Here is a 72,089-nt window from a genome sequence, read left to right as displayed (position 1 = left end):
GACTGTAATTTTCCCTCTAATTACTTTTCCAGTGCATCCCACACAATTTTGATACATTGTATTTTAACTCCTATCTTAGTATGTTATTTTAATTTCCTTTGTTCCTTTGATCCTTAGGTTATTTAGAAATGTATTATTTAATTTTCAAATATTTTGGAATTTTCACATATATTTCTGTTAAACTGATATCTAATTTACTTGCACTACGGTCTAAGAATATATTCTGCTTGATTTTGATCCCTTGATATTTAATGAGGACTGTTATATGACCCAGCTGGTAGAATACATTGGTGAATGTTTCACATGCCCTTGAAAAGCGTTCTGCAATTGTGGGTATAGTGTTACATGGTTGTCAATTAGATAAAGTTGTTTGGTAGCGTTGTTCACATATTTTATATCTCTACTAATTTCTTATCAACTTATTCTATTCAGTATTGATAGGGAGGTAGTAAAATCTTCAACTAAATTTGTGGACTTGTATATTTATCCGTGTACTTTTATCTATTTTTGCTTTATACATCTTGAAGTTATATTAATAGTTACCTATTAATTATGTCTTTATTGTTAAATTACCATTATGCCTTATTGTTAAATTAACATTTCTATCACTATGAAGTAGCCCTCTTTTTCTCTAGTGATCCTTCCTCTAGATATCTAATTTACTAATACTAATATAGCCACACCAGCTTTATTATGCTTAGTGTTTCCCTGGTATCTCCTTGAACTTTTTGCTTTTAGCCTGTCTGTGTTTTTGCATGTAAATGTGATTTTCTTGTAAACAGCTCACACTTGGATTTTTTTTTTTCCATATTGAAAAATCTTTTGTATTTACCTATGTTGTTTAGGCCATTTATGGTTGTATTTAAGTTGTCTATTCTTTATTTTCCTGTTCTTTTATGTCTTCTTTTAGGTGAATAGAGTAATTATTTTAGTCTTCTGTTTTATGTTTGCTATTCATGTTTTAGCTATATATATTCATGTGATTTTTCATGGTTTCTTAGAGATTACAATATGCATAAAATACATAATTCATGAGTGATGCAAACACCTGACAATAGTATAATTCCATTTAACCATCTCCTTTGCTCTTGTTGTCATATACTTAAGTTGTACATTTTCCAAATCCGAAGTTGCATAACTATATTTTGTTTAAAAAATTAAAAGTGTATTAAATAAACCAGATAGACAGATTAGATTAGATAGATAGATAGATAGATAAACAGTGAGATAGATAGATAGATCGGATTAATCTAGAATTTTCCTTTCCTGTGCTGCAATCTTTATCATGTTTGGATATCAATGTCTTATTCTCTGTACAAAAGTGGATTTTTCCTTTCTTCTCCTATGCTCTGAAATATTTTGTTGTACTAGAGTTATCTGATCTTTAGCGGTTTGATAGAATGTCACTGTGTAACCATCTGGAGTTCTTAAAGTATAAGAAATCTGGAAAAACTGAAAATGTTCCACTGTGGCCTTCACATGAACTTTGTCTCCATAGCTGCTCCCTGCTATTTCCTCTTGCACTTGAACTAAGCTCCTGTGTTGTTCCTCCCCACCCCTACCTGTTCAGGCTGCTATAACAGAATCCCATAGATGAGGTAGCTTGTAAACAACAAAAGTTTATTTCTTACATTCTGGAGGATGGGAAGTCCAGGATCAAGATACCAGAAGATTTGGTACCTGGTGAGGCCCCACTTCCTGTTTCATAAGTGGCCATCTTCTCACTGTGTGTTCACATGGTTGAAGGGGCAAGGGAGCTATCTGAGGTGTCTTTTACATGGCACTAATGCCATTCATGAGAACTCCACCCTGGTGATCCAGGCATCTCCAAAAGCCCCCACCTCCTAATACCATCCCATTGGAGGTTAGGTTTAAACACATGAATTTGGAGGGAAAGGAACATTCAGTCTATAGCACTACCCTTCTTGGTAAACCCCAAAGACCAAACAATGATTGCTAATCCATAAGAACAATTTCTCCCTCTTCCAAGATGTTTTGACCAAATCTTTCCAAAACTAGCTGAACTTCAGCTGAATCCAATTCCCACACCTCTAAATTTTGCCCTTCTTACCCAAAATAGAACACCTCTTCAGATTTCTCTCATGGCTAGCATTCTAAATAAAGGTTTATACTTCACAGTGAACTGGTTTGTTTTATTCTACAGATTTTGGTGTCCTGAGTGGATTAGGACCAGATCTGCCCTTGTTTAACATGGGCCACTCTGATAAAGATAGAGTACATGAGAAGTTCCTTGATGTCCCCCTTCCTTGGAACACCAGTGATACGGAAATTGCTTATGCCTTATTCTTGATGAACAAGTGCTCTATTTTCTTTGTGTTGAAATGTCATCTAAGGTTTTATTTTTCTCTCTTAATTGTTCTTGGTGAAAAAAATCTTTCATTTTGGGAAAGGTTTTTGATTACTGTTTCCATCTCCTTACTAGCGATTGGTCTATTCAAATTCTCTTTTTCTTCTTGATTCGGTTTTGGAAGGTTGTATGATTCTAAGAATTTATCCATTTCTCCTAGATTATCCAATGCGTTGGCATATAGCTTTTCATAGTATTCTCTTATAATCTTTTGTATTTCTGAGATGCCCGTTTTAATTTCTCCTCTTTCATTTCTGATTTTACTTATTTGAGCCTTCTCTCTTTTTCTCTTAGTGAGTCTAGCAAAAAATTTGTCAATTGTGTTTACCTTTTCAAAGAACCAGCTCTTGGTTTCATTAATTTTTTCTATTGTTTTTTCAGTCTCTATTTCATTTATTTCTGCTCTGATTTTTATTATTTCCCTCCTTCTACTGATTTTGGGCTTTGTTTGTTCTTCTTTTTCCAGTTCCTTTAGGTGTACTGTTAGATTGTTTATTTGAGATTTTTCTTGTTTGTTGAGGTACACGTGTATTGCTACAAACTTCCCTCTTAGAATCGCTTTTGTTGTATCCTCTGGATTTCTCTGTGTCCCACTCTTTTACTTCCTTCTCAGCTCAAAGGTCTCTTCCTCTCTGGAGACCTTCTCTGACACCCATTCATAAGATTGTGCTGCTTCCTCTATAACTTTATTCCCTGGCCTTTAAACGTTTTATACGATATATCACCAGCTTTCATTCATGCTATGTATTTACAAATATAATGTATATCTCCCATACTATAATTTAAGCCTCATGAAAGCAGAGACACTACTTTGCTGACTATTGTCAATGCTTAATGTGTAGCAGGGGCTCAGTCAATAAGTGTTATATTAAATGAATGAATGAATGAATATTCTCTCAAACCACTTTCTTTTAACTAAGGTGTTCTCTTTGCATAGAAAATCACCATCCCCCCTTTTCAATTTTCTACACAAAGACCCATTATAAAACATTTCTGCAACTGGACCAAATTCAATATATGGTAAATATACTTTGATTTTCTGGGGCAATTTTTTTGAAAATACACTGTTCTTTTGTCTTCAGACATAAAATAGTACTTGACAAATTACATGTCCTGATTTTTTGTTTTAAAAAATGCAATCACCATATTTCTAAAGCCTCTTCTAGCCTGTGGTCTTCATTATGAATATTGAAAATTTCTCCTACTCACATGGACCCCCCTAAACTCCCCATCCCACTGTGGGACTATAAGAGCCCCTCCAATAGGGTCCCATATTAAGGACCCTGTGATTCTCTCTAGAAGGGAACTTATGATATTGAATTTAAATATATGTTTACTTTTCTGACTTCCTAACTAAACTATGGGTTTAATATGGACAAGGCCAATATTTTATTCATCTTTTTATTTTTAGTGCCTAACCTTATATATGACATATAACAAAAAATCAATAAATTTTTGTTAGTAAATGAATAAATTTCACTTATATAATACTACTCTTTCAGTTTTATCACAGCCTCCCTTTTTTAAAAATGGAAGTAAATTACTAAAGATTTGAGTTAGGTAATATCTGAATGGCATAATCCATGGTAGTGTTCTTCCAACCAGAGATATAGAGTCTGAGCACTTAGGTTTAAAATTGAGTCACATTAACTGAAATAACACATATTTAATGAATTTTTTTTTCTTTTGTGAGGAAGATCAATCCTGAGCTAACATCGATGCTAATCCTCCTCTTTTTGCTGAGGAAGACCAGCTCTGAACTAACATCTATTGCCAATCCTCCTCCTTTTTTTCCCCAAAACCCCAGTAGATAGTTGTATGTCATAGTTGCACATCCTTCTAGTTGCTGTATGTGGCACATGGCCTCAGCATGGCCAGAGAAACGGTGCATTGGTGCATGCCTGGGATCCGAACCCAGGCTGCCAGTAGCAGAGCGCACACACTTAACTGCTAAGGCTCAGGGCCGGCCCCATATTTAATGATTTTTGACATCACTAGCTATCTTCATGACTTTTAACTCTTGCAAAATATTGTTTCTAACTTCAAATTTTTGAGAACTTCCTGTAGTCTCACTTGCAAACCAGTCCTCAAAAACAGTAGGTGGCAGACTTGAATGTGCATAAGGGTCCTGGGGTCTTGTTAAAATGCAGGCTCTGGTTTAGTAGGTTGGAGGTGGGGCCTTACCATCTGCATTTCTGACAAGCTTTCAGTTGATGCTGATGCTATCAAACCTTGGACCACACTTTGAGTAGTAAGGCTGTAAGCCACAATATGCAGGTGTCCACTAAAGGTTCTTCATCACTGTTTGAGTTAGAAGAGAATCAACTTCCTCCATGGCAATGAAGAGTGACATGTTCACCTAGTCCTCCTACCATGTAGAAGGTGGTTTCAAGGCTAAAATACATCATTCCAAGGCCATTTAAAACAAAATATCCTGTAGCCTTAAGGTTGGAATCTGAACTTTTCCCTGGGTAGTTGATATTTTCATGGAAGTAAACACTGGAATCAGATCTTTTCATCATTTTGTAAAAATGTAATTTGCTAAAGTCCAAAATTATGGGATGCTTTGGGAAAAAACATACCATCTGGCTATCAACAGCACATCAAGATCTCTCAGAATATCTTGATCTTTTATGGTATTTCTTCTACATTCTGTAATTTTTAAAAAACAAATCAAATATTGCCACTGAAAGTAACATAAAAAAGGTTTGACCTGGAGTGACGTCAGCATCATGGCGGAGTGAGCTTTCCTGTAAACTCTTCCCTTGATAGGATACAACAAAAGGGCCAGACACAGACCAACAATGGACTCCTACACAGCAAAAAGGAAGATCGGAAAGATCTACACTGCTGGACATCTGAGAGTGGACATGCTGGGGGCCCTGGAGGAAGTGGGGAGAAGTAAGGAGAAATCCTCTCCCTCCCCATCAGATCAGTGATCTGGGTCTGCGTGGCTCCCAGAGAGGGGGGAGGGGTGGCCCTCTGCGGGGAAATGGTAGCTCTTTGGGCTCTCTCAGCCAGTGGGAAACTCCCACACAGAGGACTCAGAACTTCTGCAGGGGTGCCATCAACATCTGATCACCCCAGGAGAGTGGATAACGAGGGGTGAGTGAGAAACCCCCCACTCCAGGGACCCAATAGGCAAAAGAGAGAGACCCCTCCCCCCACTGCATGCCCGACACTGCAGCTCAGCTGACCAGACCAGACTGAACGGCCAACTAATCACAGCGAGCAGCTGGGGCAGAACACAGGGGACTCAGATTACACAGCCCTTAACCCCCACCTGGCAGCGGCAGGTGGAAAAAACAACCAGATATTTCCAGGATGAGGAAAAACAAAGTGAATACAGGAACCACAATGCAAAGGTACATGAATCACCAGACCAGAAGGAAAATGACAAGCACCCAGAAACCAACCCTGAAGACACAGAAATCCATAACCTAAATGACAGAGATTTCAAAATAGCTATCATAAAAAAAACTCAATGAAATACAAGGTAACACAGACAAACAATTCAATGAGTTTCTTCACAAAACAGATTGAAATCATAAAGAAAAACCAATCAGTACTGATGGAGATGAAGAACACAATGGAGGAGATAAAGGAGAATCTGGAATCTTTAAAGAACAGAGCTGACAATACAGAGGAAAGAATTAGCATTATGGAGGATAGGAATCCAGATATGCTCCAGATGGAAGAGGAGAGAGAACTAAGACTAAAAACAAATAAAGAAAGTCTCCGAGAAATATCCGACTCTACTAGGAAATGTAACATAAGAATTATAGCTATTCTGGAGGGACAAGAGAGGGAAAGAGGAACAGAGAGTCTATTCAAGGAAATAATAGCTGAGAACTTCCCAAATCTGGGGAAGGAGCAGGAAGTATCAGTAAGTGAAGCCAATAGGTCACCTAAATACATCAACAGGCAAAGGCCCACTCCATGGCATATAGTGGTAAAGCTAGCTAAAGTCAATGACAAAGAAACAATATTAAGGGCAGCTAGACAAAAACAAAAAATAGTGTACAAAGGAACTCCCAACAGGCTCTCAGAGGATTTCTCAATGGAGAATTAACAGGCTAGGAGAGACTGGAATGATATATTCAAAATACTGACAGACAAAAACTTTCAGCCAAGAATACTCTATCCAGCAAAAATATCCTTCAAATATGATGGAGAAATAGTAAGTTTCCCAGATAAACAAAATCTAGGGGAGTTCATGGCCATGAGACCCCCACTACAAGAAATACTCAAGAAGGCCCTCAGGCCTGAAAAAAAGAAGAGACAGGGAATATGAACCCTAGAGCAAGGAGAAAAACAGGTAGACAAAATCAGAAAAATAGTAGATCTTTACCAGATTGGTTAGCAACAACTTAAATACCAAAATCAAAGATCAAAGGAAGGAAATCACCAAAAATAAATATAATCTCATCACTGTAAACATACACCCACAACACAAGATAGTATAAGTTGTGACAAGAGTGACTTAGAAGGGGAAGAGGAAAGAGATTGAATTGTCTTTGTATAAGGAAATAAGAGGTCATCAGAAAATCGACTATCTCATACACAAGATTTTTTATACAAACCTCAAGCTAACCACTAAGCAAATAATCAAAACAAAATCACAAATGATAAACAAAAAGAAAACTAGAAGAGTCATAAGACAGAACAACCTAACTGAATTGGCAGTCTGAAACACATGGGACAAGAAACAAAGGAAATGCAAAAGAACTGGAAAATAAGGACAAAACAGCAACAATAAGCCCTCATATATCAATAATTACCCTAAATGTAACTGGATTGAACTCTTCAATCAAAATATATAGAGTGGCAGGATGGATTAAAAAGCAAGACCTGACAATATGCTGCCAATAGGAAACACATCTCAGCTCTAAAGACAAGCACAGGCTCAGAGTGAAAGGATGGAAGACAATACTCCAAGCTAATGGCAAACAAAAGAAAGCAGGTGTTGCTATACTCATATCAGACAAAGCAGACTTCAAGATAAAACAGGTTAAGAGAGACAAAGAAGACATTCTCGAGGGCGGAGTCAAGATGGCGGCGTAGGCAGACTCTGAACTCACCTCCTCCCGTGGACACAGCCAATTTACAACTACTCGTGGAAAAATTACCCCTGAGACAGAACTGAAAACTGGATAAGAGGAACTCCTGCAACAACGGACAATCCTAACTGGGCTAGAAGAGGCAGAGACTCCCTTCCGGAGAGGAAAAACGCCACCTTCACAAGCCGCCAGCTTCACGGCCGCCGGGAGCAGCTCACAGGTACGCAGCCTCCCTGGAGGCGCGGGGTCCTGAGCCGGGGAGCGCCCCCGCTGTGGGCATTTTGTGGACCCAGCACAATCGACACCAGTGGCATAATATCTGACTTTGCCTGCTACTAAAGCATTGGGTAGCACCCCCAGAAAACCCGGTTCACAAAGAAACTAAAACTGGCTCTTAAAGGGCCCGCGCACAAACTCACCCATTCCAGAAAGCATCCTAAAATCACCAGAAAGAAAGGTGCACAGTGCTTCGGTGACAAGAGACTCACCTAATAGGCCCTGAGTGCATCTCGGTGAGGGGTGAGACCTCTCCAGGGACTGGGACATTGGCGGCGGCCATTGTTGTGGCCTGGTGTGAGCGTGCTGACACAGACGCCATTGGAGTTCTCCCTGAGGCCTGCTAGCCCAGGGTCTGCTCCACCCGCTAGAGCGCCGATCTAATCCAGCTCAGCCAGGGCAGGCAGCCCACCCTAGAGACTAGCCCCACCCAACAACAAGCCCTCAGGCAACGTGTGGGCCTGCATAGATTGGTGACTGGATTCTCTGCAGCCTGGCAACTGAGCTGACTTGAGCGGGGCAGGGTGTGCACAAGGAGCGGGTGGAGAGTGTGGGGCCGTGGCAGAGTGTGTGGGGCTCCCGCCCTGGAGAGACTGGGTCCACTTGGGGAGGTCGGGGTGCTCACACGGGGCAGGACTGTGTTGACTGTGTGTGTGGACCTGTGGGCGGCAGGGCTTCTCAGCCGCAGAAGACTTGTGCTTCTCAAAGACCCACATAGGAGGTTTGCTCCACCTTCCAAAACCTGAAACAATTGGGTGCTCCTGTGCCTGAGGCCAGCCCCACCCAGCTGCAATCCTCAGAGAGCTGACAAGAGACCTAATAGGCTAGAGGCTTACAGCAATTGTAAGGCCCTGAGCCTAACAACCTGCCACGCTGGGGGCCTACTCACTTAAAAGAAATACTGCAACACAAATGTGGTATTAGAACTTGCAGCCAACTGTGCTGAGGCTCCCCACACCTGATAAAGAGACTGAAGGGCCCACAACAACTACAAGCAGCTGAGCATTACAACAGCTGGCCAGGAACATAACTCAGCCTCCCTGGGCACCTACAGGGAGAGCAAACAGGCCACAGCAGAAGGATACACGTATCCCACATAGGGGTCACCCCTGGAACATTGAGAACTGAGGGAAGCACACTGGAAGCCTCCTAAGCCAACACTTAAATAAGGTCACCTATCCAAGAGCAGGAGACGTAGCTGACCTACCTAATACGTAGACACAAGCACAGGGAAAGAGGCAAAATGAAGAGGCAAAAGAATACATTCCAAGTAAGGGAACAGGACAAAACCCCAGAAAAGGAACTTAGTGAAACAGAAATGAGCAACCTACCCGACAGAGAGTTCAAACTAAGAGTGTTAAAGATGCTCACTGATCTGGGGAGAAGAATAGATGGACTCAGTGAGAATGTCAACAAAGAAATGGAAGATATAAAAAAGAACCAATCAGAAATGAAGAATACAATACTGGAAATGAAAAACTCATTAGAGGGACTCAAAAGCAGAGTAGAGGATACAGAAGAACGGATCTGTGAGCTGGAAGAAAGACTAGAAGAAATTACCCAAGGTGAACAGGTAAAAGAGAAAAGAATTAAAAAGAGTGAGGACAGTCTAAGGGACCTCTGGGACAACATCAAGCGCACTAACATCCGTGTTATAGGTGTCCCTGAAGGAGAAGAGCGAGACAAGGGGGCAGAGAATCTATTTCAAGAAATAATAGATGAAAACTTCCCTAACCTAAGGAAGGAAACAGACATCCAGGTACAGGAGGCACAGAGAGCCCCAAACAAGATAAACCCAAAGAGGCCCACACCAAGACACATCATAATCAAAATGTCCAGAATTAAAGATAAAGAGAGAATCCTAAAAGCCGCAAGAGAATGTCAAGTTACATACAAAGGAAACCCCATAAGGCTATCAGCTGACTTCTCAGCAGAAACCTTACAGGCTAGAAGAGAATGGCATGATATATTTAAAGGGCTAAAAGCGAAAAACTTACAGCCAAGAATACTCTACCCAGCAAGGTTATCGTTCAAAATGGAAGGAGAGATCAAAATTTTCCCAGATAAGCAAAAATTAAAGGAGTTTGTCACCAAGAAACCAGTGTTACAAGAAATGTTAAAGGGACTGATTTAAGGGGAAAAGAGAAGACCACAAATGGGAAAAATTATCTATTTCCACGATTAGAACGTAATGGATACAAATGCACAAAAAAGAGGTTGGATATGATATCAAAAACATAAAAGGAGGGAGGAGGGTAGTTAAAGAGTACAGGTTTCAGACAGAGGTCAAACTAAAGTGACCATCAATTCTGTATAGAAGAAGTAAGGAACAGAGAAGGACTACTAAAACACTGAGGAAAAAAAAAAAAGAAAAGTTAAAAAATGGCAGTAAGTACATACTTATCAATAGCTACTTTAAATGTCAATGGACTAAATGCTCCAATTAAAAGGCATAGGGTGGCTGACTGGATAAAAAAACAAGACCCATATATATGCTGCATACAAGAGACACACTTCAGACCTAAAGACACTCACAAACTGAAAGTGAAGGGATGGAAAAAGATACTCCACGCAAATGGCAATGAAAAGAAAGCTGGGGTAGCAGTACTCATATCAGACAAAATAGACTTTAAAACAAAAACTGTAAAACGAGACAAAGAAGGGCATTACATAATGATCAAGAGAACAATCCAACAAGAGGATATAACACTTGTAAATATCTACGCACCCAATGTAGGTGCACCTAAATATATAAAGCAATTATTAACAGACATAAAAACAGAAATAGACAGTAACACAATAATAGTAGGGGACTTTAACACTCCACTTACACCAACGGATAGATCATCCAAACAGAAGATCAATAAGGAAACATTGGCCTTAAACGACACACTAGAACAGATGGACCTAGTAGATATATACAGAGCATTCCATCCAAAAACTGAAGAATACACGTTCTTTTCAAATGCACATGGAACGTTCTCCAGGATTGATCACATATTAGGCCACAAAACAAGTCTACATAAATTTAAGAAGATTGAAATAATACCAAGCATCTTTTCTGACCACAAAGGTATGAAACTAGAAATCAACTATAGGAAGAAAATCAGAAAAACCACAAATACATGGAGATTAAACAAAATGCTACTGAACAACGACTGGGTTAATGAAGAAATCAAAGAAGAAATCAAAAAATACCTGGAGACAAATGAAAATGAAAATACGACATGCCAGAATTTATGGGATACAGCAAAAGCGGTTCTAAGAGGGAAGTTTATAGCAATACAGGCCTATCTCAACAAACAAGAAAAATCTCAAATAAACAATCTAACAATGCACCTAAAGGAACTGGAAAAAGAAGAACAAACAAAGCCCAAAATCAGTAGAAGAAGGGAAATAATAAAAATCAGAGCAGAAATAAATGAAATAGAGACCAAAAAAACAATAGAAAAAATTAATAAAACCAAGAGCTGGTTCTTTGAAAAGATCAACAAAATAGACAAACCTTTAGCTAGACTCACCAAGAAAAAAGAGAGAAGGCACAAATAAGTAAAATCAGAAATGAAAGAGGAGTGGTTACAACAGACACCTCAGAAATACAAAAGATTATAAGAGAATACTATGAAAAACTATATGCCAACCAATTCGACAATCTGGAAGAAATGGATAAATTCTTAGAATCATACAACCTTCCAAAACTGGATCAAGAAGAAGTAGAGAATTTGAATAGACCAATCACCAGTAAGGAGATCGAAACAGTAATCACAAACCTCCCCAAAAATAAAAGTCCAGGACCAGACGGCTTCCCTGGTGAATTCTACCAAACATTCAAAGAAGACTTAATACCTATCCTTCTCAAACTCTTCCGAAAAATTGAGGAGGGGGGGAAGCTCCCTAACTCATTCTACGAAGCTGACATTACCCTGATACCAAAACCAGACAAGGACAACACAAAAAAGAAAATTACAGGCCAATATCACTGATGAACATCGATGCGAAAATCCTCAACAAAATACTAGCAAATCGCATACAACAATACGTTAAAAAGATTATACACCATGATCAAGTGGGATTTATTCCAGGGATGCAGGGATGGTTTAACATTCGCAAATCAATCAACGTAATACACCACATTAATAAAATGAAGAACAAAAATCACATGATCATCTCAATAGACGCAGAGAAAGCATTTGACAAGATCCAGCATCCATTTATGATAAAAACTCTGAATAAAATGGGTATAGAAGGAAAGTACCTCAACATAATAAAGACCATATATGAGAAACCCACAGCTAATATCATCCTCAATGGTGAAAAACTGAAAGCTATCCCTCTAAGAACAGGAACCAGACAAGGATGCCCACTGTCACCACTCCTATTTAACATAGTATTGGAAGTCCTAGCCAGAGCAATCAGGCAAGAGAAAGAAATAAAAGGGATCCAAATTGGAAAGGAAGAAGTGAAACTCTCACTATTTGCAGATGACATGATTTTATATATAGAAAACCCTAAAGAATCCACCAGAAAACTTTTAGAAGTAATAAACGAATATGGGAAAGTTGCAGGATACAAAATCAACATACAAAAATCAGTTGCATTTCTGTACACTAACAATGAAGTAGCAGAAAGAGAAATTAAGAATACCATCCCATTTACAATTGCAACAAAAAGAATAAAATACCTAGGAATAAACTTAACCAAAGAGGTGAAAGATCTGTACACGAAAACTATAAAACATTTCTGAAAGAAATTGAAGAAGACACAAAGAAATGGAAAGATATTCCGTGCTCTTGGATTGGAAGAATTAACATAGTTAAGATGTCCATACTTCCTAAAGCCATCTATAGATTCAATGCAATCCCTATCAAAGTTCCAACAACATTTTTCACAGAAATAGAACAAAGAATCCTAAAATTTATATGGAACAACAAAAGACCCTGAATAGCTAAAGGAATCCTGAGAAAAAAGAACAAAGCTGGAGGTATCACACTCCCTGATTTCAAAATATACTACAAAGCTATAGTAACCAAAACAGCATGGTACTGGCACAAAAACAGACACACAGATCAATGGAATAGAATCGAAAGCCCAGAAATAAATCCACACATCTATGGACAGCTAATCTTTGACAAAGGAGCCAAGAACATACAATGGGGAAAAGAAAGTCTCTTCAACAAATGGTGTTGGGAAAACTGGATAGCCATATGCAAAAAAATGAAAGTAGACCCTTACCTTACACCATACACAAAAATTAACTCCAAATGGATTAAAGACTTGAATGTAAGACCTGAAACTGTGAAAGTTCTAGAAGAAAACATAGGCAGTACGCTCTTCGACATCAGTCTTAGCAACATCTTTTCAAACACCACATCTGACCGGGCAAGAGAAACAATAGAAAAAATAAACAAATGGGACTACATCAAACTAAAAAGCTTCTGCACAGCAAAGGAAACCATCAACAAAACGAAAAGACAACCTAACAATTGGGAGAAGATATTTGCAAACCATACATCTGATAAGGGCTTAATCTCCAAAATATATAAAGAACTCATGCATCTCAACAACAAAAAACTACCAACCCAATTAAAAAATGGGCAAAAGACCTGAACAGATATTTCTCCAAAGAAGATATACAGATGGCCAACAGACACATGAAAAGATGTTCAAAATCACTAACTATCAGGGAAATGCAAATCAAAACTACAATGAGATATCACCTCACGCCCGTCAGAATGGCTATAATTAACAAGACAGGAAACAACATGTGTTGGAGAGGTTGTGGAGAGAAGGGAACTCTCATACACTGCTGGTGGGAGTGCAAACTGGTGCAGCCACTATGGAAAACAGTATGGAGATTCCTCAAAATATCAACGATAGAACTACCATATGATCCAGCTATTCCACTGTTGGGTATTTATCCAAAGAACTTGAAAACACCAATTTGCAAAGGTACATGCACCCCTGTGTTCATTGCAGCATTATTCACGATAGCCAAGACTTGGAAGCAACCTAAGTGCCCATCAAGGGGCGAATGGATAAAAAAGCTGTGGTATATATACACAATGGAATACTACTCAGCCATAAGAAACGATGAAATCCAGCCATTTTTGACAACATGGATGGACATTGAGGGCATGATGCAAAGTGAAATAAGTCAGAGGGAGAAGGTCAAATACCGTATGATTTCCTTCATTAAGTAGTAGATAATAACAACAATAAACAAACACATAGGGACAGAGATTGGATTGGCGGTTACCAGAGGGGAAGGGGGGAGGGAGGAGGGTGAAAGGGATAATTGGGTACATGTGTGTGGTGATGGGTTGTAATTAGTATTTTGGTGGTGAACATGATGTAATCTATGCAGAAATAGAAGTACAATGATGTACACCTGAAATTTTTACAATGTTATAAACCAGTTACTGCAATAAACAAAAAATTAAAAAAAAAAAAAAAAGAGAGACAAAGAAGGACAATATATAATGATAAAAGGGACACTCCATCAAGAAAACATATCAATTATAAATATATATGCATCCAACATAGAAGCATCAAAGTACATAAAGCAACTATTAACAAATCTAAAAGGAGATATTAACAACAACACAATAATAGTAGGGGATCTTAGTACCCAACTTACACCAATGGATAGATCATCCAGACAAAATGTCAATAAAGAAACAGTGGACTTAAATGAAAAACTAGATGAGATGGACCTAGTAGACATATACAGAGCACTCCATCCAAAAACAGCTGACTACACATTCTTCTCAAGCACGCATGGAACATTCTCAAGGATAGACCATATGTTGGGTAACAAAGCAAGCCTCAATAAATTTAAGAATATTGAAATCATAACAAGCATTTTTTCAGACCATAATACCATGAAACTGGAAATCAACTACAAGAAAAAAACTGGGAAAGTGACAAAGATGTGGAGATTAAATAACATGCTACTTAACAACCAATGGATCATTGATGAAATTAAAGGAGAAATCAAAAAATATCTGGAAACAAATGAAAATGAAAATATGCCATACCAAATCATATGGGATGCAGCAAAAGCAGTCCTGAGAGGGAAACTCATAGCAATACAGGCCCACTGTAACAAACAAGAAAAAGTCCAAATAAGAAACCTTAAATTACACCTAACAGAACTAGAAAAAGAAGAAAAAACATAGCCTAAAGTCAGCTTTGGGCTGACTCTCAGAAGGAGAGAAATTATAAAAATCAGAGCAGAAATAAATGAAATTGAGACCAAAAAAACAGTAGAAAGGATTAATGAACCAAAGAGTTGTTTCTTTGAGAAGATAAACAAAATTGACAAACCCTTAACCAGACTTACTAAGAAAAAAAGAGAAAAGTCTCAAGTAAATAAAATTAGAAATGAAAGAGGAGAAATTACAATGGATACCACGGAAATACAAAGGATTATAAGAGAATTCTATGAGAAATTATATGCCAACAAATTGGACAATCTAAAAGAAATGGGTAAATTCTTAGACTCACACAACCTCCCAAAACTGAACTAAGAAGAAATGGACACTCTGAACAGACCAATCACAAGTAAGGAGATTGAAATAATAATCAAAATCCTCCCAAAAAATTAAAGTTCAGGACCAGATGGCTTCTCCAGTGAATTTTACCAAACATTCAAAGAAGACTTTTTTTTTCCCTTGGTGAGGAAGATCAGCCCTGAGCTAACATCCATGCTAATCCTCCTCTTTTTGCTGAGGAAGACTGGCTCTGAGCTAATATCTATTGCCAATCCTCCTCCTTTTTTTTCCCCAAAGCCCCAGTAGATAGTTGTATGTCATAGTTGCACATTCTTCTAGTTGCTGTATGTGGGACGCGACCTCAGCATGGCTGGACAAGCGGTGCGTCGGTGTGCGCCCGGGATCCAAACCTGGGCCACAAGTAGCGGAGCGCGCACACTTAACTGCTAAGCCACGGGGCTGGCCCTCAAAGAATATTTAATACCCATCTTTCTCAAACTATTCCAAAAAATATAGGAAGATGGAACACTTCCTAACTCATTCTATGAGGCCAACATCACCCTGATACCAAAGCCAAACAAAGACAATGCAAAGAAGGAAAATTACAGGCCAATATTGCTGATGAACATAGATGCAAAAATCCTCCACAAAATATTGGCAAACCAAATACAGCAATACATTAAAAAGATTATACACCATGATCAAGTGGGATTTATATCAGGGACGCAGGGATGGTTCAACATCCGCAAATCAATCAACGTGATATACCACACCAACAAAACAAAGAATAAAAACCACATGCTAATCTCAATAGATGCATAGAAGGCATTTGACAAGATACAACATCCATTTATGATAAAAACTCTTAACAAAATGGGAATAGAAGGAAAGTACCTCAACATAATAAAGGCCATCTATGACAAACACACAACCAACATCATACTCAATGAGGAAAGGCTGAAAGCCATACTTCTGAGACCAGGAACAAGACAAGGCTGCCCACTCACATCACTCTTATTCAACTTAGTACTGGAGGTTTTGCCCAGAGCAATTAGGCAAGAAAAAGGGATAAAAGGAATCCAAATAGGCAACGAAGAAGTGAAACTCTCACTATTTGCAGAAGACATGATTTTATACATAGAAAACCCTGAAGAATCCATTGGAAAACTATTAGAAATAATCAACAACTACAGCAAAGTCACAGGGTACAAAAATTAATCTACAAAATCAGTTGAATTTGTGTATGCTAATAACAAACTAACAGAAAGAGAGCTCAAAAAGATAATACCATTTACAATTGCATCAAAAAGAGTTAAATATCTAGGAACAAATCTTACCAAGGAGGTGAAAGACCTATACAATGAAAAGTACTAGACATTATCGAAAGAAATCGATGATGACATAAAGAAATGGAAAGACATCCCATGCACATGGATTGGAAGAATAAACATAGTTAAAATGTCTATATTACCTAAAGCAATCTATAGATTCAATGCAATCCCAATCAAAATCAATGACATTCTTCACGGAAATAGAAAGAAGAATACTAAAATTCATATGGGGTAACAAAAGACCCTGAATAGCTAAAGCAATCTTAAGAAAAAAGAACAAAGCTGGAGGCATCACAATCCCTGACTTCAAAACATACTACAAAGTTATAGCAACCAAAACAGCATGGTATTGGTACAAAAACAGACACACAGATCAATGGAACAGAATTGAAAGCTCAGAAATAAAACCATAAATATAGGGACAGCTAATTTTTGACAAAGGAGCTAAGAACATACAACAGAGAAAGGAAAGTCTCTTCAATAAATGGTGTTGGGAAACCTGGACAGCCACATGCAAAAGAATGAAAGTGGACCATCTGCTATCGCCATTCACAAAAATTAACACAAAATGGATCAAAGATCTGAAGGTGAAACATGAAATTATAAAACTCATAGAAGAATATATAGGCAACACACTATATGACATTGGTCATAAAGGAATCTTTTCAGATGCCATACCTACCCAGACTAGGGAAACTAAAGAAAAATAAGCAAGTGGGTCTTGATCAGATTAAAGGGCTTCTACAAGACAAGTGAAACCAGAATCAAAATGAACAGACACTGCACCAGCTGGGAGAAAATATTTGCAAAACATATATCTGACAAGGGGTTAATCTCCATAATATATAAAGAACACACACAACTGAACAACAAAAAAACAAACAACCCAGTCAAAAAATGAGCAGAGGAAATGAACAGACACTTCTCCAAAGAAGATATACAGATGGCCAATAGGTAGATGAAAAGATGTTCAACATCACTAATCATCAGGGAAATGCAAATCAAAACAACACTAAGATATCACCTCACACCCGTTAGAATGGCTATAATCACCAAGACAAAAAACAACAAATGTTGGAGACGATGTGGAGAAACAGGAACCCTCATACACAGCTGTTGGGTATGCAAACTTGTGCAGCCTCTATGGAAAATGATATGGAGATTCCTCAAAAAATTAAAAATAGAAATACCCTATGATCCAGCTATCCCACTACTGGGAATCTATCCAACGAACCTGAAATCAACAGTCCAAAGGGGCTTATGCATTCCTATGTTCATTACAGCATTATTCACTATAGCCAAGAAGTGCAAGCAACCCAAGTGTCTCTCAACTAATGATTTGATCAAGAAGATGTGGTATATATATACAATGGAATACTACTCAGCCATAAAAAAAGACTAAATCGTCCCATTTGCAACAACACTGATGGACCTGGAGGGTATTATGTTAAGTGAAATAAGCCAGAAAGTGAAAGACAAACACAGTATGATCTGACTCATATGCGGAATATAAACCAACACATGGACAGAGACAACTGTATTGTGGTTACCAGGGGCAATGGGGCTAGGGGTGGGCACAAGGGGTGAAGGGAGACATGCATATGGTGATGGACAAAGAAAACTGTACAACCAAAAATTTCACAATGTTATAAACTATTAAAACATCAATAAAAAAAAAGTTTGACCTGGAAAGATCATAATGTCTGAGCTGCTAATTAGGACATTTGCTTCAATTAGGAAAGCAATTTGAGGATATTCTGATAGCTGGGTAAAAAATATGAGGCAGGTGACAACATCACAGCGCTATTTTAACCTCATTGGCCTATAAGCTAAATTTACAAGTGCAACAATTGCTGTTTGAATTGCGTGTGAAGACAAAACCAAGTCCCAAATGTGGTGTTTCAGAAGAAGGACAGGGGAAGGGACAGGCAGAAATTTGGGTGAAGGTAAAAGAGCTGAGTGTCTTATCTTTGGTCTTATACTTTGTCAAGGAAACATCCATAACTGACTTTCCCAAAGAGTCCCTAGTCAAGGCGCAAATACTGTAACAACCTAGGTCTGATGGAAAGGATTTTAAGAGGGATGTCATAGTCTGAGAAAAGATAAAGCAGAACAAAGAAAGAGAGCTTTCTTGCATAGAGATTAATTTATGGAAAAATTAGCACTGCAAAAGGAAATCTTTTTGATATTTTGGCTTGGAATCCTCATTATCATCTAACTAAAAACATATACTGTTTGGAAATAATATAATTTTGAAAATTATTTGTTTCCCTTAGCCAATATTTGCATGACATTGCAGAGCAGTTTACCAATCAATTCATCAAACATTTTCATTTTAGAGACGAGAAAAATGAAATGTAGGAAGGTCATGAATTGGCAGACAGAGAGGAAAACACTAGTATTGTTTTGATATCTCCAAAATCCACATCTTTTGAATGAATCATGCTGCTTTACATAGATTTCTACATACCAGGTGTTATTTTCCTATGGAAAATTCCAACTATTGAGATCAGAAGAATGTAACTTATGAGCTTCATTTTAAAGCATTTAATACATCATCCATAGGAACCATGTTAAGAATCTCAGCTCTACAGGGATGAAATATTAAGATTCTTGTTTACACAGCTAGTGGATGGGGATTTGGGCCAGGACACCATTTATGTATTGGCAAACTAGAGACTTGAATAAATCCTAGCTGTCTCTGCCTCCTTGAATGAGTTCAGCTCCATTTCTAATGTGGCAGCCAGCTTTTCCCAAAGTATTTGGAACTTGCAGCAGCCTCCAAACACCTGGTGAGCTTTTCCACAGGAGAGCATCCAGACACTAGCTGGACGCATGCCTTCCTTTTCCTGTCTCCCTGCATTCCACCAGCAGCTGGACCAAAGATGACTCATTTATGCCAACCATCAAAACATGACGTTTTGGTTGTTTAGAAATCATAAGGTTCTTCAAAGATCAGGACATATTTTAAAAGATGATTTTCCAAATAAGAGAGTGCTTATTGCAACTATTCAGGATGCTTTCTGAAAAGAAAGTTTTATACCACCACAAAACATCTTATTCAATTACCGGACCAATTCACCACACCATTTCCTGCAAAATAACATTTTCCAGGTTAAGAAAAAATTTTTGCAAGCCTACATATTGGAAGAAAATATAAGCCAGAGAAAAACATTATCGCAATAATTTGTTTTTTCTCCATTTACAAAACTAACCAGAGAGAGATGTGGTTTTTTTCTGGCCATACCTAGAAATGATGATTGTGATTTTTTTTTTAAAGGTTTGCATATATATCTACAAAAAGTCAGATGAGCATAAGAGAATCAAAAAGATATATGGATACTTGAAATCCCAACAAGTAGAAATTCTGAAGTCTCCAGAACATACTGGCCTAAAAATTTCTTCATGGTCATGCCTTTATTTACCTTTCTAGATTAAAACTATAGAAACATGACATTCAAATTAAGAAGAAAATTAAAACAAATTAGAAAAAAATAAAGAAAAAAGAACAGAAATTAATTAAGAAAAAGAATTGAGATAACAGGACACTTTTTTCTTTAAAAAATTAAAGTCTCTGACTAGATTGGTCAAGAATAAAGACAAAATTAAGCAACATTAAAAGCAAATATGAGAAAGTTTCTAAGGTATTGTAGAAAATTGAAAAAATATAAATAAAAAACATAAAATATTTACTAGCCATTTGCAACCTAGATAAAAGTGAAAGTTCTAGAAAAATATAAATTATCTAATTTAATCTCAGAAGAACTAGAAGTCAGATCAGGTAATTCACCATCAAAGTATTTATAAAATATTCTATCACTCTTTAAAAGTTGCCAGTCAAGATGATTTTTATGGGTGAGTTATACCAATTTTTTTCAAGTAAAAGATAAGAACTATTTTATATATGTTGCTTAAGATTCATTTCACCTTGTTAAATAATCTTAATACAAAAACTGGGAAAATATATACAAATAAAAAGGATATAAATAGACCAAAGACTCTTAAGATAATGCTGGCAACCAACATTTTTTTAGAGTTTACTGCGATATAATACACATATGGTAAAATTCACCCATTTAAAGTTTAGAATTCAATTTTTTTTTAGTATATTCACAGGGTTGTGCTAACATTGCCACAAACTAATTTTACAACATTTTCATCACCTCAATAAGACCCCTGTGTTAATTAGCAATCTTAACCATTCCCATACCCATACCCCTATCCCTAGGCAACCACTAATCTGCATCCTGTCTCTATAGATTTGCTGATTCTGGCCAATTCATACAAAAAGAATTCTACAATATGTGATCTGTTGGGACTGGCTTATTTGACTTAGTGTAATATTATCATAGTTCATCCATGTTGTAGCATGTATTAGAAATTCATTCCTTTTAATTGCTGAATATTATTCCATTATATTAATATACCATATTTTATTCATCTATTGAATAAATCGATGGACATCTGAATTTTTCCAAATTTTGGAAATTATGAAAAATGTTGCCATGAACATACACGTATGAGTTTTTGTGTGGACATATTTTCATTTCTTTTGCATACACACCTAGAATGGAATTGCTGGATCATATAGAAAATATGTTTAACATTTTGAGGAACTGCCAAATTGTTTGCCCAAGGGGCTGCACCATTTTACATTCTCATATGCACCTTCCATTTCCCCACATCCCTGTCAACGCTTGTATTGTCTGCCATTATGATTATGATCATCCTAGTAGGTGTGCAGTGGTAGCTCATTGTGGTTTTGAATTGCATTTCTCTAATGACAAATGATATTGAGCCACTTTTCATGTGATCTTTGGTCATTTGCATATCTTCTTTGGAAAAATCTCTATTCCAATCATTGGCTCATTTTTATTTGGCTTATTTAGCTAATATTGATTTGTAAGGGTCGTTTATACATTCTGGATATAAGTCCCTTGTAAGATACATGATTCACTAATATTTTCTCCTTTTCTATGGGTCATCTTTTTACTTTATTGGTGTGTTATTTGCAGCACAAAAGATTTTCATTTTGGTAAAATCCAATTTATCTATTTCTTCTTTTTTTGCTTGTACTTTTGGTGTCTAATAAACCACTACCTAACCCAAGGTCACAATTTATTCTTATGTTTTCTTCTAAGAGTTTTGTATTTTTCTCTCTTACATTTAGGTCTATGATGCATATTGATTTAATTTGTGTATATGGTGTGAGGAAGGGGTCCAACTACAGTTTTTAGCATGTGGATATCCAGTTATCCCAACACCATTTGTTGAAAAGACTAATTTTTCCCTGTTGAATTGTCTTGCCACTCTTGTCAAAATCAACTGACCATAAATTTAAGGGTTTATTTCTGGGCTCTCAACTGGGTTCCATTGATGTATATGTCTATTCTTATGCCAGTATCACGCTGTCATGATTACCATAGTCCTAGACTGGGAGCTGGGGGTAAGGGAGACCTGTGTTCTTGACCACACACCCCCAGAGTAGAGCTTCTGTTACACTTAATTTGAGAGTAGGGGCAGGTCATGGCTCAAATGCCATAGATTCTTGCTATTCTTAGCAATATTTAGTAGATTCTCTTGAATGAATACTTTTCCAATTGCTGTATGCCCTTTGGACAATTTCTAGCGACATTAAATTGGTGGTTTATTTTTTTAATGTACTTTTCACCAGTTATGATTGTTTCATTGGGATGAAGTTCCGTGGATCTCCTCACACCACTGTTTCAGAAGTCTATTCATTTTTTTGTTTTGTTTTTTTATACTCTGCTTTTCAGTTTGAATAGTTGCTATTGCTACGTGTTAAAGTTCCCTGATCTTTTATCCTGAAGTACTTAACTTGCTGTTAAATATCCAGTGAGATTTTCATTTCATATGTTAGATTTTTTAATCTCTAGAAGTTCTATTTAATTCCTTTTTGTAGCTTCCATTTCTCTCATCACTATATTTATGCTTGCCTTGAAGCTTTGTTTATATTTAGCATATTTATACTGTTTTAAAGTCTTTGACTTCTAATGCCATCATCTCTCCCATTTTTGTTCCATTTTTATTGACTTATTTTTCTGCTGGTTATAGTTCACAGTTTTCTGTTCTTTGGTATGTCTTGCAATTTTTATTACAAGTTGGGCATTCCAAATATTATATGTTTGAATATTTGAACTTTTTAAAAAATAGAATGTTAAACTTTTTTCCTGGATGATGATTAAGTCACTTAATAGCTTGAACATTTCGAGGCTCATGTTTAAGACTGACTAAGTTGGGTCTAGAATAGCCTTTACATTAGGGATAATTTAACCCTACTACTAAGATGTGATTCTTCTGGGGTCTCTACTGAATCACCCAGAGATTAGCAAGTTCTGTCCACTTTGGCTTGTCAGATTTGAAATATATGTCAGTCCTGCATGAACTCGGAATTGTTCAGCTTATAGCATCCTGGTCCTTCTTTGCCTGGACTCTTGGAGTTTCACCTTATTCGTGTGTGGTGCAATAATCAGCCACAGACTTAAAGGGAACTCTGTGGACATTTCTGAGACTATTTTTCTGTCTAGCTCCCTCTTATCCTAAAGTATGTCCCACAATTTCCAGTCATTTCAGCTTCACTGAACTATGCGCTCTACTCAACTCAACAAGACAGATATGCTCTACCTGGAGCCACTCCTGTGCACCACAGTCCAGAGGGTGTGTGTCTAGGCAGAAAGCCATGACTATGACAAGGCTCACCCCGTTTGTTTTCTGTCTCACGGGACATAGTTCTATGATGCCTATTATCCAATCTCTGGAAACAGTTATTTTATACATTCTGTCCTGCTTTCTAGTTGTTTACCGCAGAGCATAAGTCTGGTCCATCTTATTGCATCATGGACTAAAATTAAATCATCATGATAAGCTTTTAAGGAGGGGAGTCATATTGTGGAAGAATAGTTTAAGAGGATGGGTTTGAAAATGGTGGGCAAAATATAAAGCAGTATAAATCAATCCCAGACCTCAAGGAATGTACAATTTAATTGAACATTTTGAGAACGCTCTATTAAAATGTATCAGGAAAATATGATCTCCCGTTGTAAAGACATTCTTGTATATTCTTATGTCCTATATCAGAGACCCCCAGGCCTGGCTATAAAATAGAATCTTTGGAGAATTTTAAAAACATTTATAGGGCCGGCCCCGTGGCTTAGCGGTTAAGTGCGCACGCTCTGCTACTGGCGGCCCAGGTTCGGATCCCAGGCGCGCACCGATGCACTGCTTGTCCAGCCAGGCTGAGGCTGCGTCCCACATACAGCAACTAGAAAGATGTGCAACTATGACATACAACTATCTACTGGGGCTTTGGGGAAAAAAAAAAAAGGAGGATTGGCAATAGATGTTAGCTCAGAGCCGGTCTTCCTCAGCAAAAAGAGGAGGATTAGCATGGATGTTAGCTCAGGGCTGACCTTCCTCACAAAAAAAAAAAAAAAAAAAAAAATTTATAGCCAGCAACGCCACACCCCAGACAGCTCTGATTCAGTTCATCTGGATGGGACCCATAAATTTGTATTTTTAAATGATCTTTTCAGGTAATTTTTATACAGCCAAACTTGCGCATTCTAACTGCTTTAGATTGTCTTCTGGGAACCATGAAAATCTCAAAATTGTTTCTGATTAAGTAGATACCAATCTGGGCTCTTCTGTCTTCTCCTTCTCTCTCCTGAGGCTCTCTTATTACCCAGCTTCATATTTCTTGGAAAGCCTAGGTGGACCCCAAATTTTACAATCTTTTTAACATAGCCCACTGTCCCACACCAAGTCACATAAGGATGTTTGCAAATCTGCCTCATTCCACTAACACTGCTGTTTGGAAAAGCATCTAGTGAGTTCCACGCAACACTTCTCCAAAATGTGTGTTTACCCAGAAAGCCTTTTGCTTTCACACCTGGCCTTTCTACCTGAATGGCTCTTATGCTCTGAGACATAACTCCAGAACACCATTTCATGACTACAAAGATCACCAGGATGCCTGCTCCCTCAGGGGCCAGTCTTTTCTTCAGTATGACTCTATTTACCCCTCATTAAGATCTAATAGTTTAGATTTCTTTTTCTACCCAGCACTATTTTCTAAGGACACCCCAAATTTCCCTCTGCTTCTGGAAACTCCAATGGGGGAAGACGATTGGCCTCTTTCTGGTCCTCTGGGAGAGCCAGGTGCGCTGCATTCCCTCTTCTGCAGCTGTGTGTAAGCTCCATCTGCATTTCGACCTTCACACACATGGAAAGTCAGTTCTGATCTGCGTGGTCGGCCAGTGTCCCTCGGCAGTGAATCATGTCATCTCGTCCTTCACATTCAATCTAGGAAATTACTTAAGTTTGATTGGATAATAAGAAAGGTCAAGTAATTTCTAAGGTCACAATTACAAACATGCCCCAACCCGGTTCAATGCAGACCACCTAAGTCTGGGATTTTAGAACGGCATGATGTCAGACTAGATGTGGCTGACCTACATCTTCAGAGCCTCCTTTTAGCTCCTTCTGGAAAAAAAAAGAAACAAATATCAGCAGTATTATAAGGATAATAGAAGACCATATGCTAAATTCCAGAGGGACTTTCTACTAATTGAAATACTGGTGGAGTGGGATGAGAAAGATGTTGTTGAACAACATGCCACATGCACCAAACTCTAAGCAAGAAAACAATTCCAAAAAAGTAGGTAAAAAGAGTTTGCTTCAGCACTCGCCTCCCCTTGCCTGTACTGTCTGCAGCATGCCTTGACCATAAAAATGGGTAGCTGTCATACAAATGTACATTAAATTTATTCCAAAACCATGCACTAACCTCCACTCATATCTCTACCAGTTTCTATCCTGATACATCCATCCAGAGACCAAAGTGACCAACACTAAAATCAATAAATCAACATGCTAAAAAAATTTGGAAAATAGAAATAGGCATCATGCAACCAAGGCTTGTTGGTTACACAAGGAAAAGTTTTGAGAAAAGTTAGAGCACGAGAGAAATGCATGCTGGGCGTGCATCATTCATTCATCCATATATTTAATTACTTATTTTGCAAAGCACGGGGTACCCAAGAGTAAACAAAAGAGATCCTACCCTCACAGTAGAGACAAAATTAAAAAGTAAATGAAAACTATAAATATGACTATTTTTTTAATATCAAATCTATTCTATTCATGAGTTTTTTAGTGAGAGAGTTTTTTTTATCTAAATATAGTTGATTTCTACCTTTTGAATGATGAGAAGGGAAAGTTTGGATGCAAGGGATATAGCTAAAAATTTATTCAAATGTATTTGAATCCTGAGTTTTGATATCAAGAATTAGAATAGCAAGAGATCAGGTAGTACAGGATACCTGTGCTTGCAAATTGTGATAGATACCATAAAGAAAAAGAAACCAGGTGTTGTGGTTAATAACAACATGGAAGGCCTAATTTAGATCAGAGGACTTCTCTCTAACGAGGTGATGTTTCAGAGGAAATCTTAACAATAAGAAGGCACTAGCTGAGTGAAAAGTGGGAGGAATGTTTTTCCTCTGACATTCTTTGCAGTTCAAGACAATTAAAATGCCATGTGCAAAGTCTATAAGGTAGGAAAGGATTGAAAGAAAACCAGTGTGGTTAGAATGGAGTGTGGGCATGTGTTGAGGATAGAGATATAGCGAGATGTCTGACCTTGTAGTACTCTGTAGGGTTGGGTCAATGTCTAGATGCATTTTAAGGGAAATAGCTAGCCACTGCATAGCTATCCATTATAATTCTCTTCAGAAAGGAATGGCGTGTGACTCCCTACATCCATTAGAGAACCCAAGGTCAGCCCAGGAGACTATCTCTCAGGGTAACAGACCTACCCTAGAGGAAATGAAGTCCTCCTATATACTAAAATTTGAGCTAAGGACTGTTATCAATGTGACCCTTCAGATTTAGATCCTAGTAAATGGAACTGCTAACATCCAAGGAAATTATAGGATTGATAAGGAAACAGAGTGACAAATGCTACCTGGATGTGTCTCTTCCTTTCTCAGCTCAGTAAGCTTCTGGAAAAAGTAAAAAATAACCACAACAAGAAAAGCAACTAAGTCTTGTGAAGCGATATCGCATTATAAGGCAAAGGCAAGAAAAGCCCAAAAGATGAGCAAAGAAGTCAGTGCAGTTACCAGGGATGGAGGCCACAGAGGACTATGGCAGAAAGAGATGTCATTCCAGTTGGAGCCCATGATAGCCAAAGTTTAATAGAGTGCAGAGGCATCTGTGAGAAGGCTGAGAGCAGTTGTGCATAAACCAAACCTCATCCTCTGGGCTGTGGATATTTACCTTGATTCAACTTCTCACTAATTTAGAGGCTTATATCCATTCTGAGACCTTCATTTCCTAAACTTAATGGGCCTTCCCTAATGGATCAAAACACTCTCACAACATTGCTGGTAGCGACATGAGAAGGGAGACTAGATACAGTCAAACCAATATTTGGAGAAGGATTTGGGCCTGAACAAAAGCCCAGACCTGGGAAAACTAGCCTTTTATGCAGATGTTTTTACACAGAAATGAATTTCTTTCTTTCAATACTTCTTAGAAGGCAGGAGCAATGGATTTATAATATCAATCTGCATCATCTAGTTCTTTAACTTATGCTGTAAGCAGATGATCCAACAGAGCCGTCAAGTTAAAAAGCAAATTTGTCTGTTATTTTATCTCCAAATGAGTTTATTCGGGAATAGCCAAAAGAATTGCAAGCTGGCATGTGCATGCTACGGCAAACCGTAGGCAGTTCCAACAAACAAAGATAGGGAGCTGCCTTTATAAAGAAAGAGGGAGAGTGGGGAGGGGCTGTTCAAAACGAAAGTCCATTGGGGGAAAGTAGCAGTTCAGGGTGGCAATGGCTTCTCATTGGCTGAGCTGTGGTGTTTCTCATTGGCTGAGCTGCGGTGTTTCTCATTGGCTGGACTGTTGCCCAGTGTGGAGAGAAATCTTCCTTCAGTAGTAAAGTAGTTATACTTCCTGTCAAAGATGCAAGCCTCCATCTCTTCCTGCTTGGTGTAACTGACTATGTGTGATACTTGTGAGAGCTCCCCCTACAGGACTTCTTGACTCCAAGTTAGTTGAGGTTTCTTTTATTAATTTCCACAGGTTCTACAAAGCAGTGGCAGGATCACACTATCTTCTGGCCAAATAGCAGGCAAAGATAGAGCTATCTTTATTTGGGAATAAACACCACCAACAACAAAAGAGAACTTGAAAATATTCTGCAACATAAAAGGAGAGGAACTTAGTATGAGAAAGATAGAGGAAGAAATATAAATCACTGTAGGAAAGCAAAAGCACTTTTAGTTAGCATTTCTTGGCATCTCTAGGAAGTGAAATAACAGGTGATTTTTATCAATTAAGTTATAAAAATGAGATAACACAGCAAACTGAGAAGAAAGGGGAGTTTAAAAAAGAAAGAAAACAATGAGGTTACAAATAGTACCATAGCATCTTTATAAACAGTATTGGATACTTCAGAGACAGGGACCAACTGCAGAAAATCCAAAAAAAGAGGTGAAAGACAAGGACACAGGGTGTTTAATAAAATGGAGGTGAAGAAGAAAAAAAAATGAAAACCAAAAAAAGAAAAAAATAGATATTGTGATCAGGCAGCAGAGATCTGACACACAGACAACTGGTATTTTTGGACAAGGAATAAGAAACAAAAAGAACCTCATTAGGCATATTAATCAAATCCACTATGTCTCATTATTTCTGGCTACGTGATAATTAAAGACTGACTGGGGCTCATTTAACACTCAGGCTGTGGTTGAGGTTTTGGTACTTTTTTGTTTGTATTTCTAACTGCTTTGGCTTTATAGACTTTATAGTTATTATTTGGCATAATATATTTTACATATAAAGAGCACCTACAAATCAATAAGAAAAGAATATACTAATAGAGAAATTGACGAGGAAAGGAAATTGGATCTACAAGTATGAAGAAATGAAAACACACAGTGAATAGATGAAAATGATAGATTTCACAAGTAATCAAATGTAGGCCCAGGAAAATGGTAATAAGAACAATTTTCATCAATTAAGTTGGTAAGGTTTTAAAAATTATGATATCCTATTGAATCTAACATGGGGAAATGGACACTTAATACACAGCCTGTGGAAGTATAATCAATGTAATCTTGCCACAAGGCAATTAGGCAATATATATATAAGAACCACAAAATATTCATATTATTTGACTCTCCAATTAAATAATATTGAAAAACATGAGAAAAAATTCACGTAGTACTGTAAAGAATGAATATAGGTTATAAAACATTGTGTTGTCTATCATACATCAACATATACATATGAATATACACATAGATATTAGAAGATGGGAAGGGAAATACACAAACTTCTGAATTGCTGCCTTTCCTTTTTGTATTAGAGGTAATTTGTTCATTCTTTGTGTTTCTCTGTAGTCTCCAAGTTTTCCAAAATGAACATCGATTACTTTTGTAATACATGAAAATAAATGAGCAAAAATGGAATAACAAAGAGAAAATAATTCTCAAGTAATAGTCTTTATAAATTCAAGTTGATCCAAGATAAACAGGACATGGAATATATGTACAAGATTGATTGTAAAGTTGATTCCATAGGTATCAACCTTTGGATTCTGGGAATCAAATAGAAACCTCCCATCATGCACTATTTTTTAAAATTTTCAAGTGGTTCATAGAAGACACTAGGCAATAAATAAACCCTTACAAGTTCTAAACAGTAAAATTTTTACACCACGTACTTTGACCATGGTGTGATTGAAAAAAAATTTTTTTTCATAGTGAATATATATAAAGAAAGAAATTACAGATTTAAAAAAAAACTCTAAATATCTACTTAGCTGATTTTCTGGTATATGGCTCACATAAAGATTCAAAGGCTATTGCCAAAAGTGAACTCCTGGGTAAATCATTACCATTATGCTTACTTCTTTTTAAAAAAATGAATTAAGTATTCACCCTTCAAAATTTGAAAATAATCTACAACTCAAAGAAAATTAAGATACAAGTTTAAAATGATGAATTAGTAAATACAGAAGAAGTAGTGTTGTCAAGTAACATTAAGAGCTGTTTTGGGAGGAAAAATAGCAAACCTCTTTTAAATCTAATTGAAATAAAAGAGAAAATATCATTAACAAAATTAGACACAAGACAGAGAATGCAATGAGATGTGGACATTTTTTTTATAAGTCACTAATTCTCTGTTCTATCCTAATACACCTGCCCCCAAAGTCATTTGCCTTTTTTGACATCTTAAAATGAGGAAGGTAACCAAATTACAGCCAGGTCACATTTAGCTTGTTTAGTTTTGTGATTCCCAGTTGTTTTTATTCCTGGGACAGACTGAGTATGTAGTACTTGATGTAAAACACCAGAGGGAAGAAAATCAAAGAAAACCAGAAGTCATGCAGCGTCCAAGGCAAGTACTACCAATGCAAGAAAGAGGGGAGGCAGTCTAGCATTGTGTAGACAGCCTCGCAGTTCACCCACAAGCACAGCCCTGGAAGGTTCCAGATAACAGCACAAATAGTTCTGCCTTATTGAGCAGTATCTGTTGCCAGAAGCCTCTCATCTTCCCGTGAATCAATTCTGGGCAAATTCAGGTGTAAGGATTTCACTATAGACATTGGCCTGTGTCCTGCTGGTTTTGTATGATGTTTGCGGCATAGACTAGTCTGTCACTCCTCCCTGCAGACGGGGAGAAAGTCCGCTGTGTCCCGTGTTCTATTCTCCTTCTAGCCTCTCTTGCAGGAGTCGCTTACTAAAACAATGATTTTTGTTCTTGAGGAACCTGCTCAGGCCTTTGTTCGGGACACTTAGGCCATGCATTGGGGTGAGTGTGGTCAATAGGGAAGAGGGGTGGTGTGGGATTTGTGTGTCTTTGGGGGTTGAAGAGGGCAGTGGCTCCATTGAAACTCCACCTGCCTGAGTGGGCAGGTTGAGAGTTTCCACAGAAATAGAGACTTCAGTCTTGGACCAACTCTGCCCATTGAGGTGACAGGACCAGAGAATGGAAAGTCGGTGTGGGCGAGGGCTAGCAACCAGGTCCAGTGACCTTGGGAGCCCATGTGAAGGACCTGCCCAGGTCCCCTGAGCGGAGGGGCTACTGTGAGGGTGTCCTGACCCCAGAGCAGAGCAGTGGTGTCTGGCAGCTGCCTGGTGTGGTGGAAAGAGCACTCCATCCATTTTCCAAACCTGGTAAGCTCACAGGCTCTTGTCTAGAGAAAATAGGAGGAAAAACTCTGACGTTGCACTTTGGCTAAAGTTGGCGCCTGGATTTCAAAACTAGAGTCTATTTTATTTAAATCTAAGCAGAGGATTACAAGAGTAATTTCTTACAAGAGTAAGAAAGGAAACAGTCAAGAGAAAATTTAGCTTTATCCTTAATGTCATAACTTATACCATAGCTTATGAATCCAACTTAAAATGAATATATTTTTTAAAAATTAAAAAAATCACTGTGAAATGAACTCTCTGTGTGTCATGAAGCAATTCACACCTGATCAACATCCTTATCTCATATAATCCTTGGGACATGAGAGAATGATTCTTATCTTTATTTTACAGATAATAAAAGTGGAGCTTTTGGGGTCACATAGTACATAAGTGACAAAGCCTGCCCTTTTTTCTGTGCTGTCTGTGAACTCTGCACAGACAAGATTTGAAAACTTCTCAGGAAACGCAAAATCACACACAGTTGCTTGCTAGAATTTCTCAATGTACAAATTGAGAGACCTATTTAAAGTTTGAATTTTAATGTCGCTCATTCATATAATTAGTGGTAAGTGTTTTCCTCATCTTGTGAAATAGGAGGGTAGAATTCCAAGGAGGGTAGGTCCTCAAAATTATCATTTAGGTCTCCTTTAAAATCAGAGCAAATTCCTCAATTCCTGGACAGTCTCACATGGTCATATAATTTTTAACAAGGAGATGTATGTATACGAGCAGAAAGAAAGTATACAAAAAAAATTCAAAACAAGTTTGAGCTTTCCATGATAGCATCCATGGAAGTGTGCACAGAGAAGGCACTCAAATATCTACTGAAATATGGTCGCTGCAGGGCTCCAAGTAAGTCATTGTTTCTGCAGCTTGTCTGATAGTGAGGACAGCTGGAGTGCTGTTTAAGAATATAGATTCTCAGGTCCCCTCCCTGGAGACTGGGACTAGGCAGGTCTAGAGCAGAGCCTGGGAATGTGTATTTTTTTAAAGGCACATCTTGTGGTTATACCTGGGAAACACTGGTTTGGTGTGATGATTTCCTGGTGAGCATGTTCTGTATTTATCTGTGAGGGGCAGATACCTGCTCCCTCAGAGAACCAGTAGGCTTGGGCACTGCAAGAGGCTTCAGCAGTCCCATGATCCAACCTTCTCTTTTTACAGTTGGGGAAACTGAGGCTTGGGAAACTGAGGCTTAAAAAATGAGGTAGGTGATTTAACCTTGATTTTAGTGGTTTACATCTTTCAAATTTACTGGGAATATATATATATATATACAGGTATATATTGAACTAAGTGTATATATATATATATATATACACACACACACACAGTATTTGGGGATCTTTGTTTTGTTTTCATTGGTTTATTTGTTTAGTTAAGCATCTGAGCTCTAAGTAATGATGAAATATGACCAAGAGTCTAAAATCAAGAAAGATTTAAAAGAAACAGGGCAGGAAAGCCAGAGAAATGCTTGACAATTACATACCATCTCAGAAATTTAAAAATTTCTAATTTATTAAAAAAAAATCTTCCTATGTCCATATACATCCTTACTACCACCTTGAGAGGAAGGCTCATTCCATCCATTTTTCCGACAAGGGAAGTGCGTATTAGGAGGTTCAATGAGCTGCTTGTGGTTAGTGAGCAGTGAAGCGCAGAGGCAGAACATGACAGGTGTGGTGGGGCCCCCTCACTTTCCATTACTCCAAGTGTTGGCAGGAGCACCAGCTGAACATCAATGTCCAGGATGAACAACTTGATGGGAAAAAATTATATGAAATATAATGACTGTAATGAAAAAACCGAAAACCTTCTTGCGGTGACACTTACCAGTCATTCCAGAAGTGAGAGCATGAACTAGATCTGGAATCTATAATAACCACACTGGCAAAGAGTCCCATTTTCTGTGTGTCTGTGACTCATTTGGTTGTTGGAAGTTTTTCTGCGGTAGCTCAGACCAGAAACCATAGATCTAAGAGCAGTTTGCAGGCACTTGTTTTCTCTGATACGTAGCTGGATGATCAGGTTTCCGTGGGAGGGAAGGAGGGATGGAGAAGAGGAAAGCTCAGAAACTAATCCAGTTTACCACAGATCCAAAAAAATACTTTCTTCTTGAGGCATCTGCTGGTGGTCACCAATGGGGATTGGAACACTTTGGGAGTTGAACCGATGGGGCTTACGAGGCTGTGGGCGAGGTGTGGGTAGGGCGAGAATTCCAGGCCCGCGTCTCCAGCGGCACTGCTTGAAAATGGCCAAGAGTGCATCTGTATTTGAAAGCTTCTGTAAAGACGCAGGGAGCGCCAGCACAAACAGCTCCTTTAACGCCCCTGCCTAGAAATGCTAACTGGGAACCCTTGGCTGGATTATCTGCCTCATCTTGGGTTAACAATGCTCCTTTTTGCTTCGACCAAGTTCAGAGCCAATTTTTGGAGCCTCCTCTTGTACGAGACAGGATGCTTAGCACTGGGCATTCAGAGGTGAAGACAGCAGACTCTCTGGCCTTGAGAACCTGACGTCTGAAAATGTTTCTATGGCGTCGACTGTTTTCCTGATCGAGTGTGCAACAGAGTGACAGTGGCTCTTCCCTGCTTCCTGCTCTTGAAGCCACTCACACTCTGAGTCCCCACAGGCATTGCCCTCGGCTCCAGAAGGTACCTGCACAATGATTTAGTGCCCAGAGTCACAAAGATCCAGAGAAATAAATGACCTTGTTAAAAACAAGCAAACACACAAATATCCTCCCCTGGCAAATGCTCTCATGCTATTGTTACGACCTAACAATAACCACAGGAATTACTCTTTGCTGTTGACTTGGCCTCCTGAGTGATTTGCTTGCATCCTCTCACTGATTTCATGGGTATCATGGAAACAACAATGGTGTGGGTGTTGGGAAACCCCAAATAAGCTTTTCTGTATCTGATCCAAGAGCGCTGTGCCAGCCGCACTGGCCTCTGTGCTGTTCCTCGAGCAAGCCAAGCACACTCCCACCTTTGGGCATTTGTCCTTGTTTTCCCTCCTTCTGGAATGTTCTTCCTCCAAGTATTCACATGGGTAGCTCTGGATGGAAAGAAGGAAGGAAGGAAGGAAGGAAGGAAGGAAGGAAGGAAGGAAGGAAGGAAGGAAGGAAGGAAGGAAAGACAGACGGAAGGAAGGAAAGTAGGGAAGGGAAAAGTAAAGAAAGAGTTTCTCCAAAGATGGGCAATCACAGTTCACTAGGGTAAAGCCTGTTTTGATAGAAAGAGCATGGGCTGAGAGTCCAGACACTTAACTCGTCATCTTGGGCTCTGGGCATTTGTTAAACAAACTGACTTCATCAGTGTCGTCTCAAATGCCTCACAATCTCTAGCAAATCCATCCATTTTTTCTTGGATCTCTTGGATCACACTTTTATCTCTGTATCCACTTAAACTCCTTCTTTACTAACCAGCTCCTCCTCATCTTAGAGATCTCCCTTCAAATCCTCCTCAATCCTCAGAGAAGACCTTACTGACCCTCTACACCTCCCCCACCTCCTGGGTTTACCTGTCGCAGCCTGAGCACTCCCAGCTGTTGGCGTCTGGTATGTGTCTGGCTCCCTCTTTGATCGACTCTAAGAGGAACGTGCTTTGTTCCCAGGACCTTGGGCAAAATCTTTCAAGAGGGGAGGGCTCTTTACATACGCACCAGCTTCAATAACTGCATCCCCAGTGTCTTTGGGAACACAGAGGAGGTTACCTAATTCAGCTTAGGGAGGTAAGGTCAGAGATGAGAAGGAGATTCAACTCAGTCTTAAACCGATGAGTAGATATCAGCCAGGCACCAGGGAGTTGGGAAGGAGAAGCTTGGAGGCTTACCTAGCACAGTGAACATTCCACAACCATATTCTGATATTATTTTCATGTATTCTAGGGCCTCCCCAGAGGCACTGGCCTGGGGTGGAGCGTAGTGTGTGTTGGCAGGTAAACAAAAACAATGGTTCCTTCCCCACCCAAGAACAAAGCGCTTCCCCCTTGCTGCCACTAGAGGACGACGTGAGCCCATTTATCATGCCCATCCCTGCCTTCTCCGCACACCCTCCCCACATCTGCTACTAACAGATCACCATTATTAATGGAGGAAGCTTCTGCTTTATGGCTATATTATTGTCAAATCACAGAACTGCCCAACAGTCCAGCTTTCCTGAATGAGTGGTTTGCATATATTCATAGCATTAGAATAATATTGATCACATTTAAAATAATTAATTGCTACTTTACCTAGGGCTTGGTATATACCAGGCACTAGGCTAGGTGTTCTCTATGTGTGATCACTCGGAACCTTCACAAAAGCCCCATGACGTGGACACTCTTATTTTCCCTTTTGTCGGATGGAGAAAGTGAGGCACAAAGAGGCTGAGTGTTTTGCCCAAGTTCACCCAGCCTCTTAGTCCAGGAGCTGACCTGACAGGTAGCAGTCTTCAGCCCCGCTCTCCACCCCCTGCAGTGGGGAACAAGCAGGAGGAGTTGTCTGGGGGAGCAGGAGAGTAGGATTCCCTTAGAATGAAAGGAAAGATGGACTGGACAGTAGAGACCCTGACCTCAAAGGACCAGAGGAGGGAAAAGGGTGGTCGCTCAACTATCACACACTTGATTTTGCTGAAGCAGGAAATAGAAAAGGCAGCGTTGCTAGCTGAGGCCACAAGTGTGGCAGAGACCTGATAATGACAGAATGAAGAGTGCCATTTTATTTCAAAGGAAAGAGGAGCTCTGGAAGTTTTCAGCTGAGTCATTTGTTTGTCAGCTGTATCTGAGACACTCTTGTGTTCTCGATTTTGAATACTTTGCATACCTATTGGTTCCACTCCCTTCTCTTTAATGACTTTGCATTGTTGCATCCTATTGTTAATTTCCATCCTTATCAATTCAAGTATATTTCCAATGCCCGTTTTAAAATCCTGGAATGCGTGTTCCGATAATCCCTTGACAGCGGTACCAGCGTGTCCCAGAGCTGTATGGCATTCCTGCTGGGGTGACTGTACCACTCGGCTCAGAAATTATTTTGGCCTGTGAGCTCAGGTTTCTAGGAGAGGACCAGCTACTCTGGCTGATCAAGTGTGGTGGGGACAGAAAGAAGCCCAAGCCACAGTGAGGTGAGCTCAGGGCAGGAGTCCAGAGCAGGACAGAATTGCCGGGACTCACTCCTGGTGATGGAGAACTCTTCCAGGCCATCCCATTGTGAGGGTTTCACTCTCAGCAGTTAGAAATAGGCAGCATTTGGAGGCAAACAGTTCCCTAGTTGCAATTCATCATTCCAAGGGGTTTGGGGAAAGATGGAGAGGAGTAACTGCCTGAGGGGGGTGGAGCAGACTGCTCGTGTGTCCAGTAACTTCTCTTCCAAATCTCTGCCCTTCTATAGTTTTATGAGAATGGACTTTGCTTAGGGAGCAAATTCACCACTTTGGCAGGAAACCTAAGCCTCTCTGTTCCAAATATCCGTTAAGTTTCTACTAAGTGCCACACACTTTTCTAGAATATAGGGAAAAAAGAAGAAATGGAGAGCAACGATAACAAAATGACAATCGTGTCCCTCCTGAAACTTCCATTGTAGCCACTGGGGGAGTGGAGGACGAGGAGTCGAGGGAGGGCAATGCAAATGCCCAATTAAATCTGAATTTCAGATAGTCAATGAATAATTCTTTTAGTATAATTATGTCTCATACGATATTTGGGTCATACAAAAAATAGTTGTTGCTTAATATAAGTATGTGTCAGATATTGCATGGGACATACTTATGCTAAAAATGTTATTCATTAATTATCTGGAATTCAAATTTAATTGGGGGTCGGTATTTTATCTGGGAACTTAGATGGTGGGTGAAGAGAAAGATAATGAAAAAATTAACAAGACTTATATTAGGTAACATGGTGCTGCTGAGAAAAACACAGCCCTTCCATTTAGAGAAAGGAAAGGAAGAGACATCTTCATGTTGTAGGTCTAAATACCATCAACGTATAGGTCTTTTCTGATCCCTAACCTTACATCCTCACTCCTGATTCCAAGGGCAGATGATTATGTTGTGGGAAGGAAGAGAAAGTTCTGAAATTAACTGAGGCTGTGGAAAGTTGCCAAGGGAGAAGTGATTTCTCTTCAGAGGAAAAAAAGGCAAAAATTATAGTTTTGATCTAGTCTAGAGAATTTGAAAGCCTAAAATCCCAATGATGTGAAGCAGACATAAGGAGGTACATTAGATCTCCTAAGCATTCTCCCAGCTTGGGCAGTCATGTCTTTTATAATTTCATTTGATATTAGCATCCATAAAATTCAAGGATTCTGTCAACAGGGCCCGGGTACCACTAATGTAACCCTTCTCTGCTCTCTCCTAAAGACACATCATAAAAACTAGAATTGTTCTTCAAGGGCTCAGGGTTGCTGAGTGCTGTATGAGGAAATTTTCTTTGCTGCATCAGAAACTCAGGAGAAGCCTTGACAAAGTGGACTTCCCACGAATTTGCCTTTGAATTGAATGTTCAGTCAACTGACTATTCATTGTTTGCACTATGTGTGGTGTGGTATGACCACATATGAGGCTTCTCACACCATTATTACAACTATTACAGGTAGGGCTTGAAGTTTATTTCTTACCCAAGAATTATAGTCAAAGTCGTATACTAAATAGAAAAATGTTTTGAAAACTATTAGCACTAAATAGCTGTAAGGCATTATTATTACTGCTAGATGCAGGTAGCAATTCAGCATCGATCAATCTGAACGATGTTAAAGCTGATCAATATTCACAGCCTTATGCGAGTTTTTTTGTAATAAAATTAAATTGTTTATTTAAATAATGATGTGATTGAGATGTGTTTAGGGTCACCGTGAATTGCAACTTTATACAACCCATGAATTGATACTATATTCTAGAAGGATCTGGTAGAAAAGCTAAATGTATCATTCCGGGTCCAGTCAGAGAGACAGAAACCACACAGGAATTTAACCAAGAAAGTGTGAATGTAAAGAATTAATGACTATAACAGGGGATTGGAATAATGAAGGATTGGCTTACTTGAGGAAGTAAAGAGAACTCCGAAGAAACAGAAGCAGCAGGTGTTAAGAGCAGCTACTGCCCCCTGGGCCTGAGATACAGCACCCAGAAAAGAGCTACCCCCACCTGTCCGTACTCCTCTGGGCTGAATTCTCGTCCTTATTGAAAAAGGATGTGCCAAAGCTCACTGGATGGCAGAGAAGGCCCGAGTTTCTACGCAGGTGCGACTTGCTGGAAATTTGCCCTGAGAGTTGCTAGGAAAAATCCGTCCACAGAAGGTGCTGCACCTAGAGTCTTACTGAAGAACTGCCTGAGGGAGTGTCAGGGAATTGGTTCATGGGGAGGTAGTGTAGCCATCACTCTGCTGCAGTGATGCCCAAGGGGGTGTGGGGAAGCTGCGGGTTGTGGACAACCCTGGCCAAGCTGCACTGCAGGAACACTGGAGAACCTGAGAGCTGGAGCAGCCTCATGAGAGGAGCACCCCAGAACCAGGAAGAGAAACCCCTTCCTCCTGACCGCATGGCGCCAGTCCACAAAGGAGAACGATTTACAGGGCCCATCTCTGCTATTGCAGAAGAGGCCAACGAAGGATGATCAGTAGTTGAGAGGCAACGCGTCGGTGACTGCCACAGTAGGTGTGTTAACAATGCGGTTTTGCTCTTTAGGAATAAAGTATCTGAAGGCAAAGAGGAACAAGGTGTATTGTGAGACTGGATCATTGCTTCTAAAACTTCAGCATGCGATCAATTATCAAAGGGCATGTTCAAACATTGATTTCTGGGTCCCAATCTAGGAGTTTCTGATTCAGGAGGTTTGCAGTGGGGCCTGATCATTTACCTTTCTTACCAGTTCCCAGGTGATGCTGATAATGTCAGTCCCAAAAGAAGCTGTCTCTGACCAGCACCACACTTTGAATAGCTTTGTTTTAGTCCATTTATTCACTTCTAATTTGGTTATCATATGTAAGAAGCAGGGAAGCTTTATCTTTCTAAAAGCACGTATTTGGAATTTTTAAAATAAGATCATCCCCATCCAACTGTATATTTATTTAAAAAAAATTATCTTTTAAAATTTGGGATGTTCTGAACAGGTAAGAAAAGAAAAGTAATAACTTCCATAATATTTTCTCAATTATTCAAGTAAGACGACTACTCAGATCATTCTTTGAAGATGACTTGAAATTGTCAATTTCACGCATGACTTAGCACTAAAAAATACTTTTTAGAAACCTGAAGAAACTGTAACAGACAGGTTGTTATATTGAGAAATTGTGATGAAATGGATACAAGGATTTGCGGGAAAAAAAAGAGTAAAAACTGTTCTTGGTGATCTCTTTCCTTTTCTTTTAATATAGGATCAAGTGTTAAGACCAAAGACAGTTCAACCAGCTCTGTTTTTCCTATATGATTCCTTGGGGTTCTAGAGTATTTTTCTTTCACGTAACTAAAAAATACAGCGACTATGATATATATCTTTTGTCTTAGTGAAAATATTGGTTATATGACAGTAATGAGCTTCACTTTGAAATGAAACACAACCCTGAGTTATGTCCCTCAAGAATTTATCTTGCTCTCCAGGCAGCAAACCTCACTTCTAACACATGGTGTTGTATCACAGTACCTTTAATTTTAGTCCATAAAATGATGATTGAGCTTCTCTCATCCTAATTATTTCCCTGACGCTCTCTCTAATAAATTAGTGAGATCATTTTGTTAATGAACAAAGCCAAATTACAGAAAAATCTCTAGCTGTGAGTCACAATTCCTGGGATTTTAATCTGAATTTACCAAGTAGCTATGAGACCTTCAACAAATGCTTATAATATGTTTTCCTTGCTGGGCCTAAGCTTCCTCATATGTAGAATGACAAACGTAAAGAAATTATTTCTAGGGAACCCTGTAAGTTCCTGATTCTATGAATTTTTAATCAAAATATCTTAAAAATCTATTAACTTTGGTTTTAACAGTTAATTCAGCAAGGTCAATAAAATTCTTAGAATTTTCTCTTTTATTGTGATTTTAAAAAATAACTGTACAAGTCTTTTGTCGGCTAGATGAACAGTGCTGCGTTATACTGGGCATGTGCTAATGTCGACGCTCTGATTTTTTTTAAATAACAATACTTACCAATGGCAAATAGATTGTTCTAGCTAGTGTACCATAATAAAATGAGCCACTAGGTGGCGGTACAATGCAGAAAATGGTAGGAATCAGGGCTCCATAGCTGTACATCTAATGAGATTTTCTTTGTCACATTATCTTTCACGTGAATTATTTAATCAGTATAAACTATAAAAAACTAGTTAAATGGAAGATATTAATATCACTCTCTATTTTTAAAGATGGTCAACATTTTAAAATTTATGGTGAAATTTATTCCACGATATAATTCTGAAATATTGGGATTTCTTAACATTTGAAGAATTTTACAAAATTATTGAAAAGGTATAAGGATCAAGTAAAATGCTTATTTAAAAAAATGCTACAAATTATTAATTGTGAGAAAGGTTATGGCAAGAGAAAAAGGCTTATTAATTTGTTCATTTTTAACTTATTTTTAAGGTTGGGTTGGTGTCATTGCCATGTATGGTGTGAAGTGAGGTGTTCTCAGCGATCCTCACTGAGGTGATGTCCCAAAGCAGGGGACATCACACTCTCGAATTGTGGAATCATCGTCACGGGTTCGTCCACCTTCCCACAGATTTCCTGAAAGGCTCCAGTTCAGACCCTGACACCAACCACCACCCACCTTTTCCCTCCATCACCATACACATTAGGAGGGGACTGGAGCAGAGTGTGAGTTCAGGGCTCATGGGGAGATTGTTCGCTCCCCTCCCAATGGGAAGATGGGGCGGGCTTCCCCCAAGAAAGGGGAGACCTAAAAGACTCACTTATGAAGACTTAGGAGAGCTGTACACACATGAGGCAGGAACTCAGTTGTGGCTAGGACCCCACAGCAGAGGGAGCCAAGATTGTGGAGGATAGCCGCCTGACGAGGTTCAGTACTGCACAGCTGGGGGAAAGATATGGGGAAAACAGCAATAGTTTCACATGCATACCCAATGAGTTGAGATTTCTGATATACCTTTATTGCCAATGCTCTTCTCTCTGTGTTACAGCTAAACTTCAGCTGCCATCTAATTTCCTGTTAAAACAGCACATTACTATGTTTGGATTTTGTGGTAACTATGTTTAAAGATACACCTTGAAATTCTTAGTTTTTGTGTCTCATTTATCTTTTTTATCTTTTCTGGCACGGAAGATTCACTCAAAAATATAGAACTAAAACAGATCCTGTTTGTGTGTGTGGTTTTTCCTCTGGACCATGCTATTTCTCAATTTTCTGTATGCTATTTCTAAGGCAGCTGTTGCTAGAACAACCTCACGTTAGAAACATCCATGGAACTTTTTTAAAAAATTGATGCCTAGATCCTTTCTTCAGAGATTTTAGTCTAATTGATGTGGGTATAGCCTGGATTTTTAAAAGTTCTGGAAGATTGTAATATGCAGCCAAGATTGAGAATTACTGTCTAGGTGAATCTTCCTTCTTACCAATTCTTTCTTCAGCTCTATCTAATCTACAATTTTACCTATTTGTTAATTTGAATGACTATGCTTTTAACTTCTAGGACATCTATTATTTTATTTATTTATTTATTTATTTATTTTTTGTGAGGAGGAAGATCAGCCCTGAGCTAACATCTGATGCCAATCCTCCTCTTTTTTTCTGAGGAAGACTGGCCCTGAGCTAACATCCATGCCCATCTTCCTCTACTTTATATGGGACGCCACCACAGCATGACTCGACAAGCAGTGTGTCGGTGCACACCCGGGATCTGAACCGGCGAACTCCGGGCCATGGCAGCAGAGCGTGTGTGCTTAACTGCTTGCGCCACCGGGCTCGCCCCATCTATTATTATTTTTAATTGACCTGCTCTTCATTATAGTGCTATTTTCTTCAGTTCTAAAGAACTTTAATGATTCTAAATCTGTTTTACAGCTCCTATATGATGATTATTTTATCAGAAATTCTCAGAATTCTACTCCTAACTTTTGCATGTGCCGTCACTTGCTTATGGAGGCTTGTTCTCTTGCATGTTTTATAATTTTGGATTGGGAACCTAAATTAAGAAGAGTTCTATCTGGGAATCCTGATGGCATAGATCCAAGGCAATTTTGCCTTTTCTCTTGCCAAATGCCCAGTAGTATCTCCACAGGCCTAGGAAACTTGTTTTTATGTAAATTTCTGGTATTCTGTGTTCCTGGATCACAGATATTTGTACTTCCCCATTCCAAACTACCTTCATGGACAGCGCTGGAGTTTAGAAGCGTTTTCTCCCCTAGAGCCAGCAAAGAGTAGACAAAGTAGCTCCTTGCCTTCTTGTGTGGGTGAATGATTCCTTAGGTGCATTATTTTCCTCGCGGGTGCAGATGCTTTCTTAATGATGACCTGCTTGATGCAGGCTGAAAGCCTCCATTCTTGGTTCCACAAAAAAATGACAGCCCAGTCCCCTACTATGGTCACTGTCCCTCCATGACACCCCTCCAGGAAAGCTGTAAATCCACTCAGACTCTTTCCCCTGTGGTTTATTATTGCCACGTGGGGTGTTTTTCCTTCTTTCTTGGTACCTGAGCTATGCATTGAAAATAATGCTTACATCACATTATCTGGCATTTCTGTGAGTTATCTCAAGAGACTTTTATGAATAGTCTGTCTTCTTGTATGAAGTAACCCCCATCTTATCCCCACCCCACCTCAACATGGTGTGTATAACAGATGCTCAACAATGTTTCCCGATTTCAATGTCCACCAAATCTTGCTTTATTCCATCAGCCCCTGCTATCCTGCTGGAGCCCTCAGCTACCCCGAGAAACATTTAAAATCTCTCTACCTCCCTTGTGGTTTATTAACTCAATTTCATTCACATATATTCACAGCACTTGGAGTGTTAGCATTTTTGGGTTTCTAAGCTTGTTCCTTTTCTGGATGAAAGAGCTTCTTGAAATCCTACCTGACTCAGGAAGTATACAAGTCACAGAGTGATCATTTAAAAGTAGACCTGGATTTTTAAAGTTGTTAATTTTGAAAAAACAAATATTTTGCTACTTCTACTCCCCAAACAGTCTTGCATGGATGCATATTCTTAATTAAATAAGTTCCACAAAATATATGAGATTGCTAGCATTTTCATTGCATTTCTAAGCAAGTCTGGTCCATCCCACGTACTTTACATTATAAATTGAAATAGAAGCCTGTGTAATTTGCTATATATTGAAATTTGGTGAGTCTGTTGATGATGAAATTGTGGATTATGCTGAGACTCGTTTCTTGATTGATTGCACATATCTTTAGGGGTAGAAAGTGTTTATAAAAGACATTTTAAAGGACTTCTAGCAAAGTAGTAATAATAATAAGCAAGATAGTCTCTCCTATTTAATATTGAGGGAAAACACAATAATAAAAATAACAGTAATGTAATTGGAAATTAGTTTTTAAATTGCTTTGGTTTACTTAAGTTTTCAAGGGACAAAGGAAATAAAAGGTAATGAAAGTAACATTCATCATCAGATTTCTCAGATTGCATGAAAATGTCCCTGCCCTGAGTTAAAAAAAAAAAAAAAATCAGTGCCTCTTGCATATAATTAGCCAGACTTGGTTTTGATTGTCTCTATTATCATCTTCTTGTTAGAGTGTAATGAGATTCCGTCCTGCACATATGAATACCCACCGCCTGTCACTGAGCCATCTGTCCACAACTTAAAGGCATGAGCATGCTGTCTGCAGTGAATAGAGAAAAATGGAAATTTATATTAGAATCGTTTTCTTTGTTCTCTGTTCATGATTTAAAGCCGCTTGGCATTATTCTCTGGGACTCAGATATTTAGCAGGCAACCTATCTAACAACTTTAAAATGTGTCCTAAAATTGGCATCTATTTTGACGTCTGGACATTGACCAATCTTCTTCTTGTACCATCTATTTTTTCAAGGAAGTTCTTTTTCAAAAAAAAATTAATAGACTTTATTTTCTAGAACAATTTTACATTTACAGAACAATGGAGCAGAAAGTATAGCGTACCTATATCCTCCTTCTCCGCCCTCCATCTCCCCTATTATTAACATCTTGCACTGCACATTGTAACATTTGTTACAATTGATGAACTGATATTGGTACATTATTGTTAACTGAGGTCTGTGGTTTGCATTAGGGTGTTCTATGGGTTTTAAGGGTTTGCCAAATGCATGATGTCGTGTATTCAGCATTACAGTGTCGTACAGAACAGTTTCACTGCCCTAAAGACCCCTGCGTTCTATCTATTCATCCTCCTCCCCCAACCCTTGGCAACCACTGATCATTTGCACTGTCTAGTTTTTTACTTTTCCAGAATGTCACAGAGTTGAAATCATGCACCACGTAGCCTTTTCAGACTGGTTTCTTTCATTTAGCAATATGCATGGACCAGCTCTTAATTACCTTGAGTACGTCCTTCATTTCATACCAATTCATCCTCTTTTCTGCTACTTCTTCCTCCTTTAATTTTGATTTTTTCACTACTCACCCATCACATCACTAATGTCCATTGTCAGTTAAAAAAAAAAAAAAAAAAAAACCATGTCAGGAATATATTTAAATAAATTGCCTGAGGGAGACTTTAAAATTTACTTAGTAGCACTATTTTTATAAATAGAGATAAATAAGACAGGCACATAAAACAGAGGATGATGATGTAGGGAAAAGAGGTGTGGGTGTACCTCTTTGACTTTCTGAGCCTCAGTTTCTTCGTCTCTAAAAAGAAGGATACTATTACTGCATTCCCAGTTCTCCATGAGGATTAAACATTTTGTGTGATGTATACAGAAGGCACTCAATGACAGTGAAGGAAACTGACAAGAAGTAGAAGAGGAGGAAGAGGAACTAGAAGAGGATGGGGAAAGATACAAGAGCAGGAGGAAGGAGAAGATGTTGTTGTGACACAAACAAGGTAGCAGTTGTTTCTGAGAACAGAGTTCCGTCATCAGAATATGAAATCCTTTTGAAGGGTGTCAAATAGAAAAATGTTTACCTTTCAAAAAGTCCCCATGGCTGTTGGAACCAAGATGATTTTCTATGGTCATTTCTCAAAGTCAATAGAATAGGCACCTTATTCAATGCCTGTTTCTCTTAATAATTCTAAAAATAAATGTAAAGGGCAAGAACTTGCCTAGCCATGGTGGAATAAAAATGGTGATAAAATATAATTATAATATTTTAGCTATTTCAACCCCAAACACCCCTTTTTCTGATTTTCCACCAGTCTCATCTTTAGAGATTACATTTCAAAGTGATCCTATTAGTTTTTGTAAATATTGTTGCATATCATAGATCAATGGCGGATGTACTATTTTGACCTTGCATTCTTATCATCACACTTTTGTAGTAATCACGGAACTAAGAATTTGTTTAAACATGGGAGATATCAAAAGGCAAATAATTGTCAGACGTTCTATACTCCTAGATAGAGTGTTTTCCGAGGAAAGTGTTGCTTCTCTGAGTTTACACAACTGATTCCATGATCCTGGCCTGAAGGTTTTCCAGTGGTGTTTGTTCCTGGGAATCTTATTTGAGGAGAAGTACGGAAACTCTTTTGGTGTTGTGGGCTGGCATCTTTGACTCCTGCAGAGTTACCAGAACTCTGCATATTCCAGAGAAAACATATTTACAGCTTCTTCTACTGAGAGGAGGCACTGAGCAGACTGCTTACACAGTGGAGTGAGTCCTACACATTTTATAACCATAAGCCCCCAGTCCCTGGAACTCCTATCCCTGAATCCCCAAAGCCCAGCTACACCCAGGATGAAGAGTTAGCCTGTCCCTTCCTCCTCCAACTGGGGGATGCTTGGTGATCATCGATGACCCATCTTCTCAGTGGTGGTAAACCAGTGTTCTGTCTGTGATGATCTTCCAGAATCTTCTAGTTCATGTTCATTTATGATTCCTGGGGACTGGTCATAGTCTCCTTTTGTCTCTGGGGTGAACAGCTGAAGTCAGCTCTGTGGTAGCCTACTCTCTCTCATCAGGCCCCGTAGGAGCTGATGCAGGTGGTCCTTACTGTTCTGGGATTATGCATACACGGAGATGTGCCTCTCAGATCCCCCTTCAGGACTACCTCCTTGTGAGGACTGGGGTTAGCTGACGACCTCCAGCTGTTTGTTCCTTCAAGTCATGCTCAGGGCTCCCTTCAGACACTAACTGAGCAAGGGCCTAATCATTTCTTCCCAAGGCAGGTCATATCTAGCAGGAAAGCTTTGCCCTGGAGCGCCCCCTTTGGGCTGGCAGAGCTTTGTCAGTCCGCATGGTGGTGGGATGGCTTTCCCTGCCCTAATCTGTCCAGTTCCTGTTCTTCCACAAGTGTTTCTCCTCAACAAGCCTTTACTCTCCTAACTCTGCCTCTGTTTCCATTTCCTGTGTCAAGTATTATCTGTCCAATGAATTAAACAAGACCTTAACTGAATGGGGTGAGACCCATGTTGCAGCCCCAACATCACGATTAAATGATAAGTGACTAGAAGGCGGGACCAAGTCTTCTTGATCACACACAGGGATTGCATATGGTAACGCTCCAATAGAGGCTCGTTGAATTCAGTTTTCCAGATTCATCTTTGGTTACATTTCTGTTCTTTATTAACACAGTCTTTACCTCTCCCCCAAAACATATATACATATATCTCAGACTGAAGGTCTACACCTTAATTTCTTGGGTGTAATTGTGCTGATTAAAAATCCCCAGGTAAATTCAGGTTAACAGCTTGACTGCCAAAACATTCCTGCCTCGCACAGGACTCGAAAGAGAGCCCCTCCATTCTTCAGCCTTCCTTCCTTGGCATGACTTAGTCTCTATGCCGCTCTTTGGCAGGCTGTGCTGAGGTGTCATTTTCCAAGAAAAGGATTCACTTATAATTCAGCTGACTGCCTCCTTTCTGTGTTGTAATATGTTTTGGCAGCTACGGCAAACAGAGAAGAGGCGTGGGCTGCTCTCCCTTTGAACACAACTTGCTGAAACAGGAAGGGACATGTCTCCCCTGTTCCAAGACATGTGCAGTCTAATGAGTCACATGTGAGTCCCTGAGATTTCCATTCACAAAAGGATTGCTTTGGGTAGACTGGTACTATAAGGTGCCCTTGGTGTAATATTTATAAACAGGATGCTTCTTTATGGTGACAGGGGATTATTTTTCTTGTAAAAGCTGTGTTGCCTCATTATTCAGTAGGAGGCTGTTGGGTGATAGAATTAGAGATTTGGGTGATTAGCCTGGCCTTCTCCAGGCAATCAACATCCGCCTCCCCTATGTCCAGTGTATCTGCTCTGGTCTGAACATATCCCCTCCAAATTCATACTTTGAAATCCTAACCCCCAAATGAGATGGTATTAGAAGATGGGCCTTTGAGAGGTGTTTAAGTCATGAGGGTAGAGCCCTCATGAATGGGATTACTGTCGTATAAAAAAGGCTCCAGGGATCCCTCACCCCTTCCACCATATGAGGACACAGCTAGAAGGCACTGGCTATGAACCAGGAAGAGAGCCCTCACCTGACCATGCTGGCACCATCATCTTGGACTTCTTGCCTCCAGAACTGTGAAAATTTAATTTCTGTTGTTTATAAGCTTCTGAGACTGTGGTATGTTGTTATAGCAGCTCAAATGGACTAAGACACAACCAGCACCTTTTTTTTAACTCCTTCCTCTTTGGTGTAAACTATAAGCAACCAAGGACCATTTAGTCACCTGTTCCAGCAATATCTTGTTTTACCCTTTTTGTATTGATCTCGATTATTCTAAATCTCTCCTACCTTTTCTAGTTTGACATTCTGCTGTGTCATACTCCCTGCTTTCGAATCCTTTCACACCTTCTACCACCTAATGATAAGCATCCTCTAAGGCTTAATTTGGGGATAATTATTCTGTTATAGGAATTGACTCTTAGGGCTTTCCAATCCGTGTAGCATTCACTGAATATCCAAATTTAAATCCTATGTTGCATAAATGCCTATTTGATTTTATTCAAGTTTTCCTACCATCTACTCAAAATTAATGGTTAACTTGGGGTAGCCACAGGCCACTCAGAAATGCAACACGATGCCAATCATTTAAAGGCTTGGTTTCCTTAAGAGGATAGGCTCCCTTTCCATAACCTGAAGCCTTCAGTGTTTTGGGAGAACCCAGTTCCTCATTCCTGCTATTTCCTTTGATGTAGAAGAAGATTAATCTGAGCAATCTCCGGGCCTCTTTTCACCCCCTTATGCACCCTCTCCAGGAGAGGAGGAGCATCTGAATTTAGGTTAAAAAACAGTGAACATGCAGCTCAGCTCCCACTTCCTCTTCTCATTTAGGAGATGCCTGCCTGTCTTCCAGCCGTACGGTCAGCTCTGCCCAGGAAGAAGCCCCTGGTGGTCCTGAGAGGCTTGATGGGTTGAAGCAGTGTCTAGATCGAGATTTACTATTAGCAATCCCACTTGGTGAACACGCTGAAGTCTTGTTCTCCAACATCAGTATCAGCTGATTAATATCATTCTTAATTTTGTATTTTAAGTGTCTTTCTCTTTCTAATTTTATATGTATTTTCTTTCTTTTTCAACATTTTATTAGGAAAAATTTCAAGCCCAGCAAAGTTAAAGAAATAGTCTAGCAAATACCTATATAACCATTAATATTTTACTAAGCATGTTTTAACACATACTACCCATTTATTCACCTCTCTATCCACCAATTGATCCATCATATATTTTTTGAGGCACTTCATTGTAACGCCTCAAAAGAAGACAGCACTAAACTTTCCCCTAAATTCTTTTCAGCATGCATATCATCACAGTTCATTTTTGTTTTGATATAAACTGAACATTCCATGAAATGCACAAATTTTAAATATGTATACATGTTGAGTTTCAACAAATGCGTACCCCAAGGTAGCCCAAACCCCTGTCAGGTTGTAGAACATTACCATCACCCCAGAAAGTTATCTTACACCTCTTCCCAGTAAATTCTTAACCCCATGCCTCAAAAGCAACTTCTGTTCTGATTTTTTTCTCACTATAGATTAATTTTGTCTGTTCTAGAACTTTATATAAATGGAATCTTGCATACAGTATGGACTCTTTTATGTAAAGATTCTGTCACTCAGCATAATGTTTCTGAAACTCATCTGTTAGTTCCTTATGTTAGTAGTTCATTCCTTTGTTATGGCTGAGGAGTATTCCATTGTGTGAATACACCACAGTTTATCCATTCTCCTACTGATAGGCACCTAGGCTGTTTCCAATTCAGGGCTATTAAGATAAATATGCTATGACCAATCTTACAAAAATCTTTGGTTGACCATACATTTTCATTTCTTTTGAGTAACTACATAGGGTTAGAATTGTTGAGTAGGAGTATGCTTATTTATATAAGAAAATACCAGACCTTTATCCCAACTAGTTGTACCATTTTACTTTCCCACCATAAATATATGAAAATTCCAGTTACTCCATATCCTCAACAACAATTAATATTATCCATTTTTGTATTTTTAGCTGTTCTGTTGACTAGTATTATTTCATTGTGTTTTTAATTTGAATGTATCTAATGACTAATTGTGTTGAACTTTTTTATGGGCTTATTGGCCATTTATATATCTTCATTTGTGAATGTCTGTTCAAATTTTGCCCATATTTTATGGAGTTGCTTGCATTTTTGTTACTAGGTTGTAGAAGTTTATATGTCCTGGATACCAGTACTTTGTCTGATATGTTTTGTGAATATTCTTTCCAAGTCTATGGCTTGCCTATTACTTTTCTTACTGGTTTCTTTGATATAAGAAGATTTTTTTTTTTAATTTGATGAAACCTAAGTCATCAATGTTTCTCTTACTGCTTTTTGTGATCCAAGGAATATTTGCCTACCTTGAAGTCATGAAGATATCCCGCTGTTCTGTTGTAAAACTTTACAGTTTTAGCTTTTACATTTAGGTCAATATTCCACCTCTAATTACTTTTATATGTGGTAGAAAGGCCAAAGTTCATTTTTTTCCACATGGATATCCAATTATTCCAGCATCACTTGTTAAAAATGTACTTTAGGGGTTGGCCCAGTGGTGTAGTGGTTAAGTTCTCATGCTCGGCTTTGGTGGCCCAGGGTTCACGAGTTCAAATCCTGGGCACGGACCTACACACTGCTTATCAAGCCATGCTGAGGCAGGCGTCCAGCGTATAGAGTAGAGGAAGATGGACATAGATGTTAGCCCAGGGCGGATCTTCCTCAGCAAAAAAAAAAAAAAAAGAAAAAGTTATTTTATAGATGCCTTGGGATTTTATACAATTAAGTCATCTGCATATATAGGCAATTTTATTTCTTCCTCTATGATATTGACACTCTTTCATTCTTTCTTTCTTTCTCTGTTTGTTTCTTTTTTTTTCTTATTTTACTGGCTAGATTCCATTACAATGTTAAAACAGACAGTGGGAGTGTGCATCTTTACCTTGTACCCAGATTTAGGAGGAAACATTCAATATTTCATCATTAGGTGTGATGCTAGCTGCAGATTTTTCATGGCTGTTTTTTCAGACGGAGAAAGTTCCCTTGTATTCTTTGCTTGCTGAGAGTATCACAATTGAGTATTGAATTTCGTCATATGATTTTTCTGCATCAATTGACATAGTTCTCTTGTTTTAATTTTTTGTTCTGTTGGTATGGCAGCTTACATTGATTGATGCCTTACCCTGCATTATTGAGAAAATTCTATTTGGTCGTGAAGTATTATGCTTTTTACATGTGAGTTACATATATCCATGCTTATGAGGGATATGTCAATGGGTATCTGTAATGTCTGTCGGGTTTTGGTGTATTATGCTAACTTCATAAAATGATTTGGCTAGCATTCCCTCTGCCTGTATTTTCTGAAAGAGATTAATTTTTTTCTCAAACGTTTTATAGAATTCAGTAGTGAAACCATCTCAGTCTGAAATTTTATTTGTGTAAAGGTTTATGATAATGAGTTCAATTTATTTAATAGATGTAGAGATATTTAGATTTTCTTTTTATCATGTTAGTGTTGATAAATGATATTCTTTAAGAAATTTGTTCATTTCTTCTAAGTTGTCAGATTTGTTGGCATGAAGTTGTTTATAATATTGTCTTATCATTTTGATACCTGTAGGATCTGTGGTTAATAACCCCTCTTTCATTCTTAATATTATTAGTTTGTATTCTTTCTCTCTTTTCCTTAGCCACTCTGATTAGGGGTTGACCAATTTTCTAGATTTTTTTTAATACAAACAACCTTTTGCTTTGATTATATTCTCAGTTTTTGTCTCTTTTCTATTTTATGGATTTTTTGCTATTATTATTATTGTTGTTGTTATTTTTTTACTTCTTACTATTCGTTTACTTGTAATTCTTTTCTTGGCCAATTAAGGTCAAATCTTTGGTCAATGATTGCCTTTTCTTTCTTTTTTTTCCCAAATAAAAGCATACAAACTGTACGTCTCCCACTATCCAGCTAGCTGCATTCCACAAATGTTGAAATGTATGTGCACTGTCATTCAGCTAGAAATATTTTCAACTTTCCTTTGTGGTTTCTTCTGTGACTCATTTATATTGTTTAACTTACAAATATTCTGTTTTCCTAAATATCTTATTATTGTATATTTCTAATTTAATTCCATCTTGGTAAGAGATTGTGTCAGATTGCATGATTTTAGTTATCCTAAGTTAGTGAAGCATGTTTTATGGTTCAGCATATGGTCTATTATGGTGAACTTACACACACATAAAAAAGGATGTATATTCTGCAATTGTTGGTGTAATGTTTTATAAATACCAAGGGTAAGGCAGTTGATGGCGTTGTCCAGATTATCTATTTTTTTTTCCTGATATTGTCTATTTGTTCTATCAATTGCCAAGAGAGGGGAATTAAAATCTCTTATGAAATTGTCTATTCCTCTGTAGAATTCTGTCAATTGTTGTTTCATATTCTTTTGGAGCACTATTACTAGCTTAACTCGTATTTATGATTATTATATGATTCTGAAGAATTAAACATTTTTTTTTGTTTATTGCAGTAACATTGGTTTATAACATTGTAAAAATTTCAGGTGTACATCATTGTACTTCTATTTCTGCATGAACTACATCATGTTCACCACCAAAATACTAATTACAACCCATCACCACACACATGTACCGAATTATCCCTTTCACCCTCCTCCCTCCTCCCTTCCCCTCTGGTAACCACCAATCCAATCTCTGTCCCTATGTTTGTTTATTGTTGTTATTATCTACTACTTAATGAAGGAAATCATATGGTATTTGACCTTCTCCCTCTGACTTATTTCACTTTGCATTATACCCTCAATGTCCATCCATGTTGTCACAAATGGCTGGATTTCGTCGTTTCTTATGGCTGAGTAGTATTCCATTGTATATATATACCACAGCTTCTTTATCCATTCGTCCCTTGATGGGCACTTAGGTTGCTTCCAAGTCTTGGCTATCGTGAATAAGGCTGCAATGAACACAGGGGTGCATGTACCTTTGCAAATTGGTGTTTTCAAGTTCTTTGGATAAACACCCAACAGTGGAATAGCTGGATCATATGGTAGTTCTATCGTTGATTTTTTGAGGAATCTCCATACTGTTTTCCACAGCGGCTGCACCAGTTTGCACTCCCACCAGCAGTGTATGAGAGTTCCCTTCTCTCCACATCCTCTCCAACACATGTTGTTTCCTGTCTTGTTAATTATAGCCATTCTGACGGGTGTGAGGTGATATCTCATTGTAGTTTTGATTTGCATTTCCCTGATTGTTAGTGATTTTGAACATCTTTTCATGTGTCTGTTGGCCATCTGTATATCTTCTTTGGAGAAATGTCTGTTCAGGTCTTTTGCCCATTTTTTAATTGGGTTGGTAGTTTTTTTGTTGTTGAGATGCATGAGTTCTTTATATATTTTGGAGATTAAGCCCTTATCAGACATTTTTATCATTACAAAGTGTCCCTCTTTACCTCTGGAAGTATTTTTTAAGTCTGTTTTATCTGATATTAATATGGTCACTTCAGCTTTCTTAGGCTGTTTGCATGCTGCATTTTTTGTCATCCATTTACTTTTCAACTGTTTAAAGTCCATTTTTATAGGCAGAACATAGTTATGACAATTTCTGCCTTTTAATTGTAGTCCTTTGACCATTACAATTAATGTAATTTTTGACATGGTTGGCTATAGGTCCACCATTTTATTAATTGTTTTCTGTTTCTCTATTTCTTGGTCCTTTATTCTTTTACTGATTTCACATTTTAAATTATTTGAATATTTTTAGAATTCTATGTTAATCTGTCTATTTACTCTTCAGTTATACTCTTTTACATTATCTTTTGATGTTTAATCCTTTTGTTTTTCAGAGTCTACTTAGACTTAATATTATGCCGCTACATGTTAAATATGGAAATCTTGCAACAGTATAAGCCCCATATCCCCAAATCCTTTATACTATGTTTGTCTTATGTATTAAAATACACACTATATAAACTCCACAAAACAATATTATAATTGTTGCTTCTAAATAGTTGTTTAAAGAAGTGCTTTAAAGAAAAATGCTTTAAAGAAATTAAAATAAAAATATAGTCTTTTATATTTATCCATAATTTTACCATTTTGGCTAGTATTCACTTTGGTATCATTTCCTTTCAGCCCAAAGAATTTCCTTTAGCATATTTTCCATGTGAAAATTTCACTGAGTTTTATTTTATCTAAAAGGGTTTTATTTTCAACTTTATTAGTGAAAGATATGTTTGCTTAACATAGAATTTTGAGTTGACAAATTTGTGCTTTCAGCACGTTAAAGATATATCCCACACTATGTCAGTATGGTAGTTTTTGTGCAAAGTCAATGTTCTTTTAAAAAACTATTTATCTGTATGTACTGATTCTCTGGGTTCTGTCAAGATATTTTCTTTATCACTATTTTTTAGCAATTTAATATGGTGTGACTAGACATAGTTTTCTTTATCTTTATCTTGCTTGGTGCTTCCTGAACTTCTTATATCTGTAGGTTTATTACTTTCACCAAATATGGGAAAATTTTGTCCTCTATATTTTTAAATAATTTCTACACCATTCTCTCTCTTCTCTCCTTCTGGAACTCCAATTAGACATGTGTGTTAGATCTTGCTATTGTCCCAAAGGTCTGAGGGGTCTGTCAACGTTTTTTTCAGTCTTTTTTTCTCTGACGTCTTCAGATTTGATAGTTTTGATTAACTCAACCTTCAGCTCACTTTCTCTCTCCTCTTTTGACTCCATACTACTAATAAACTTATCTTATGAAGTTCCAATGACTGGTATATTATTTTTAAGATCTAGACTTTCCATTTGTTTCTTTTTATAGTTTTATTTCTCTGCTGATTATTTCTCTTTTTATTCATTGTAACTGTATTTTTCTTTTAACTCATTGAGCATAATTTTAGTAGCTGCTATAAAACATCTGAATGCTCATACTAGCATCTGGATCATTTGGGAGTTGTTTCTGTTAATTGTCTTTTCCCTTGAGAATGGCTTGCATTTTCCTGGTTTTTAGTATGTCAGATAATTTTGGATCATATCTGGGCACTGAGTTCTGTTATAATTTTCAAGAGCGTTGAATTTGTTTTGTTTGTTTTAGCAGGAAAATCACTTTGTTAAATTCAAATGCAAATTCTGTGGCATTTAGTCAAGTAGCAGTTAAAATCTCAGTTGAGTTCTTTTATCCTGAGCTGGGCTACTTTGAATCTTCTTCACGTATACATGATTCAGAGTTCACTCACAAATGTTGCTAGAGTTTGTAAACCAAATTTGAGGCTCCCCGTCTCTCGCTTGCTCCTTACTGATATCCCTACCTCACTCATCAGTGACTGTTGATGCCTGAACTCTATCCTCTGGTTTTTCAGATTAAAAAGATTGAAGCTTGTTTACATAAGTTTTTCACTCCATGTGTCACTGACTGTAGCCTGCTTCCACGCTAATAATAAAGCCGTCAAACGGGAAATGCATTGCATGCTATTCGCTTCTTTCAAATGTTGACTCTCTTCTGGAATTTTCCTAGTCTTGTGTACTTTCTAGTGCTTTCAGGTAGCCTTTTTTCATATTTTCTCCAGAGTTTGTGGTTGCTATCTGTGCTAGGGTCAGTCAGATAACAACTTATTTAGCCATACTAAAAGCAAACTCCTTGTAGTAACTGATATTTTGATCTCTATCTTCTTGACTCTTCTATCTCTCTATATTTTCAAGTAGCACAAAATTGGAACCAGATATTAAGATGTGGCAATAATCATGATAGGACAGAAGGAATTGAACTGGAACAATTTCAAAAGGAGTGCAAAGAAGGGATGGATTTACAATACCATAAAAAGACAGAGTCAATTGGACACTGGTTGATATGTTAAATTCGTAAAAATTTAATTCTTAAGTTGAGTGATGAGTTCACAGATATTCATTTTATTATTATTCTTTAAAAAATATTCTTTTAAAATGAACATATTATTTTAAGATAAAGAGGAATATGTAAAAATAACTACATAAATAAAACATCAAAATCTAAAATGTCTCACATTACATTATATTCTATCTATAAGGGACCACAAAGTCCCTTAATATACCATAATTAATTTTGTAAATAGTGTCTTAAATTCCATGAAAAACTTCCTAATACTTTAAAAAAAATCCTGAAAGTACAAAGAGAAAGAAAAAATTTTATTATACAGCATGTCTAATTTCTCATAGATGAGGAAATTATAACAGATACTTCATTTCTGGATAAAAATATATTAGTGAGGAACGGAAGAAAGGGGTCTAACTAAGGGAGACTTCTCAGGCGCAATGAAACAGCTGGTGCCACAGAAATTTTCCTGTTTTTCCTCCAGGGAACTGAGATGCTGACCGTATATGTTTTTCCAGACTAAAAATAAATATTAGCCTTGTGCTTCAACTGAATATTAGTCCAGCAGGTCCTGAGGGAAATCCAGCTGCAGATCTAAGGGAGTCAGTGAGCCTTAGAGAAAGAGATCACCCTTTTCTTTAGCTTCCTTGTGATTTTGTTTGTACTAGGGGATGTATTAATAATATTTAAGAAATCATAAATAAATAGGAAAAGTAAAAACTGAATGAATGAGACTAAGATATATCAAATTTAGAACAGAGGAGTGGGTGGATGGGTAGGGTACGCACAATAATCTTTGATCAGTAATGTTTATTTTCTAAGCTGGATAGGGTGTTGAAGAGTAGGCAGTATATCATTTTACACATTTTGCATGTCTAAAATATTTCACAAAAAATTTAAACAAGAAACATAAAAGCCCATCAAATAATGATTTACTCTGCAAAGATTTATTGGGTACCTGCTATGGTCAAGGCTCTGCAATAGACATTTCTTTTCTGTGGGAAATCAAGAGATACAAGATGAACTTAAACATTATAAAAGATGGAGTTAAGTAGCCAAATAACGATGACATGTGTCTTGTGTCTTATGTGCCTGGAAAGCAGTGAAAACACAGAGCCGTAGATACTCAACAGGATGTGGTTATTCCAGTGAGAAAAGACTGCACAGAGCAGTTGTCAATTCACCTGGGACTTGGGGATGAGAACATTTCGCATGGAAATGATTGAGTGTGGGAACGATTCTAAAAGAGGTTCAAGATAGCATTTGCTTTTACTAGGGAATATGTTTGTAAGAATATTTGTAGGTAGATATGGAGAAGCAAGACTGCAGCTTAGAAAACATAATTTTATATAGTAAAAGGAAGGATATTTGGCATTAGATGACCTGGGCCCTCCCCCTAGCCATGTCACTTATTAGAGGTGTGGCATTTGGCAGGTTAACCTCTCCAAAACACATTTGGTAATTAGAAATAATGGAAACATCACTCTCCCTGTTAAAAATACATAAATCAAGTAATGTATGTTCTCTGACATCATAATACTTGAGATAAATGTTAGCTTTTATCTTTAGGCAGTAGAAAAGAAGATGGGACAAGTCGATTTGGTCATTTGGTGAATGGCTATGTGGAGACAGATTTTACAGATTTTTATGATTTACTGAAAGTGGAAGGAAAAAGTATAGATGAATGAAAGGTATTAAACTAGGTTAATTGAGAGATTAATGAACTGTGGCATTAATAGACATTAATATTAATAGACATGGAGAAAGGGAAAGAACTGATTTGAAGGTCAAGGTAACGGGCTTTATTTTAAGCAAGTGGAGTTGGAGATATCAACAGGACACACAAATAGAGATGTGCAGGGGACATCTGGATGTGTAAGAAAAACATCAGGTCCAGAGAAAGTAACTCTCTCTTTTCTCATCAACTTCCCTTTTACCAAACGACTTCAACAGCTGAGAGATATAAGCCTAAAACCAAAACGGCCATGGTTGTTGAAACCACAGAGTAGATGTGAAGGGCAGAGCGTAAAGAGAGAGAAAAAGAGAATACCAAAGTCACCACATATGGAATGTTCCAGAAGGATGAAGAACAACTGAAAAAGAAAAAAGTGAAAGAGTGAAGAATAGAATTGGAACAGTGCTGGGGGCATGGAAAACAGAAATGAGGAGTGAGCAGTGTAGTTAAACAAAGTAGGGCTGAGAAACTGTGCAAAAACATGACAGACAGATTAATACCAAAGATTAAGGATTTATGAAAGGTCATTAAATTTGATGATTTCCATGGACAGATTTCAGCTTGGTAATATCAGTAGAATAATTCAGATGGCGAGATCCTACAATGCAAGTAGGTGTCTGAGGAAGAGTGTTTTGATCATTATTTCAGGAACTTGGATTTAAAGTGAATGGAATGGTGGCAGTGTTAATGGAAGATGAAAGAGGCATGTTAGGAAGCTATCAAATAATTCAGAATTTACTGTATTTTCTTATCCTAGCAGCATGGAGCACAGCATGGAAAATGCTGAGCCAGCAAGGAAGATGGTGGATTCGATGCTCAAATGCTGATGTTGTTGGGCCTTTTAGTGATTCTAGCAATGATCATTTGTAAGCCCATTGACTCTCTGGACTTGCATGTTCTTCACATGGACGCATTTCAGATCATCCTGAACAAAATCAAAACAAGCAGCATTAATGCTGTCTCTTGGTATACACCTGTTGCTTTTCCATTCATGTCTGGGCAGACTGTGTCAGCATTTATCCCAAGGAGCAAGAAGCCTTGTCTGCCACTCTTGTCCTAAGCCAAGAAACCAGCATCTCAGGAGAAGTGGTCTGCTTAAAATGAAACAAGGGAAAATTAACAAATAAACAATCAAACATATTTGAAAGACATTGGATTCAGTTACTTTTGCTTTTGGTGCCCAGGTGAAAATTTTAAAAGATGATACAAATGATTAAGATTTCCCTTGTAGTGAACCTAGCAAAGATGGACAAAGCTTGGCTTAAAGGAAATGTGACCACTAGTGGCCAGTTGGCAGGTCTGGCTCAGTAGCCACCTCCTCTGGGAAAATTCAGGTAGAATTAATAACCACCTTCTCCATTCTCCCATCACATCTGATTCATTCAAAAAATACAGCATCCATCATCTTATATATTTGTTTCCTATTCCAGGCAAGGAACTCCTTATAACAAAGACAACATGTAATATATCCTTCTATTGTTAGCTTAGAATTTTGGAGACAGACAAGCAAAACATCCAAGAAGAAGTTGAAAGGCTATGTACTGAGACAAAATCAAACTGAATGTAAAACTAGTCATATCTGTGGGGATTTAAGAGTTGCAGAGAGTTAAAAAATGTTCATAGCTCACAAAGCTTTATGGAGATAAATTATGGTCTTCTTTAAGCTCCATTTTTTGAACATGCCACTTTTGTGTGTGTGTTTTTGTATGAGTTCATATTTATGTTTCTTATTTAACCCTCAGAACACCACATCCCACAAGTTTGGTATGCTTATCTCTGTTTTGCAGACAAGGAAACTCAAAATGGAGACACCAAGCGTAGTGGGCTGAATGGTGGCACCTAAAGAAATCAGATCCTAATCTCTGGATTAGGACTGTTACCTTATACAGTAAAGTCTTTGTAGATATGATTAAGTCAAGGCTTTCAAGATGAGGAGAGTATCTTGGGTTATCCAGATGAGCCCTAAATGCAATCACGTGGATCTTTATAGGAGAGAAGCAGAGTGAGATTTGACCAGACACAGAGGTGACCGTAATGTGAAGAGAAACCAGAGAGAGATTTGAAGATGCTGGCCTTGAAGTGATACAGCCACAAGCTAAGGAGAGGCAGTAGCCACCAGAAGCTGGAAGAGTCAAGGAACAGATTCTCTCCAGAGCCTCCAGAGGGAGCATGGTCCTGCTGATACCTTGATTTTGGACTTCTGACTTCCAGAATGGTGAGACAATAAATTTCTGTCGTTTTAAGTCACCCAGTTTGTGGTAATCTGTTACCATGCAGCCATAGGAAACTAATACACTGAGTAATTTGCTGTGAGTCCCACAACTACTAACAGAGCCAGAGCTGGATCCCGGGCCTTTCTGATTCCAAAGCGTAGGCCCTGTATGAGTAGCGTTTAGTCTTTGCAAGGTCAACAGAGAAGAAGGATAGAGTGGATGGACCATTGAAAGAGGAAAGATAGCTGGTTAATCTTTCATTCACTCAACTGCTATTGAGCATCTACTCCCCACTTCTATTCCTTTAGAAAATGATGTGTTAAACGGCCCTCTTCCTTCCTATCCTCCACCCCATCTCTTTATACTTTGGAATGGTCTTCAAGGAAATGTAAGGAAAGTTTAATATATAAACCTAATTCCTCTGCCCATGAATTCGACATTAATCTTTGAAATTAGAGATCGTAAAGTACCAGAGGAGCAAACCACATCTAAATCATTGCTTTGGTTTGAAATGATAGCTTTGAGAGAAGACAGAGATCTTACTGCTTTAGAAAAGCAGCTGCAATGTAGAGGTTTTTACTGAATTGAAAACAAGATATTTACTTGTAAATTTCAAGAGCACCAACCATCAAGTGCGTTCAGTTCTCAGCCCTGGGAAAGCTCCTTTGGTGAATTGTTTTTGGTTTATCTTGGGTGCACAAAATCCTTGATTCAAGACATTTTCATTATAAGATTTTAAAGGTAATGCTTCTCATGTTTCCCCAATTAAGATGCTGCTTATGCTAGGTAATTTGTAAATACCCTTTATCAAATGAATTTCGCTTTTATCCTTAATTTACAGGGTTCCTGTCATGTGTTCACGTTGACCTTTATCAAATGCTTTTTCTATAGCTGTTGACGTGTAAACAGAGTTTTCATCTTTTGATTTATTAATGTGGTGAATGGACTTTTTAGATTTTCTAAAATTAAACTATTCTTGCATTCTTGAATCATATCTAATTTGGTTGTATTATTTTTTTTTATACATTGATTTGCTTTGCTAATATTTTGTTTAGGAATTTCATATCTATATCCAAGAGTTACATGGGCTGGTAATTCTCTTTTCCCAAACTGCCTTTTCTGGCTTTGGAATCCAAGTTATCCCAATGAGATGGAGAGTTTTCCTTTCTTTCTATTTACAGATGGGAATGATCTAAAACTATAGCTGTTATTAGAAAATACCTAAATCTATCTGGGCCTGGTATTTATTGCAGAAGACCATACTATTGTTTTAATTACTTTAATATTCATAAAGTTATTTGGGCTTTCTATTTCTTATTGGACTAGCTTTGGAAAGATGTGTTTTCCGGGAACTTGTCTATTTTGTCTGTGTTTTGATATCTATTGGTTAAAAAAATTGTTGATATTCTCTTATTATAGCTTCTATGTCAACTTTATTCATAGTGCTCTCCTAGGTTCCTTTTATAGTATTATATATTTGTATCTTCTCTCTTTTCTGTTGATCAGTTTGCCAGAAGTTTTGTTATTGTTTATCTATTAAAAGGATCAACTTTTGGTTTTAGTGATCTGACTAGATTCTCATTTTCTACCTTACTGATTTCACTTTTTTATTATAGACTTTATTTCCATTTGTTTAAATATACTCTGTGTTCTTTTTCCAACTACTTAAGTTGGACACTTATTTTTATTTATTTTCAGGTTTTTTTCTCTTTTCTGATATATTTAGGGCAATATAGTAAAAAAAATTAGAGCTGCTTTTTGCGTATCCCTCAGGGTTTGCAACGTGTCATTTTCAGTTTAAGTCAGTTCTAGGTGTTGTTATGATTTATTCTTTGATCCATGAGTCTGGGTGATATCTGTTCTTCCAAATGTGTTGAACTTTGCTTTATGGCCCGGTAAGTGGGAAATATTAAAAGACCACATACTAGGCCATAAACGTGTATCAGATCCTGCCAGCCCTCCATTCAGCATCCTGCAGGGGTTCCCTGTTTTACTCAGAGTAAAAGAGTATCCTCAAAGTGCTTACCTGGCTCAAGGGGCTCTTCCTCACCACTCACACCCACCTCTCTGAGCTGTTCTGCTCCTACTCTTCGTCTGGCACACTCTACTTGGGCCACACTGGCCTCCTTGCTGTTCCTAAAAGGCACAGGCATGCTCCTGCCTTAGGGTCTTTGCCCAGTTAGCTCTGCCGGCATTGCTTTACCCCATGACCTCCCGGATAACTACCTCACTTTCAAGAGACTGCCACCTACCTCCACTCCCTCATCTTATTTTTTTCCATAGCTTTTATTAATTTCTAATACACTGTTGAATACCCTATGTAATATACCTGTTAGCCTTGATTGGATCATTTTGTCTCCTCAAGCCTCTGTTTCTAGGTAAGTAAAATTAAAGGGTTGGTCTATATATATCAGTGAAAATGAAGGTGGGGCACACCTCAGGGAAACCCCAGTGTGAGCACGCTGCCACTGACCTGACTGATGTGACATGAACAAGTTAATTCTCATCTTTTCTGGGTGCCACGGTGTCCAGTGGGCGCTATGAGTAATTAGCACACTAATGCTAACTTGTGGACACTTTATCTCGGGTAAATGCCAGTCACCTCTTTCTGTGCTAGTGATGAGAAATAACTTAGGAAGTATGAAAAGGATGTTCCTTTAAAATGAGACTCCTAAGAGATTACCCTAGGTTAGAACCTATTTCCTGAAGGAGCCGTGAAAGGGAATCTGAAAGACTGCAAGATTGCCAGATGCAGGCTTTGGTTAAATAAAACAAATCTCATTGTTCAAGGAGAATATAGTAGTTAAGAGCAACTATCTCCAGTCAGACTCCTGGGTTGCCATGAGGACTTGACCTTGAAAATGTTACTTAATTTCTCTGAACTTTGTTTTCTGCATCCCAAATGTGTTTCATAATATTCCCTGCCTCGTTCAACAATACAGGTAAGTCCCAGTCTCTGTTCCAAGAACCAAGGATATAGCAGAGAACAATATATAAATGCTACTCATCATGGATTTTAAGTTTTATTCATGAAACAGCCAATGGGCTTAATTTGCAGGCAGGAAGTAGCTTCATACATTAGAACTCACACTTAGATGCACAAGGTATTTGAGTCGATTGTTTTAATTTTAGTGAAGTGTTTTATGCGGTGTCTGCAATTTGAGAAGGAAAAGAGTGAGGGAAAATTATTTCTAGTTCATATATTCCAGTGGAAATACTTGTAATTCCCAAACTACTTAAAATGCTTAGCCGCATTAAACTAGATATGATAAAAGCAATAAATGAATTAAAGTGAATTTGGCCTTGAAGTTATTGAGTGACTCCTGATTTCACAATAAATTGTAGCAGGATGTCTTTGATGACTCTCAAGCAGGAAAGCAATCTAAAAAGGTTTATACAGATCAAAAGTGTCACTATCTTTTGGGGGGTCTATTTGTCACTTTCTCACCCAGCGCAGCTGTTATAAAGTAGGTGATGAATTTCACTTTAGCCTCACCATTTCAGATATCTGGCAAAAGCAGTTTCAATAGCAAATGGATTCAGCTGGAGTAGGGTCCTCTAACATTTTTGCTGAGCATGCATCTCAAAAGGACCTCTGATCAAATTAGGCTAAGTTCTAAAATTTAAAGCAAGTTTTAAGTAATTGCTTGTCTTTCACAGCTAACCATTTCCAAAATTATATTTGTGGCAATAAGTCAAATAGTCATAGATCACAGTCATTAGAAAGCTGTCTCAAACGTATTAAAAGATGACAGGCCCAGGGAGGGAAAAAGGTTTAAGAGGCTCTGAAATTAGAATAAACCATTTTATTAGTAACCTTGTACCTACATACGGTGGACATGCATTGTGACTTAAAGCTCACTCATCCCATTTATCATATTGGAGTATATTGTTGTTTTCATTCTTTTTATTCTACCGATTGTTCATTCATTCAGCAAACAGTAGTTACAGACCTATCATGTGTCTGGTTCTTGGAAATGCAAACCATCTGGGTCCCGTCCTCCAGTATCACAACATTTGGAAGAAGACAGACCTGAAAAGAAATAAAGACAATAAGGGCACTCTGCTGGAGGAAATGCACAACAGTACCTAAGACAAGGGAAAACTTTATAGATGAGGATATGATTAGGTTGAATCTTGAAAGAAGAGTAAGAATAAATGTGGAAGAAAAATGGAGAAGAGGGTTTGTTTCAGACAGATGGAACATATGCAGAAGCTCAAAGAGATGGAAGGCACTGTATATTTTAGAACCTCAAGTAGCTGGCATTGTCTGCCCTGTTAGGAAGTTCATAATGGGGGGAAAGTGTCATGTGATGAGGGCTGGCTATGGTGCTCATGTTGACATCCTCAGTGGTTAGAACTGTGCTTGAGTTACACAGGGTCTTGAGAACTTTGCTGGATAGAATTGGGAGAGCCCTGGGTAAGGGGTAGGAGATCCAGCTTCTATGATTGGCTGCCACCGACTCTCTAGTTATCCTTGGGAAAATAATTTATTTATTCAGTATCTTCTTGCATAAGATGAAAGTGTTTGGCTTCTACAAATGAATATCAAATATTTTACAGCCTTCAAAACCTTTCAAACTGTATTCTTTTAAAATTAAAAATGTACGTATATCTTCAATATAAAGGCTAAAAGAACACAAGAAATCTTACAAGTCAATAAGTAAAAGACAACCAATCTCATAGAAAATGGGAAAAATATAATTAGGCAATTCAGAGAAGGTAAACCTAAATGGCTAATAACTGTATGCAAAGATTCTCAACCTCACTAGTCATCAGGAAAATTCAAATTAAAACCACAAGAGGATTCCATTTCACATCCATCCAACTGATAATAAATAAAACTTGTAATATTATCAAATCTTTGAAAAGGTATGGACTAAAGGAAATTCATTATGCACCACCAGTGGAGTAAGTACACAAATACCATGACTTTGTAAAACAATTTGTTGTGATCTAGCAAATAAGAAGATACTCATGCAATGTGACTTCCAGATATATACCCTAAAGCCACTCTTGCAGAACACCCCAAAGAAACATATACCCGAAAGTTCCCAACAGTATTGTCTACAATAACAAAAAAGTGGATTAACCCAAATATCCATCAATATGAGAATAAATCAAATGCGGTATCTTCATAAAATAGAATATTACAAAGAAACAAAATTGAATCAGGAAAGCTACACATATCACACAAATGAATCTTACAGATTTAATTTTGAAGGAAAAAAAGCTGCAAAAACATAGATTCACTATAACGCCATTTATATACATTTTTATACATCCCAAACAATATTATATATTGCTTTGAAATACGTGTGTGTGTGTACACACGTGCGTGTGTGTAGCTATATATATAAACATAAACTAGAGGCAATGATTGGGAATGGAGACATCAAATTGAAGATAGAAGGATTTTATCAGGATGGAGAAAGCGGGACGAGATGAGGGAGAGTTACACAGGGGGCTTCAGTTCTATTTTTAAGGTAGATGTTGAATACATAGGCTTTTGTTATTATTTTATACCATCTGTAGATATAAATAGTTCCTTAATAAAATAGTAACAGACAATGGAGAGCTGCTATAGTTGAAGCAGGCGGAAGTGGAACCCCCTATGGAATCTCCATTTACCCTGCCTCTGCTGTAGCCCTTGAGGCGTAGGTTTTACAAACACTTGACTAGAGTGTATTTACATTCTCATTTTGCTTTAGCACACTGTGTCTTTATGGTCTTAACATTTTTTTCCTAAAGGCATAATCTGTAAGAATTTTGGTTACCCTTTTACAATGTACCCGTCATCCTTCAGCCCTCAGATGACACATTGCATGACCAGCCACCCCATAGCTATGGAGGTAGGCAGCTTCCTAGATAATAGAACATATAGACTGTGGGAAAGACTACCTTGTCCCTGAATAGAAGCTCTAGTTCTGGCTCTGAATCTGTCAGTTACTAACCATGTAGGTTTCTTATGTATAAGATGAGGGGATTAGATAAAGTTTCTTCAAATTCAGAACTTCTATTCCTTTATACTTCTTTCGGACAAAATATGAATCGATTTGCAGCAGGGTATGTTGATACCACAATGGGGATAAATGTTTCTGGATAAAATAGAAAGCTCCAAGACCTTAGATGGAGGAATGACCTGGCTATAGAGCAGGGCGGTCAACAGTCAAATTCGTTCCTAACGTGGTCAGATATGCTTAAGTCTAGTCCAGATTTCTGTTGATACTTGAAGGAATACAGAAAGAGTGTTTCCGGGCAGTTGAAACCCTTGTCGTCAGTAAAGTAGAGGATTTTGGTTCCAGAATGTTGGATGGTCTTTATCAAAATAACCTCATAGAGACTTCCAAGTAAATGAAGTTGATACTGGCTAATCAGTTTGGTAGGGCCCCAGGTGTCCATACAGGCTGAAATTCAGAGCAGAGCTTTATGGGGGAAATGACAGGGAAGCATGAAACCCCAATCATATGGACTAAGGCCTTGAATTGGAGTACGGAACAAAACAGTGTACTTAACATGCGTGTCACAACATTCACCACAGGTACGCCGCTCTTGCCTTACTCACCGGTAGAGATGAGAGCATTAATATACAGCCAGGATGGGATCTGATGAGATCAGGGACAAAGCATATCTAGGTCTAGATTCTAGGCATTGGTTCTCAAACTTCACTTTACATACACACCATGCAGGGGGTTTTCTTTTTAAAAATACATTTTCAGAAATAAGACTTTTGGTTTGCTGCAGGGTAAGGAAATGGAACTCAAGCATAGAGCAACAAATTTTACTTGGCTGTGAGAAATTGAAGACCAACATTCTTAGAGAAGAGAATCACAGAGAAGGTGGCTCTGAAATATATGTACAAATTCCACTCAAATTGTTGGCTGACTCCTAAGCTATGCATGTATAAGGTCCCAAAAATATAGAAGGAAACAGCAGCTAGGAGGCTAAAATGGTGATCAGAGATTTCAGTAGTCATCTATGCTGGGGAGACTGAGATTGGAGTTTCAAAATTTTCCAAGTTAGAGAAGCCTTAATAAACTCTAATGGTTTTTCTTTAAGACTCCAGAAGGCTCTTGCCATATAAGCAAGGTCTACACTTAAGGAATAAGAACATAGGTTTAAGAATAAAAGATAACTTAGGACTAGAAACCTAGGAGTAAAAACAGTTCTGAAATAGACCAGACCTAATTACAACTAAAAGCCAGGCTACAAGAGAATGATCCATTGGCACTGCATTTGTCCACCTCTTTGGAGGAAGGTGAATTTTTTAAATACAGTGTCCATTATTAAATAAAAAGAAATATGAGTCTTGATTAAAAAGGCACTTGATCAGAACCAAGAGAAACAATAGACCTAGAAACAGACACACAGATGATTCAGATATTGGAGTTACCAGGCAGAAATTCTTAAAATAAATTTAAAAACTAGGATTAATATGTTCAAAATTATAGAGAACAAGATTGAGAATTCTCAGCACTGCAGCACCCAGGAAAGTGCGATGCTCAGATCTCCTTAAAAGAGAGAACTTGCTGTGAGAGATGTAGTTAGGAGACAGCCTCCAGCCACCACACACTTAGGATCTACTGCTGTGTTTTTCCCACGGCCGTGATCTCTCTAGGATGCTCTCAGCCAATGACTAAGCATGGCAGGTGTACTGGTCAGACATTTCTGTTCAATAGAGGACTCCTTTGCAGGCAGTCTTTGCTCTGGTGCTCCCATTAGCCTTGTAGAGACTCTCTCAGAGCTACACAGCACTCTGGCTCTTTCTACTCATACCTCCTGATGATCCTTGATCAAGTGAACATCCATCTTGATGCCTACCTCACATCATATGTAAGTATTAGTTCTAGATGGATTGTAGATCTAAATGTGAAAGGTAAAGCTATCCAACTTCTGGAGAAAAACAGCAAAAGATATATGCCTGAGCTTGATGCAGGCAAACATATTTTAGCCAGGACACCAAAAGTACTAACCATGAAAGAAAAGATCGGTAGATTAGACTTCATTAATTTTAAGAACTTCTCTTAATCAAAAACACCGTTCAGAAAGTGAAAAGGCAAGCCACTTTCTAACAGATGATATTCATTACACATATATCTGATAAAATATTCATATCCACAATACTATTACAAATGTTGAGAAAAAGACAAATAACACAATTAAAAAACATGAGCAAATCTTGAACCAGAACTTCACAAAGGAGGACATCTAATTGGCCAAAAAGCACAGGTGTTCAACGTTATTAGTCATCGGGGACGTGCAAATTAAAATTACAACGGGATAACTCTTCACACCAACAGGGATGCCTAAGAGGAAAAAGACCGACAATGCCATGTTTTCGTGAGGATGTAGACCAACGGGAAGCCATATGTTACGAGTAGGAGTGTAAATAGAAAAACTAGTAGTATTTAGTAAAGCCAAACATATGCCTAATCCATAACCCGGAATTCCACTCTTAAATACATATGCAAGAAAAAGTAATCCAGATGTCTGTCAAAAGACATGAACCTTACTTATAGTAGATATCCACATTGGCTGAAGGAAAAGTTCCTACATGAAACACGAGGGATTTCTGCAGCCAGTAATTAACTCAGAAGGAATCATAAACTTTAAATGTGAGAGAACACACACAATCATTTAGTCCAAATGGTTTTGGAGCAATCACCTCACACATGGGATGATATTTGAGACTTTTGGTTATGGACTGGAATGTGAAATATGTTGGGATGTGTCAGAATAGCTTAAATGGCCATGTGCATAACAGGCAGATAAAAAAATGAGTTCTCACCTCAAGTAATTCTGGGAAGAGCTGGCCTTGGTAAAATAATACCATGGTGTACTCAGCATCTAGGGGACTGAGCACATGAAATAGAGTCAGGTGAAGACCACAGAAAGAGACCATGGGAGGATACTGACAGCGAACATTGCTTCCCATTAGGTTTTTCTATTTAGTGCCATTTACACTGGAGGCTTTCCCATCCATTTTGTAATTGCTTTGGATTAATATTGTAATAACTGTCATCCTCATATCACTTTGATGTTTTAAAAAACAGTCATCACATTAAGGCAAGGAAATATCAGTTCAGAATTTCCCAGAAGTTGCACAAACTTTCATAAGTCTGTCATCAGCTCTTCCCAACCTCTGACTCTGACTCAGTTTCCCATCCTATAAAGTAAGGAGAGAAATAACTGGAATTGTAAGATAGATGTGGGGATTGAATGAACTCATATATTTCAATAAAGTTTGAAAATTATAAAGGATTTTTGTGAAAGGTCTAGCAGACCCCAACTACACAAGAGCATATCTGTATCTTACATAAGCAAGAGAAATGGTGTAAGAAACTCTTTCAATTTTCCCATGACACTGGGGCAACTATCCTTTATTCTTTTTGTCTAGCTTTATTGGGGTATAATTGACCAATAAAAATTGTACATATTCAAGGAGTACAATGTGATGATTTGATACACATATTGTGAAATAATTATCTCAATCAATGGTCATATCCATCACCTCACAGAGTTACCAGTTTTTTCTTTGTGATGAGAGCACTTAATATCTACTCTGTTAGCAAACTTCAAGTATACAATACAGTATTATTAACTATAGTCACCATGCTGTACATTGTATCTCCAGGATTTATTTATCCTGCATAATTGAAACTTTGTACCCTTTGACCAATATCTTCTCATTTCCCCCCCACCACAGCTGCCTTTTATTCTTTGAAATGCTTAGGCTGACCTGCAGGGCTCCAAGTGAGGAGAGGTATCTTCTCTTATGTAAATTAGAAGAATTAACAAGGTATTCCTGTAGCTACACACTCCTATCCTGAGCCATACTGACTATATCCCTCCACGTCACCACCATCAACACCCACTGTACCATTGGAGTCATCTTGAAATGTGGTGTCATCTTCCAATGCCATGGGTTAAAACTCATTTTGGATTTCTGCACTTGCCTAAAACTACTTCTTTCTCTAAGAACTGCATCCTTGCCACTGGATTGATATCCTGACAGCCAATTGAACTTTGGATGGACATCTGACCCAAACTAGGCCAGTTAAATGAGTTCTTGGAATTTGAACTGAGACCCATTCAGGTCAGTCTGATAGGGACTCTTCAAAGAAAGTAGATGAGCCTCAGAAGCTATTGGGGGTCCATGCACAGCCTGCCATATATGGAAGAGGCATCAAAAGTCTGTCTACTGGGTCTCGGAGGCAGAGATAAGAGACAGAGGTATAGCAATGGCAGTTTTACAGTCAGTCCCTGGTCCTAGTTCCCACGCAGCCAGTCAACATTCCTGACTTCTACGAGATAACTCTGTTTCCTTTTAATGAGTTCCCATTTCATAGTCAGCTAGCTAGCTGGTTTCTGTTACTTGCACATAATGTTGTTGACTAAGATTCCCAGGATATATTTTCCCAAATGTTAAAATACAAAATATGTAATGGTTATAGTATAACACCGTTCCTTCTGTGAAACCTTCACACAATTTCACATTCTTTCTGTGAGAAAAACTGATGCAAGTTTCAAACAGTGACTCATATATATTTTGAAGAACTTGCCTTTGAAATATGAGGACTACCTGTTCTGCTTTTACTATTATTTCTGCTTCCCTTTTAAATAAGTACAGACATTTTTTACTTTTTAAATGACATGTGAGCTAGAGTTAATGCTTCTATCCCTAATCTGGCAGCGAACCTTGGGTTGAATCAGGCTCTCTCTGACTCAACTGGTGTTTTCTAAAAGCCATTAAAAATGGTAGTTAAGATGTTTTTAAAAAAGGAAACAAGCAAAGCCAAATTCGTTATGATTCTTGAAGGATCACTTCACCTTTTCCCTCTAGTTTCATGACTATAAAACTTTCAAAATAAAAAATATTCAGCCTGGAGATTTTTTTTTTTTAACTGCTAATTTCTTCACAGATTGACCAAGAGTTTCCAGCAGGATGGAGCTCCTGGGTGAATAATTTCCAAATAGGTAAGTTAGCTAAAAGACGGCATTCTTTGCATGCTTCCCAGTATTTTTTGGTTATCTATCTGCAAAGGCTCTTGTTTTGAATTCCATGATGTCTCTCATTCCAGCAAGTTTCCTGCCTTGTAGCCAGGAGGTTGGCGGAATCATGTAACTGCTTCTGGCGTGAGCTGCCAGAGTTCCACACTGCCACAAGCTGAGCACAGAGATGTGATCTCGTTCAAAATGTTTATTACGTTTTATGATTTTAATTCATTTCCTGCTCCTGTCAGGTTACCAGGCTATTTGCTTGAATATGAAAGTACACAAGGGCCTTCTAATGATGAAGTAATTTAATATTTTTGGTAAAAAATTCTGCAAAAGCTTTCCAATTATACACTAGTCTAAAAAGAACATTTACACTGGGTGTAGAGAAGTCTCAACTCTGGCTGACAGTACTGGAGCAAAATGTAGGGTTTCTGAAAGAGCTTTCAAAGGACTCAGGGGTAATACACCCCTTGAATAAAATTCCTTTTATGAAAACTAAAAATCAAAACAAAACAAAAAACCATTGACTTCATTCACTTAATGTTCTATATATATATAAATCTATTATATATGTGTGTGTACACACACACACACACATTTTAACACCCCACTACTGCAACTCTAGCATTATAGATGGTCTAAGCAGCGATGTCACTTAAAGATTATTCCAGAACAGCTCTTCAACCTCCTTCCTCTTATTAAAAAATGTGTTAGTTTTTTATTGATACGTATACAGAAGCAAAGAAAATAATATTTCATAATTTCACTACACACGCACCTTTCTTAACAGTAACAATGAAATTAAAGTAGAACATGTACGTGGTTAGAAGAATGCAAACATTTAACAGTCAAGTGCAAAGTAAAAAATGGGAACTCCCTATCCATGTCCATTCTTGCTTCCCAAAAGCAACTCCATAAACAATATTTTTATTATTAAAAATATAGTTAATACACATGTAAGTACACTTACACTGACAAAAACATGTTTTTTAAATAAAAGCAAACAGCACTTTTGAAAATTTAATAATATGTCTGTGACATCTTTCCATGTTACAAATTATAAACTGTTTTAATTATTATTCTTTGAAAATATATCTTAATATACTAATATGTTAGACCTAGTCATCACTAATTTTTCTCTCTCTTCCCCCACTCCAAACCTAAAGTTTCCTGACAATTCCCACATATTATTTTTCTCTAAGATAGATTTTGGTATTAATTTGTCAAGGCTATATTTCCCACACACAAAATAATAATAATTTGAATTGCATTTCATTTATACTTATAAATTATTTTGGTGCTTCCAATGTCATTGGCAAATGTCAGTGAATTTATTTCTTCTTATCTAACCTTTGAACACATTATTGCTTTTTCTTTATTGCAGTGCCAAGGGCCTTCATGACAATGTTGGATAGAAGTGCTTGCAACTTGGTTGCAAGCTCAAGGGGGATGCATTTAGTATTTCCACATTGAATGTGATGTTAGCTGAAGGTGTTTGGTAGATAAACTTTATGAGATTGAGGAAGGTCCCTTCTATTTCTAGTTTGCTGATTTTTAATATGAATCTCTTTTGAGTACCATGTAGCGTTTTTCTTTATTCCATTAACATAGTGACCTACATTTATTGATTTTTGAACATTAAACTAATCTTTGCAAGGTTTTCTGATATAAACCAAATTGATTATGATATACTATCCCCTATATATAGGATTAAATTTGATTTATTATAATTTTGTTTAGGATTTTTGCTTATGTTCATGAGAAACCTAGCCAGCAATTTTTCTTATGATGTCCTTGTCAATTTGACTATCATGGTCATGCAAACCTCAAAAATGAACTGGGCAGTCTTATATCTTATTCTATTTTCTGGATGAGTTTATACAACATTTGTGTTATTCCTTGCTTAAATGTTTGCAAAAATTTGCCAGTGAAGCCATTCTTTTGTGTGTGTTTGTGTGTGTGTGTGA

Source organism: Ceratotherium simum, chromosome 37, assembly GCF_057802395.1.
Source record: "Ceratotherium simum simum isolate JZ-2026a chromosome 37, ASM5780239v1, whole genome shotgun sequence".
Classification (NCBI taxonomy): Eukaryota; Metazoa; Chordata; class Mammalia; order Perissodactyla; family Rhinocerotidae; genus Ceratotherium; species Ceratotherium simum.
This window is presented reverse-complemented; position numbering follows the sequence as displayed.